Below are 72,089 nucleotides of genomic sequence, written 5' to 3' on the forward strand. Positions count from 1 at the left end.
TTGTGTCGGGTTTGTGTGTTTTCGGTTATTTGGCGTCGGTGAGTTTTGTGTCGGGGAATCGGCGTGTCGGTGTTTAGAAGTAGACCCATATATATATATATATATATATATATATATATATATATATATATATATATATATATATATATATATATATATATGTATATATAAAACATCTATTGTGTCCTAAATATATAATAAAACTATGATATAGTAACCCTAAAATATCTAACACAAAATTAGAAATAAAACTCTGATTTGAGTTTTAAAAAACTAACGATATAACTTCAATTAAACCTGGGGGTTCACCGCATTGACCCTCAATTGCCACAGCAATTCTTTATACTCTAAAAAGGTGTCACTGGGTCCCCCTCTATCATCCAAAACTACATGTTCTAGTACATGAAATTTAAAATTATGTTCAAGAAACTGAATGAGGTGTTTTGCCAAAGCATTTTATTGTTACCTCTCCCTATATCATAAGTGTGCTGGTAGATGCGTGTTCTGAAAGCATTTTTAGTTTTCCCCACATAATATCTTTCACAAACCTGGCACAGGACTAAGTAGACCACATTTTTGGTACCACAATTGCTCTTGTTCCAAGATCGCACTACCCCATAGGCAGGTATTTCAACATTATCTCCCTCTAATATAAACCTACAATGGCCACATTTCTTGCTATATCCACCCTGTTGCATACTTTTTTCACTCTTTTTACTTTCTAAAATATTTTGTATACTAATACTTTTTCTATATACCACTTTGGGTTTTTCTCCTATTTTACTCACCAGTTGTTCACCATTCTTCAGTAAAAATGAATTTTTATACAATATATCTCTTAGCTCAGAGAACTGGGGAGTATAAGTCAAAATCCATGCCCTCCCAAAGGAACACTGATTATCCCTTGTGGTACTACTACTAATAGTACTGATGTTTTCTGGTTCGGGTTGTGGGTCCATGCCCACTCCTAAACCTAAAAGTGGAAAAAAATGTCCTCTTTCCCTTTTCTCAGTGACTTCTTGTAGGATTGGTTCTAAAAATTCATGTGGATATCCTCTTTTTACTCAGCAAATTACATAACACATCTCTTTCATGATAAAACATGTCAATCTCACTTATCATCCTAGAAAGTCTAGCCCTCTGTCCCTTGACAAGAGACTTTTTCTGGTGTATGGGGTGACAGCTTACAAAGTGTAATAATGTGTTCAAGTAAGTGGGTTTCCTGTAAATAGCTGAAGTAAATTTCTTCATCTCATACATACAAAGCTCCTCTTTTTACTGGGTTTAATCTAGGACCCCATATAAATGAAAAATATATATATGCAATAATTACTTTTCAAAAACTGTTGGCAACATAAATACACTTGCTAAGTAAGCTATTTTCCCACAAGTGCTAAATTTATCAAATAAAACTTTTTCTGAATGATAATTTATATGTTCTCCAGAAAATAATTCTACATACATCTTTATTTCCAAATTCCATACCCGACACAGAAATTTCATTCATTTTAAAATATATACTCTCTGTCTTTACTGCATTACCCAAACCTTTACTAGTCTTTTTATTTAAAGCTGTCTCTATCACCTATAGACATTTATTTGTGCAAATTATTACTTCTTTTATCCAAATTTTGTCTTTTGCAATTACTTTCTTCTCATCTGCTTATGTTAACACAACTGGAATTCTTAACCCTTCAAGTGTTATGTACCCCATCTCCTTCATTTTGTAATTTTTCCACATGCTATTACATTCATAACTAATGCAAAAAGTATGCAACTTGTTAAGCATCCCTGCCTTACACAACTCTTCATATGTACCCCTTAGCTTAACCAGCCATTTACAAGCATTTTTACTTTATTATTACTATATACTGACATACATAGTTTCCTAACTTTCTCACTTATGTTATATTCAGTCATTATTCCCCATAAGATTTAATATCCAGTTGTGTCAAATGCCTTATTAATGTCTCTTAATCATTATTTTCTCTTCTTTTCTATTCATAATAGCATAAACAATTTCTCTATCATTAATAATTCTTGACAACCTTTCCCCCTTATACTATATAAAATATCTTCCATGATATTTTCCATTTTAGATTCAAATCTCTTTTGTATTATTTTCATAAAGATTTTATAATCATTTTTATTCAATACTACTGATCTCCCATTTTGTAATAGTCTTCTGTCTTCTTATCCTCTAACTTTTTTAATTTCCATGTTTGTTTTTTACTACCTTCTTATTTCTTTTAACATGTTTGTACATATTGTACTATACTATTCATTCTTTTCCTGAATTCTTCATATTTCCCCTTTTACATTTTATTTCTTTCATTACACTACCATCTTGCTTTACTAATCTGCTTAAGTAACTCAATATTTCTTCTCTTTTTCCTTGTAAAATATCTTCTATTTTTCTTGATTTCTTTCATTTATTTTTCTTTGTCAAAGTATTTTCTATCATTATGTTCTAAATGTTCTAATGCATTATGTGTTCTTTTATATTTTCTTTCTCTACTTTTTCACATCATACTGCCACTGTAAAACACATTTTTATATTTTTTCCTTAAATATCATTCACTATTCAGACCAATGTTTATAAAATGTTCTCATAGTAATATGATCTTTCCATAATTGAATGCTTTCTCATCTATCATTTTTATTCCTTTGCTTTTTATATATTCCTTTATCTGTAGCCATACTGCAAGATGTTCAGAAAATCCTGTTTCAACTGCCTCCCATTTTCCTTTAACTAAACCTTTTGATACTATAAAATAATTTGTTTCAGTTCTATACATACCCATTTTGTAAACCCACAAATTGTTTTCCCAAAATTTTAACTTACCACATCTTATAACTTCTAACATTTTTCTTTTATAATTTCCTCTCTTTTTACACTTGCCTGTTAAATCACAGTTAAAGTCTCCTGTTATAATATTTACATTTATCATTGCATAGTCTAATATCTGATAAAATAAGCTTTCCCTTTCTTTACAATTAGTATAAGCATATAGTGTTATCATTCTATATACTTGTTCTTTCCATTTTGAAATCTACAATGGTGAAGCTTCCCATTTTTGCTAAAGTTACATCTTTATTTTTACAGAATATGGCTATTCCAGAACATCTCTCATTTCCCAAATTCCAGATTATCTTTCTTTCCTGTAATTTCTCTGTTTGTAATCCTTTTTCATTTGTTAAATATATTGCATCTTCCAATATAATTATACTACATTAACAAGTATTACACTACTCCAAAATCCCTATTCTTCTTACTGTATTTTAATACTATTCATATTTAAAGAAATCACTCTAAAATTTTCCTTTTCTCTTTTCCTTAGATTCATGGTTTCATAAGTTTATAGCTAATTACTAAGCTAGCTTTCTTAATAGACCATCCTAAGTCAAGCCAATTTCTTCCCCAAAGGTGAGAATACCAACCTCCAGTCATTAGGAGTACATATTTTTATCCACTTCCTTTCTTTTTTCCTTTAGTACTTATCCCTCTAAATTGTATTGCACCCTTTTATCGATAGAATTCTTCTATGTGCTCTTTATTATTTTTCATGTATTTTTCACCACTTCTACAATTTCTTACTATTTCTTTATTTTTTCTTTTTCCTTACTCATATTTTCATTTTTGCAATGCATCCATAAATATCCAGTTTTGTTAATTTAGAATGTTTCAATTCACATTTTATATCATATTCCATTTCCCACAAAAACATGTTTTGGGTTGTCCTCAGTATTTTACAACACCCCTAATCCCCCCATTTATCATGTTTGATATATATATATATATATATATATATATATATATATATATATATATATACACACACCCACACACACACACACACACACACACACACACACACACACACACACACACACACACACACATATATATATGTGTGTGTGTGTGTGTGTGTGTGTGTATTTTTTGTACATGATTTTTTGTTTCCCTTCTAAATGCTTTTATCATTAAAGATTCCATATGTTGCAGTATTTCTTTTTTTATACTCTCCAAGAGAATTTTCCATTAAAAACAGTCTCAGATATAATGTCACAAAATGTCTCTTTGTTAATAAGAATAAATACTCTTACCTCATGTGCAAAGGAGCTATTAAATTGTCCCACACTTCATACCTGTAAATTTCTTTGTCTTCTTTATTTTGAATCTTTACACACTTCTGTTTTTTTCTTTTCTTCTGCCATCTTTTCTACTATTCCACTTTTGCCTTCTTTTAGTTTCTCTGCATATGTTTTTTTTTTTCTATCTCACCACAGTTTTTCAGGATTGTCTCTGCATCCTGCTTTTCTATTTTCTCCATAATGTCTCCCAAGAAGCATCTCCTTCTTTTTCTGGTTCTGCACCACCTTTTCTTTAAGTAAATCATCCCGCAACCCTCCTGACTGAAGGGGTGTAATTATGCATCCATTATTTGCTGATTCATTTCCATCAAACAGGTTTCATTGAAACATTTCCTCAGAATTCTACACAAATTCTCTAGTCTCAATATTTGCCTTCCCCTTTTATTCACCACTCCCATCATCTCCTTCTCTCTCCATCTGCCCCCTTGTTTCTCGGGCTGCTTCTGTGCCTGTAACAGTAACAGAAAGTGATCTGCCAACATGGGTACCACTCACAACAATGATGAGTATTTTTTTTATTTGTATACATATCTACAATTCATATTTTTACATATTTACATATGTACAATATTTACATATTTTAACATAATTCAGTATATTGATATTTCCATTTTAAATATTCCCCGCCACTCTTTTACCCACAACCAAAACCATTTTCCCAGTATTTTTATAAATGTCCATTTTCCATTGTATATGATTTCATTAAGTCTTTCATCCCATATAGTCCATTATGAAATAGACTATGATTCTGTCCATTTTCTTAGTTTCATTCTGAGATCTTGTCCCATAAAACCCATACTCTATCATATCCATTTTTAACATTTCAGAATGTAAATACATTTTTTACAAATTCTGTCCTGTTTTCTCTTGGCATATTTGCCCACACTGGTAATTTTCCTATGTACAACCTCCACAAAAAATCATTGCATTTTTTAATTCTTTTGTAATTTCTGTATCTCATCATCATTGCTTTCTTGTTCTCTATCTCTAACTCTTTCCAAGGATTCACCAAATAAAATCATATTATAATGTTAATATACCATTCTTTTATGTTCTTTTCCATCACATTCTTTTTTTTTTAATTTCCACAATACAATTTTACTGTACAATTCTTTAATTTCTTCATTAATAACACTTTTACTTCTATTTTCATTTTCATTTCTTCCCAAATTTCTCTATATTTTCAGTACATTATTGTTTCTGCCAAACCTTTATTATTTTTTATTATTCCTTTTAATACTTTATACATACTTAAAGAAGCAATGCACACATTTGGATTTTTCAGCCTCAATCCCCCTTGTTCATCTTTTATATACAAAATTCCCCTCTTAACCAGGTTCCACCTGCATACGTTCATTTTGACATTTCATAAAAATGCTGTGGTGGTACGGCGGTAGCATTGTTACCTCACATCATGAGGTTCTCCCGTTCGATTCTCAGCTGGGCTTGGGCGTGCCTTCTGTGTGGAGTCTGCATGTCCTCCCCACGGTTGGGTAGTGTTTGAAAGACATGCATGCGTAAATGGGCGTGCCTTTGTCGAAGGTTGGGTGTCGAGCTGGCACCTCTGCATTTCATAAAAATCTACTGCCAATCATTAGCAGACCGGAGTTCTGCTGTGGCGACCCCTTACCAGGAACAACAACAAATAACAACATTGGCATCATATAAACATTTGCAGTATAAGTTGTTTTACCTGTTATTATGGTGTTTATTAAATATGATTTCTTTTATATGAAAACCTATATGTCTTCCCGAATGTGATAATTTCCTTCATTCCTTTAATAACATTATCCCATTGTTCACGTCTATATTCTGTCGTTCCAGATACTTTTCCTAAAATATCTATACTCTTTTCATTATATTCCACAACTCCTATAACACCTTCATACCAAAATCCTTTGTTTTTTCTTTATTCTTAAACCAGTTTTCTTTAACCATGTACTAAATTTTTCATTAATTGTTTCCATCCAGACTTTATTTTTTGCTGTTACTACAATATCATCAGCATAAGTATACATTATTGATAACTGTATCTTCACCATCATTCTATATCCTACCTTACTTGACATTTTATAAATTTCCATTTCTACTGTGTTCATGATTATAGAAAAGATCATACTGCTTGCAGGACATCCTTATTTTATACCACAATGTATTTTCAAATCTTCTCCAATCCAACCTTTTACATTCAATTTCACATAATTCTTTTTCGTATATTGATTTAATTACTTGTAATATTTTCACTTATGTTGTATGCTTGTAAAATTGCCCATAATGCTTTATACTGAATATTATCATATGCCTTACTAATATCACCTATCATGATTTTTGTTTCCACTTTTTTATTAATAATGTCATCACTTCCCATATTATGCACAATAGATTTTGACTCATGTTTCCCTTTCTTCTAAACAAATTGACGTCATAATCTTTTTAGTTTACATTATAGTCTTTTATTTACTGTTCTCATGAAAATTTTATAATCTGTGTTATTCAGTGTAATTGGTCTCTGTTTTTTTATTTCATCTTTATTTCCTTTCTATACTATAAATGTTATCATACCTGTACAAATTTCTTTATACTTAAATTTTCTTTCTAGACACTCATTCATTACTTCTATAAGCACCATTTTTTTGCCAGTCATACATTCCTTTATACATCCAAACCTGTAGCTGAATTAATGTTAATATCTTTCAAGATCTCATTCAACTCATTTATATTTATTTTTGTCTGTACATATTCATCATCTTCCTTACTTAAATTTTCACCATTATAAGTTTGTTCTGAGTTAACTTCTTTTTACTATATAAATCTAATACATATTCTTTAATTATTTCATATAGTTCTCCTTCATTTTTTAATGTGTTTCCCCTTTTTTATTTTTAATTCTCTTATTATCTTTCCTTTTTTTACTATCTTACATAAGTATGGTGCTACTGCTTTTTTCCTTGTAAGCAATATTTTTGCTTATATAACAATTTATTAACCGTATCCTGATTTCATCTATATAATTATTTTTCTTTTTCATAAAATGATTTTTTCTTCTCTATCAAGTCTTTAAATATTTTTGATTTAATATTTTGTATTTTATTTTTTCCTTTTCTTTTCTATGCATTTTAAAAATGCTTTCTTGTATTTCTTTTTGAATTCAATCTACCATATTGTCCAATTTTCATAAAGATCTCTCATACTGATATGTTGTTGCTATAATTCTGTAATATCTTTTCTTTCTCCTGAATTCTTTTTTATTTAACCTTTTTATGCCTTTTCCTATTTTAATGTATTCCTCATTTTCAGGAATTCTTATTCAAATTGCCACATGATCAGAGAGCCCATTATATTTAACTCATTTTTGTGTAATTTTTAGGTGTTCTGATATAAAAAATAACAGTTTTCTGGCTTAATTTCATTTCTTTTGTAAGTCCAGTGTTTATTTTCCCATATTTTTAATTTTTCATTTTTATAATTTCAGTAACCATTTTAACATCACAGCTATTCTTTTTATTTCTCAAATTATAATTAAAGTCATGTGTCATTATTATATCCATGTTAACACAGACATAATGAGGCATAATTAGATATACTTTTAAACATTTTCTCTTTCTTTTTTGTAACATATACATATAAAGCTATTAGTCTATATACACATTTTTCCATCTTATTATCTACTACTCTGTTCGGCCAAGTTTGACTATTGTAATATCTAATATTTTTATATTTTGTTGGCATAGTATACATATACCTGAACATGTTTCTGTGCCTATATTCCAAATAACAGTACCATTCCACAGTTTTTCTGTTTGCACCCTTTCTTTTTCTGTTAACATTCTAACATCTTCTAACACCATTACTTGAGCATCTACTATAGCACACCATTGTAAAATACTAATTTTGTCTTAATTTTGTTCATACTGTTCATATTCAAAGCTAATGTTATAGAACAGTTATTAGAATAATCTTCTTATCCCTTACCTTTTTTTATTCTCGCTTACCATTATATTTCTAAATTTTTGTTTTCTTTCAGTAACTCTCTTTCCTATTGAATTTTTCTTGCCTTTTACTATACACCACTATGATTCTTCTTCACTTGTTTCATCTGTCTTTTTCTTTTTCTTTCTCTTTGTCTTTTCCTTTAAATTTAAATATTTCTTTTTTTTTTGTTGTCGTGTTGTATGTTCTTGTATAGCATTTTTTCTACCTCTTCTTCTTGTACAACTTTATTTTTTATTCTCATTTCCATTTTCAGTTTCATTTTCTTGTATTTCTCCCTTACATTCTAACCATTAATGCCCTGTATTACCAAATTTTTTACATTTCACTTCACATTTATTTGCATTATGACCTGTCTGGCCACATAAATAACATCTTTTTTGTCACATTCATTAATTAAATTATCACTTTTCCAACAAAAATAACAAGTGTTTGGTTGTCATCTGTACCTCACAAAAACATCTATTGCTATGCACATTAATAATACTAGGTATGTGTATCACACTGTGATCTTTTATTTTTTAAATTATCCACGTTCCTACCCCCCCCAGTCCATAATCCTCTCTCATCATAGATTTTAGTTGTATATTCTCTCAGTTGTTTTGCTCCCACTTAAGTTCTAAACTGAATAAAGATTTTTTGTTTGGTTTGCCTGAAAAAGGCTTGCACAACATATTCTGAGCATGGAAAGTCTTTCTATTTTTCATAGGCCCCCAGAACATTTTCTATAGCCTGGCCAGTTTCAAAAAACAAGTCACAAAAAGTTTCTTTGTTAATTAAAATGAAAGCTCTTACCTCTTCAGCTTTTACTCCCAGAGGTGCAGTAACATTGTCCATTACCTCATATCTGTCCAGCCTTTTTTCTTTTTTACTACTGACCCAAAGAATATATTTTTTTCTTTACTTGCTTCATGTCTGTCTTCCCCTTAGTTCCTTCTTCCACTGTTTGAGCATAGGATTTTTTTCTGGAACCTTCTCTGGCTCTTTTTCCTTCTCTTTTTCTCCCTCTTTTATTTTTTTCCATAATGTCACTCCGGGATGGAGCAGTTCCACTTTCTGACTGGCTCGCTCTGGTTAACTAGCTCCTCCATATATTCATCCCACACCCTCCCAAATGAAGTGTTAAAATACACATTTTTCTACTGTTTTGCCACTTCAAACAGGTTTATCCAAAAAGTTTTCTTCTGAACCCATCTCCATCACTGCATTTAGTTCCATCTCCTTTCCAAGCTCATCACCATCAGCAGATGTTTTCTTTGCTCTTGCATCATCTGAAAACATTTCCGGTAGCAATTGTTTCTTCATTTTCAACACATTTAACTTCCAAATTGCCTTGGCTGTCAGCAGCCATGTTTCTCCCTATTCCTCCTGGCTGCCTCCATGCCTGGACAGGAAACAGGAAGTCAGGATGTGTAACACACAATCTCTTCCCCTTACTGCAAAGAGTAGGGTTTTTTATTGATATATACATTACATATTATTTACATATTTACATTATTTATATCCATTTACAAATCTCCATACATTATAAACTTCTATTTAAGTGTTTTCCCCACTCTTACAAATTTGTGTATGTTACTTGGATCTGATGAAGCATTTTATAATGTGAAAGTGCTTATCCAGGATTTATTAAAAACTTTTATTTTATTTTTACATGGTCATGGTAACCTTGCTGTTTTTTGTGTTTTTCCACTCTTTTATCCACAACTAAAACATTATTTTCTCCAAAGTCTTTATCAAAGTCCATTCCCCATTTTATTTAATTGCATTTAGTCTCTCGTTCCATATAGTCCATGAAACATAAAATATTACACTGTCCATTTTCTTTACTTCTTCCTGTTTTCATGCACCATAATAACCAAATTCTATTATGTCCATATTAATTTGTTCAAATTTTAACAAACTTTTCACCCTATTATCTTTACATATTTCTTTTCATAAATTATTAACTCTTTCACATTTCAAAAATACATGCTCAGTAGTCTCAAACTCCCAATACTGGATAGGTTAGGAATTGAAACTATATATCAGCATGCATATGTTGAAAATAGATCTATTACCACCTGTAACATGATGTTCTAGAACAATATAATAACAGCTATGAATGAAAAATTGTACTGTGATGTAATTGATATAGATTTAACTTCAGCATTTGACAGGTCATACACAAAACACTGATCAAGAAATTAGTGCAACTAGGTATTGATGTACTCTTGATAAGATGGATAGCTGCATGACTTACAAAAAAGTCATGGCAAGTATCATACAGCAACTGGACAGGTGAAATCCTTGGCTACAGTTAAGGTGTCCCACAGGGCTATGTCCTAGGCCCTTACTTGCTTAGATTGCATCTTTCAGACCTTAATTTTTCATCTGAGGTGTTCCATAGTCTATATGCAGATGGCCTGAAATTGGGTAAACTGATTACAAGTGTTACAGATAAGGCATGTCTGAAAAATAACTTGACTAAATTGACCATTTGGGTACAGGAGAATAATATGCTGATAAATACATAAAAAAATAAGCATATGAGATTTGGGAGACATAAACTGAAAGGTGAATATTTAATACAGCACACAGTGATTGAAACTGTAAACTCATTTAAGGACCTGAGAATATGGATAGATTCAGCTATGATTTTTTTCTAATCGTATCAACCAATTGGTTAATGATAGTTATAGAACTATAGGCTGTATAAAAATGTTTTTAAAGTCTAGGAAATCAAACATAATGAAGTCATTGTTTGTTAGTTGCATTGGACCCAAACTTGAATATGGAATAACAATATGGAAACCCTATAGGAAAACAAGCATGAATAAACTGGAAAGAGTACAGCGGAAATATACCAAGGGCATCCATGGATGTGAAAATCTAAGTTATTATGAAAGACTAAAATATCTGAACTTGTACAGTGTCTCTTACAGATATTTAAGAGGAGATCTTATTCAGGTATATAGGGCATTTTGGGGCAACTACCTCTGGAAATGTTTCGGGTTATCAAAAATTACTAGAGAATCACACAACCTATACAGAAGATTCTATAGGAATGAAAAGTGTACTAATTGGTTCTCTGACAGAGTAGCTGATGCATGGAACAGACTACCAAATTAAATTAATGCAAGTACTAGTTTAGATATTTTTAAGAACGGCCTGGGCATTTATTATGGGAACAAGTGTTTCAGTATATTGTCAAGGTAGAAGGGCATTAATGCCCGTGCTTGAAATATTTGTATGTATGTATGTAACATTTATTACATATTCTATCTTGCTTTTTTTGTATGGCATATTTGCCTAAACCGGCAATGTTCTAATAGACAATCTCCATAAAAAATCATTACATTCCTTAATCTTTTTATAGTTATTATATCTCATCATTACGGCTTTTTTTCTTATCTATTTCTAAATCTTTCCATGGATCAGTGCAATAAAATACTTTCATAATACTTACATACCATTCCTTTCTATTTTTCTGACATATATTCTTTTTTATTTTCCATAGCACAATTTTGTTTTGGTACTCTTTCATTTCTTCATTCACAATGTTTTTACTTCATTTTTTTAACTTCCATTCCTTCCCACAATTCTTTGTATTTATAATATAGTATCATTTATATCAAGTTTTTATTGTCTTTCATAATTCCTTTTAATACTTTATATAAAATTAAATTTTTCTTCTTTCATATATAGAATCCATCTCTTGACTGCATTCAGTCTAGATTCTCATATAAAAGAAAAGATAATCATAATTAGTTCCTTTTCATACTTAATAGGAATCATATAGATGTTAGCAACATAAGCATTTTTCCTATTACCATGGTGCTCAACAAGTTTTTTTCTATATGAAAATCTATACATTTTCCAAAAATTACTCATATCCTTTACTTCTTTGAGTACATTATCCCATTGTTGTTGTCTGTATTCATTCCTTCCAAATATCATTCCTAATATATCTATATATTAGGAAAAGAGACCTCCAAGGCAAAAGCACACACACACATCACAAGCCACCACATCAAGCACCACACATAGTACACATGCTTGTGTCTCACAGCCTTTTAGGCCCAGTGACAAACCCAAAATACTAGTCATAGGAGACTCTATCGTGAGACACACAGATGTGCCACTCACCTGGCTAGACAAGGGGAAAGTCACGGTAAGTTGCTTGTCAGGTGCTAGAATCCACCATATCACTCATGCACTCAGGTCTCTCAACAAGAGGTACTGTTATGACTCTGTCACAGTCCATGTTGGTGTGAATGACTTGAGATGTACCTCTCTGGACTATATGAAGAGAGACATAATTGAGCTTGCTGAATATGTGTTCCAGGCAGGTATGTCCCTAGCCTTAAGAGGCATTCTACCATCACCCACAATGATGCCTAAGTCAAACATAAAATGACTGACTTTAACAATTGGCTTAGTTTCTGGTGTCATTTCAAGGGGATTGAGTACCTGACAGCCTGAAGGACATGATTGACACACCATGATGCTTTGCCAGAGATGGCCTTCCTCTGTCTCCCCTGGGCTTCAGGCTTCTGTCAAAGGATCTTGCCTCCCCCATAGTGCCTTTTTAAGCAAAGTCATGAGGACAAAATTACCAATGTGAAAAATTCTTCTAAAGAAAATTTAAAGGTCATGTTGCTAAATGCTAGGAATGTAAACATGAAACTGCACTCATTGCAAGCACTCCTCACCCTGGAAGATGCTGACATTTGTGCAGTCACTGAAACCTAGTTCAAAGCTGTAGAGAGCACCCCAGCCTTACCAGGTTATTTTGTCCTACCATACTTTCAGACCCCAGAGTGCTACAAAGTCAAAGGAGGTGGAGTTTCAATATTTATCAAAGACATGCACACCTCCAGGCTGGTCAAACAGCATGACGCATAGGAGACACTTCAGGTGCAGTTAAATGTTGACAAAACACGTATTCAAATCATAGCTAGTTACAGACCCCCATCCATGACTCAGTAGGCCCACTCCATCTATCTGGACTTACATGATTCCATCAAGATTCAACCCCCTACCTTGATCCTGGGTAACATTAACTACCCGACCAAAGAGTGGCAGTCCTATTTTAGCTCAAACACGAATGCCCAGAGAGTCCTCAACTTCATCAATACCAATGCATTGGATCAGCTGGTTGATACCCCCACAAGTGGTGAAAATATCCTGGACCTGGTATTAACCAACATGAATAGCCACTGTAGCACCCCAACAGTGTCATCCTCATTGGTAAGATCTGATCATAAAGCGATCACTTTCAAAGTCACCATCTCCTCTAACCCCCCCACCCCTTGCCAGGGTCAAACAAAAACACTTTTTCAAAGCTGACTACAAACTCCTGAGAGCAGTTATAAGCAGCTTCCCAGCCACCATCCCTTCAGTTGGACCAATCATTATTGTCCAAGCCTGCAACAAAAAACTATATAAGCACCTATATAGCTGCATGGACTCAGCAATACCTGACAGGACCAAATCATCTTCCTCAAGGAAGAGTAAACGTGTCTGGTGGACAGCAGCAATACACATACTCTATAAAAAAAGGAAAAGAATGCTGATCAGGATCAAGAAGGAGCAGGTGCCAAGTTGGAAGCAATCTCTCCTTTGTCTGAACGAGCAAATAAGGTCACTGGTAAAATCCTCTAAGACAAACTTTGAGTCCAAATTGGCCACATCCACTAAGGACAGTCACAAGGCATTCTTCACATATGCCCACACTCTCAAAGGTAACTCCCAAATCTTCTCTGAGTTGGTGGTCAAGAATACCACATACACAAATGCCATAGATATAGCCAACCTGCTGGCAGACATGTTCAGTGAATACTTTACCCCCCTGTCCCCCCATCAGTAAACCAGGACATCCTCAGCACCTGCCTCCCTCCCCTCATCACCAGGGTGCAGTTTATTAATGCCCTCTCAAAGGCAAAAAATACAGCCTCCATGGGACCCGACAACATCCCTGGCTGTGTCCTACATGAACTTAGGCAAGAGCTCTCACCACCACTATGCACCCTATTCAACCAAAGCCTGTGTACCAGCTTCATCCCAGCATAATGTCATCCCTCTCCACAAAGGTGGAGCATCAGGCAGTTATAGGCCCATCAGCTTAACTAGCCTGACCTGCAAGGCCATGGAATGCATTACCAGGGACCTTATAAACAAGGACACTGGCAAATTCCAAACACTTGATCCCACAAAGTTTGGTTTTGTCAAAGGGAGATCATACCTGTTAAGCTTAGAGAGACTTAGAGAAACTAAGAGAACGTGATGTTATACAATCAGAAATCTTTGATTTTGTATGGGCTGTTCCAGTATTTAAATCCCTTCCAAAGATTCATAAAAATTTAATTTCACCTCTGATGAGACCTATAGTGTCAGGAAGAGGCTGGTTAATGGAGCACTTATCAATATGGGTAGAAACAAAACTGAAAAATGTTCTGGGATTATTTCCAAGAATATTAATAGATACAGGGCATTTCTTAACTGCTTTGTATGATTTATTAAAAGACTGTATGTATGATGACTGCCTGTTAGTAACACTAGATGTGAACAACTTGTTCACAGTTATTTCTAATGAATATGGCTTGCAAGCTATAGAAACTATTTTGAGTGAATATGAAGTATATCAAGATTCTACTAATCAATTGTTTTGTGAGTTTTTAAATATTATATTGAAAAATGTATTCATTTATCAGGATAGCTTCTATCATCAGACACAGGGTGTGACCATGGGCACACCCTGTGCAAACTCATATGCTAACCTTGTATTGGCTCATTGAGGGGATGTGAATATATTTAAAGGTGAACATTTATGGAAGGCACAGCTATCCTTGTATGTCAGATTTGTGGATGATGCCTTTCTCATTTGGAGAGGTACAAAAAGAGAATTAGATGCCTTTATAGCTTATTTGGAAAGTACAACAATTTTTTTAAGGTTTACAGTTAATTTCTCAGCAGCATCTATAGATTTCTTAGATGTACATATTTTAAGGATGACAAGGGACAGCTACAACCTACTTTATTTAGAAAAAAACTGTTGGAAGAATACAATACTAGCCTATGATAGTATGCACCCAAAATCTACTTTTAAAAATATAGTCAAAGACCAAGCACATAGGATTTCTCATTTATGAATGAAGAACAGTATCTTTGATTTGGAAACTAAGAAGCTGAAAAATAATTTAATAAGTAGAGGGTATAAAAATGATATTATAGATCAAGGTGTAATTAGTACACAGCGTAATAGATCAGGTCCTGAAAGACCTTGGTATTCTGAAACTAATTATGACTATAGGAGAAAAACAAAGGAGAATAGAGAACATTCATTACATATGACATTAAAATACAGTAACAACATTGGGGTAATCTGTGATATTATCCAAAGAAATTGGAAAATCCTTTTATCTGATGAGAAATTCATTAATGTAGTAGGTGGAAAACCATATTTAAGAGAAATAAGAACTTAAAAGAACAATTAAGTAAGGTAAAATGTACCTTTACAGAAAGAAAAGGAACCTTTCCCTGTAGACGGTGCATGGCTTGTCCCTTAATTAATAGTTCAAATTATTTTGTCCATCCAACAACTAAGAAGTATGAGTTTGATTTGCAAGCCAGTTGTTTTGCTCATAATCTTATTTATTTAGCTCAGTGTAGGCATTGTCCCAGCTTTTATATAGGAAAGACTAACTGTAGGCTGAAGGACAGAATTTTGAAGCACCACTCTACTATACATTTTTGTGATGCAAATAATGCTTTATAGCAACACATTGCAGATAATCCCAGGCATGATTTTACTTTCATGGCTGTATAAAAAGTTTTATTAATAACAGGGGAGTTGAGTTAGTTTGTCAAACTGAATTTATAGAGATGCAATGTATTATTGAGCTGGGGGCAGATAAAATCCCTGGATTAAATGGTACGATACCTTTAAAGCCATCACTGAAAAAATGGAGGGTAAATATTAAGGTCTGATTAGTTGTTTTATTTTTTAATTACTTAAAAGCTCTGTTAAAGTTCTACATTTTGCATTCATCTGAAGAAGGGTTCATCCCGGAAGTGCTTATGAGTGCATATTTTTAAGCTTTTGATATTAAACTGCTTTTAATCAGCCTGTTTGGTTTTCTGCTCCATTTATATTTTTGCTATTTTGGAGTCTTACTGATTATTGGAGTGGATTCCTTAAGTGGATGTATTAGATTTTATCTGTTCTAAGCCATGGATGAGGGCAAGACAGTGCAGACCGCCTACCTTGACCTAGTCAAAGCCTTCAACACTATTCTCCACTTGGGCATAATAGATAAACTCTCCTAGCTAGGCATTAACCTATATGTTACCAGATGGGTAGCTAACTCGTACACTGATAGAACCCACTCAGTCAAAATAAGGGAAGCCACCTCTAGTAGTAGACCCATAATAAGTGGCGTACCCCAAGGATTGGTCTTAGGGCCCCTACTATTTGGGATATACTTTTCTGTGGTACAAGCCAAAACCAATGGTCTGTGGCTGACCAGGTTTGCAGATGACTGCAAGCTGGGTACTGTCATAAATTCCCCTAGTGCTGTGAACATCCTTCAAGAGGGCCTTAACCAAACTAATGACTGGTGCCAGAAGCATGGCCTCAAATGTAATGCCAAGAAATGCATCATTATCCCCTTTAGGAAAAATGCTGTCCCCACTAATTATCACATTAATAACAATGTACTAAGCATCAATCAGTCATGAGGGTCATGGGCACCCAGAGTGATAGCAACCTGACTTTTGACTACCACGTTACCTTAGTTGTATGAAAGACTTTCTACATAGCCCACCTCATAAGTAAGGACATTTTATCCAGGAACAAGGAGGTCATAACATTCCGGTACTCCTCCCTTATCAGACCCATTATCAAGTACAATGGCCCCCTTGGCATGTAACTTGCCAAGCACATGCAGCAGTTGGAGAGACCACAGAGGTTCCTGATCAGGAAAATCCAGGGTCTCAAACACCTATCTTATACAGCTAGGGTAAAACCCCTATCCCTCTACTCAGTCTCATACAGAATCCTCAGAGGTGACCTGTGTCTGGCATACAAGGCCATCTCAGACTCAGCCTTGATGGTGTTGCTGCACATCCATAAGTCAAACTCCACTCACTCAACCCACACACAAAGTTGTAACCTGGTCTGTGACATTAACAGAACTTGTTGGTTGCATACATTTGTGTCCGAATGACTCCCCCATCTGTGGAATAGACTTCCTCTCCATGTCAAGCAGAGTACCTCACTAGCCCTCTTTAAGAGGAACCTGGATAACTGGATGGGAAACAGAAAATATACCCCTGGGATCCCACCTGTGTCCCTGCTGGACAGGGAAACAGGTGCTGACTTTGTGAGAACATGGGTGAAATTCGTGGCTAGGCTTACAAGGTCCTCCAGGCCAATAGCCTAATATCATCCTATGAACCTATATTTTTCATTGAAGTCAATACCTCCTATCATACCTTCAAAACCAAATCCTTTACTTTTCTCCTAATTCATACTTAAACCATTTTTTTAATTTATACTTACATTTTCATTTACTTTTTCCATCCATACTTTATTTTAACAATTAATACATCATCCACATAATTATACAATATTGGCAATTGTACTTCCTTCATCATTTTGTATCTACTGCTACTTGACATTTTATTAATTTCATTCACTATTACATTTTTAAACCAATGAGAAAATTAAACTATTAGCTGGGCAGCTCTGCTTTATTCCAGATTTTATTTTTATTTCTTTCCCAGTCCAGTCATTTGCATTTAGTTTCACATAGTTCCTTTCATAAACAGATTTTATTACTTGTAATATTTTTTGCTTACATTATATGCCTGCAAATTTTCCTGTATTGATTTATATTGTATAGTACATAGGCTTTACTTATATCCCTATAATAAACTTTGCATCTATGCTTTTATTTATGATATCATCAATTATTTCTCTTATTATCCATAATAACTCTTTACTTCCTTTTCCTTTTCTTCTTAAATATATTTTGGTCATACATTCTATCAATTTCTGTAACCTTTTGTTATTATTCTCATCAAAATTTTATAATCTATATTATTCAATTTTATAGGTCTCCAATTTTTTATCTCAATTTTATTTTGTTTTTTAAGTATAAATTTTATAACTCCTCTACATATCTCGTTCTCTTTAATTCCAGATTCCAACCATTCATTCATAACGTCTATAAAAATAATTTTTTGCCACTCTTTCATTTCTTTATGCATACCACATTCAATTCCATCCAGTCCTGTTGCAGAATTCTTGTTAATATCTTTTAGAATTTCATTCAATTATTTCATACTTATTTTTGTTCTAAATACTCATTATCTTCATTAATTAATTTTTTATCTTTATAAATTTGTTCATGTTTTCTTCTCTTTTAACAAAACAATTCCAATACATATTTTTTAATTATTGTGTATATTCCTTCTTGCTGTCTTATTTGCTTACCTTCCTTATTTTTAATTCTTGTATTATTTTCCTTTTTTATTATTTTACTCAAATATGGTGCTTACTCTTCTTTCTTTCCTTGCAAACAATATTGTTGCTTATATAACAAGTTGTTAATTATAATTTGATTCATTTTATATATTTATCTTTCTTTTTCATAAAAGGAATTTTTCTTCTCTAATAGGTTTCTAAATGTTTCTTCACATAATATCTTATACCTCTCTTTTTCTATTTTTCTTTTCTTATTTAAACATTCTAAAAACACATTTTATATTTCTCTTTAAAAATAAGCTACCAAACACAGCGCAGTTCTTATAAAACTCTCTCATATTCATATGTTTTTTTCCATAATTAGATAAGTTCTTTTTTCTCTTCTAAATCTAATCCCTTTTAATTAATTCTCTTTATTCATTTTCCTATTCTTATATAGTCTTCATTTTCTTGTACTTTAACCCATATAACCACATGATCTGAAAGTCCAGCATACTTAATCCCTTTTTTATAACTTTTAAATTATCAGATATTAAAAAATAATCAATTTCTGTCCTAATTTCATTCCTTTTGTAGGTGCAGTGGTTGTTTTTCCATATACTTAACTTTCCACTTTGCATAATTTCTTTAACCATTTTAACATCACAATTGCTCTTATTTTTGTTAAATTACAATTAAAATCACCCACCACTATAATGTCCATATTTTCACAAACATATTCAAGAACATTTTTAAACATAATTTCTCTCTTTTTTGTTACATATGCATATAAAGCTATAATTCTATACACATATTTTTTCCATCTCAAGTCTATTAACATAATTTGTCCTAGTTACACTATGGTTACATTTAATATTTTAATGCTTTCTTGACATAATATACATATGCCCAAGCATGTTTCTATCCCCATGTTCCAAACTACAATACCATTCCAAAGGTTTTCATTTTGTGTTCTTTCTTCCTCTGTTAATAATCTGAGATCTTCTAAAACAATAACATGGGCATCTGCTGCAGCACACCATTGTAATATACCTAGTCTCCTTTTAAGATTTGTCATATTGTTCACATTTAAAGCTAATATTTCCAGCTTTTAAGAACAGTTAGTATGGTAAAATGTTTATCCCTTTCCTTTCTTATTTTCTCTAAGCATTATGTTTTTAAATTTTCATTTACTTTAACTCTTTTCCCTATCATTTTTTTATTTCTTACTGTGCACCAATCAGCTTCTTCCTCATTTGTCTCTTCTTTTTCTTTTTCCTTGTTACTTTCTTTAACTTCATGTATAACCTCTTTATCAGTTACATCTTGTAGTAGGAGATGCTGTGAACGAAGAGTTTTTGACCTGAAAGCTTTCTCATTATTAAATTATTTTTTACATTACTCAGTTTGTTTGCCTCCATGCCTGGACGGGAAACAGGAAGTCAGGATGTGTAACACACAAAGTCTTCCCTGATTACCAAAAGTAGGGGACTTTCACTGATGCCCTAGCCAAATTTCTCCAGTATTAGTATAAATACCACCTTGGGTGTCCCTTAAAAAGAGGCTACTAATCTAGCGGGACTAACCTGGTCAACAAAGGATGGCTAGATAAATAAATAAATGCATAAATAAAATTTATGTTCTGTGCTAGTGTAAGAGCACTGGTACATTTCATGGAGCATCTGGCACACCATTACATTTTATGGGTATGTGACATTAGTTTGGCAAATGTCCTAAGTCTGTAAAGAAGTTAGCACAGTCATGCAGAGTATATCATTGCTATGAGTCTACATAATGTTTGAGATATCTCTGCCATTGCAAGCGTTTTGTATGTGTATATTTCTCTTCCATATTGCGAACGTATTTTACCATTCATAGTTTCTTACAAGCCAAACAACTCAAATATTATTATTTTAAAATTATTTTGTTTTTCTTGTTTTTTTAATTCATATCACCATTGTTTTGCCTAATGGTTCTACCCAATGGCTAAAATATATTTTCAGTGTATACGTAACTCTCTGTTCACAATTTTCTAGTTCCATCACCTTAAATTTTTTTAAACAGTTTTACATTTCTCTTATTAATTCTTGCATTGCTTCCCAACTAACTGATGTATGATTTTGTTTCAGTGCTACTCATGCATTTTCAGACTTCAGTGTACCAAGGCATTTTACTTCCATAGCACCACACAGAACTGTATGTGGGCAATGCTGATTGTTGTGTTTCTTTAAAAAAAAATGGATATTTTTTTGTCCACATTTACTTTTCCTTGTACATAGCTTAGAAAAATGGCAAATTCTGCAGATCTAATAAGTTTATGAACACTTTCCATCTCATGCTTACAGCTATAACTACTTTATAAGACTTGAATTAGAAATTGAATGATATTTTCTCTGGGCCATGTTCAGTACTGCTGTAATATAATCTCACTTTTTCTCTCTGTATTTTATTCATATTTTATCTTTCACACATCCTTTTTCTCTTTTAGTTATTTGAACGTTGCATTAGTAATTTTACTTGTTATGTACATATCCACAACTTCTGGCAATGTAAGGTCTGTTTCCCATAAATGTCTTCCCTTTGTTTTCATTTCTTATAGCACATTTTTTTTCTTTTTTTTTTCTTATTAGTGACTCATGCAGCTCAACAAATTCACATCCTTTATCTCTTCAGCTTAGCCACATAAGAATCCATGATCTGAGTAGGACCATGTACTCTTGAAAATAACTATTGGTAAATACATGGTAAATACTTATTAAGCTTTTAATAAGTTCTAAACAAGTACTGCTACTTTGTCTTTCTCTTCTTTAAAGAATGACAAGGATTTAGATACATTTAAAGCTTCTTCATTAATGACATGCAGAAATTCAGCATATTTTAACTCTTTAGGATTCTTAGATAATCAACTTGAAATACTGAATCTAAAGCTAACAGTTTTCTGTTAAATTTTCCTCAAGAAAGATGATTCCAGGTGGCTGTGGTTGTAAAATTTTCCACTAACAATTATATTTCTTTACTTCCAAACACATAAAATGTTTTATAACACTTTATTGAAGTGTATATGTAAGAACAAACATATTAGCATAATGAAACAAATAACTATGTACACAATTGTCTACATCAATTCTTACTATATACATTGCCAAAATTAAGCAGTCAAACAGTATAAACTGTCCATAGAACAATGATTTATATTTTTCTATTACTGATCACTTTCAGTACCTTTTAGTTCACCTTGATCCAGTAATTCTATCTTGTTATTATTTTGTTTGTTTTCATGTTAGCAGTAGACATTTATTTTTAGATTCACAACAGTGACAGTACTTATAAATTCTGTAAACGTTATAACCAACCTCATGTTTACAATTCTTTGTAGTCATTTTGCTGACTATTGTCAATAAGCTCCAGAGAATGGGATTTGAGACTTGGGTTCACATCCAGGAACTAGATAATTAAACAATACCAGAAGTGTCATTAAAATAAATTTTATCAGACATAGATGTCTGCAGAAAACACATGTTTTGTCCCATAAAGGTTAACGTACTCTGTCATCATTAACCATATGCAGTTAATATGCTTTAATTAAGGATTGATAATTCCAATAACTAACACCTTTCATTTTACATGTAAATGTAATTCTCTGTGGAGAGATAACTGATCCATGTTGAAATTTCCAACAGTTTAGTTGTAGTTTTTTTTGTGGAAGACATTAAAATCATATTTATCTAATGTAGTCAAGTTGAACAACTGTTCTGGAGAAAATAATCCCAATAGTTATGTTTGATATGAAATTTATTGTTCCTAATTATTTTATATATTTTAGATAAATATGATCCCCTATCTTACCATTTGTTTTGAGATTGTTTAGAAACTCAAGAATGGGTAAACATTATGTTTTCATTATATCTGACATTAAGGGCCAAATTCATGAGTACCTGTACTAAGTGTACACTAGGTGTACACATTCTGTATTCAAGAATATCCTTACTACATTTCTTGTGCTGTCTATTCACACAGAAAAATTACATCATTTTGGATTTAAGAATTAATTTATATAAGCCTGTAGGAGTTAGAGAATAAGAATGTAATTTGACCTTTTCTAAACAAATTAAAACCTTATACTGTAGGACCTTCTGAAACACTGCATTCATTTTTAAATCTCTAATAATAAGTCTTTTCTCCTTTTTATATGCTTAACTTTATTTTGTTTATCTTTTTCTTGAAGTTCTAAAAAGTTGTTATCTCATTTCTCTCTCTTGTTGTAATAAAAGATTGAACCTTTACCATATTAATATGATTTCATTGAATCTCATAAAACCACATTTGCAACTTCACCATTATTATTAAAGTCTAAGAATTGTTGTATTTCTGTTAGAAACTACTCAAAATCTGTTAATTTTGTTAGAAGCAACTTTTCTTGGATTTAACATTATTGTTAAATACTTGCATTGTGATTGATAAAAGACATGCTTTCACCTTTACCGTTACAATTTTAGAAACCAAATCAGTTGAAATATATATACTATCAGTTCTTTTTTTGGAAATCATTGGTATATTTAGTTTACCAGTTTAACTGACTGCCTAGTTTGTGAGTGCTGAAATTAAATTACTAACATAAACCTTTGCAAATCAATTCCTGAATAAAAATGTGCAGTTTTGGTGTCCAAAATAAATAACAAGCAAAATATTCAGAATTTAGAGAATACAACTCTAACATTTTGTCATGCACACAATCAAATGTCAGCTGTAGTTAAGTTTTAACTAGCAAAAATGGCACTAAGCAATACTTAGAAGACCAGATGCAATGTATTTGTTCATAAACCAATCCAGACAGTTCTCAGCTGGAAAGCACAATAGGCCATAAGATGTAAGGCACATACTTGGTTATAAATTTTATCATGAAATTATTACTGTTTTCTCTTGCAACACAGAGAACAGGTGGAATTCTTTATTACCTTAATTATTTTGAGACAACAAATACAGTTAGTCAGTCTAGCACAGTGCTTCTGTTACAGAATTAATAGGTTCCGTGGAAATTATTCCAGATAACTATATAAGTACTGCACAGAAATGTACATTTTTCATCTTCAAAATATTTTATAAACCTGAAATCAATATTACAGTTCACTGGAAATTATTTGCTGTGTTTAACTGATTTGTCTGTACTGAGAGGTTACTTTACAACTCCAGTACATTACGGAGCATACACCATAAACAGATCAAGAGAGATGGTACCAGACACTGTATTTAAAATGATAAACCACATAAAAGTTCAAGAATGACACAGGATTGAGACAGCAGTTCAGGGGCTTTTCTTCCATACATTTAAATAAAAAAAAATAGCCCACGATATCTGTACGCATCAAGAGGATGTTTCGCCACACAAGTGCATGCTGGTTCATACCTTGCAGAAGAAACACACTATTCTGCACTTTCCAAGATCCTGTCCCATAACTGGAGCAAATCTTTTTTTTTTCTAAATCTTTTTATTAAACTTTAAAAGAAGTAACAATTCTAAAAAAAAAAATTAGAACAAAAATTCTAAAAAAAAATAGAACAAAAATTAAAAAAAAAAACAGAACAAAAAATAACTACTATAATAAAAAAAACTTCACAATGGAAAGATTAAAACAATATTTACAAAAGATGTCTACTTAAACAGAGGTAATAATTGATTGTTTAACTTATAATACTATTTCATCTCATATTATCATTAATTTTTCCTAATACTTCTGTAACTTTGAAACAAGAATACAGTACAAGGACAAAATGATTGATTTCAACAATTGGCTAAGCTTCTTGTGTCATTCTAAGGGGATCCAGTATCTGTCTGCCTGGGACGACATGGTCAACAGACCACGATACTTTGCCAGAGATGGCCTGCACCTGTCAACCCTGGGATTCCAGATACTGGCTAAGGCTCTTGCTGCCCCTATAGTGCATTTTTAGGCAAGGTTCAAATGACAAATTCGCCACCATAACAAGAACAGGCAAGCAAAAACTGAGGGTAATGCTACTCAATGCTAGAAGTCTAAATCTCAAAATGCACTCCCTCAAGGCACTCCTTAAAATGGAGAACATCGATATTTGTGCGGTGACTGAGACCTGGTTGAAGGCTGCAGAGAACACCCCTGCATTACCAGGCTATAACTCATACCACACGTTTTAGCCACCTAACCTGGACCAGAACACCAAAGGTGGAGGTGTGCCCATATTCATTAAGGATATTCACACCTCCAGGCTAGTTGCTCAGCATGATGCATCCGAGGTTAAAAGTGCAACTAACTCTGGGCAAAACTGCAACTCAAATTGTAGCTTGTTACAGATCCCCTACCATGCCCCAGGCTTCCCTCTCGTCTTTTCATGATAAACTGGAAAATATTAGGGTTCAACCAAACAATTTTATTTTTCATTTAATTTGCATATCTTATCTTACTTAATGTATTGATGCCTCTTAGGTATTAATTAATGTAGATATAGACATTACAAGGGATATTTATTATATGTGTATGTGTATATATATATATATGTAAACACATATACACATACATGTATTTATATAATTATATTTTATTCGTATTTTAATGTTACAATATATCATGTCATCTCATTATTTTTTATACATATTTAAAGTTTTTTACTTTTTCCAAGATGACATAATTTGATGCAAGACTTATTATCCTAACTATTTAATATTTAGCATTAACAATTAATGGATAGTACTGGCTACGGTTCTTAATATAACTTCTTAATATAACTGACTAAAAGCTTAGTGGTGTTAAGCTATAGTAAACTCATTGAAGCAAGTTTCCTTTAATTTTAATCTTAATGTATGGAATTGTCTAATGAGTTAATTAATTGAATGAATTAGTGACGTTTTTTAAATATATAAAGTTTGTTGGTGCATTTTATATCATGTCTGAAGAAGTCTGCTTCTCAAGCAGACGAAAAGCGCTTAACTAATAAAGATTCCGTTTGTCCTGTGGCTACACTGGTTTTTTCGCGAAAGCTGACTGCTCCTGTTCCTTTTTTGTTTTCTCAGTTTGCTGTTTGAGTTTAATAATAACTCATACCACACGTTTTAGCCACCTAACCTGGACCGGAACACCAAAGGCGGAGGTGTGCCCATGTTCATTAAGGATATCCACACCTCCAGGCTAGTTGCTCAGCATGATGCATCCGAGGTTTTCCAAGTGCAACTAACTCTGGGCAAAACTGCAACTCAAATTGTAGCTTGTTACAGATCTCCCACCATGCCCCAGGCTTCCCTCTCCTCTTTTCATGATAAACTGGAAAATATTAGGGTTCAACCAAACACCCTAATAATGGGCGGTTTCAACTACCCCACCATTAACTAGGAAAACTACTCATGTACCAACTCCTTCACTCAATGCTTCCTGGAATTCATAAATTCCAATGCCCTGGATCAACTTATCCACACCCCCACCAGTGGCAACAATATCCTAGACCTAGTCATTACCAACATGAGTGACTGGTGTTCCACACCTGACGTCATCTCCTCGTTGGTCAGATCCGACCTTAAGCTAATCACCCGAGATATCCACATCACAACCCCACCCCCACCATTAAGGAAACCACAGTAAGAAATTTCTCCAAAGCCAACTTCATGCTTCTTAAGACAGAAGTGGTGAACTTTATGACACCCATACAGATGGACAATACAGTTACAACTGCTGAATCCTACACAAATGCACTCTATAAGCACTTACACAAGTGCATGAATTGTGCTATCCCAAACAGAACCAAGACGCTATCCTCCCAAAAAAGGAAGCCAATCTGGTGGTCCCCTGCCATAAACAAACTCTACAACAGAAGGAAGAAATTGTTGCAAAAGAGAGTAAAATCCCATGAGTGGAGGAGATCCCTGGTTAGCCTCAGTAAGAAGCTGAGGTCCCTTATAAGATCCTCCAAAGCTAGCTACAAAAACAAAATTGCCACTGATTCTAGGGACAACCACAAAGCATTCTATAGCTATGTCAAGAATCTCAATGGCAACACATAGATCTGCTCTGAGTTGTAGCACAACGGCATGAAAATTACAGAACCAACTGATATTACCAACATCCTGGCAGATAGGTTCAGTGCTAACTTTACCCTTCTCACTCCCTAAAGAGCCCATATCTATAAAGGAAGAATGCAGAATCCCTGTAATCACAACTACGCAGGAAAAAGCTGCAATCTCTAAAGCCAAAAACACAGCATCCATGGGACCAGACAACATCCGAGGCTGTGTTTTACACAAACTTCAGAACAAACTGGCCCCCACCTAAGCACTGTGTTCAGTCATAGCCCCACATCAGGCTTTGTGCCCACTGAATGGCACACAGCAACAGTTATCCCACTCCACAAAGGGGGAGCCACCACTGATCCCGGGAACTATCACCCTATTAGCCTGACGAGCCAGGTCTGTAAGGCCATGGAATGTATCATCATGGAACTCATACACAAAGACATTGGTAACCTCCAAACTCTGGACCCCACCCAGTTTGGGTTTGTTAAAGGCAGATCATGCCTCCTGAACCTGATCAACTTCTTTGAGACAGTCACTAAAGCTGTAGATGAGGGTAAGGTGGTTCACACAGCCTATCTTGACCTTGCCAAGGCTTTCGACACCATCCCCCATTCTCAAATTATAGCTAAACTCACTAAACTAGGTATAAATCCCTGCATCACAAGATGGGTTGCCAACTGGCTCACTGACAGAACCCACACTGTAAAAGTTGCAGACTCCAAATCTGACTTCAAACCAGTGACAAGTGGAGTACCACAGGGTTCAGTACTGAGACCTTCCCTGTTTGGTATCTAGTTCTCTGAAGTACAGGCTAACACAGAAGGCCTTTGGCTGATGATGTTCACAGATGACTGCAAACTAGGAGCCATAGGCCAGTCCCCAAATGATGTGGACATCCTACAGAAGGACCTCACTTGAGACAGATGCCTGGTGTCAGAGCCATGGCCTCAAGCTCAATGCCAAAAAGTGCATTGTCATCCCCTTTAGTAAAAACTCTGTACCCTTGAACTACCACATAGGCGGCAGTCTACTTAACACTGAATGTGTGATAAGAGACCTTGGGACCCAGGTGGACAGTAGTTTCTCCTTTGATAATCACATCACCACAGTAGTCAGGAAATCCTTCTACATGGCACACCTCATCACAAAAGGGGTCTCATCCATGAAAAAAAGAGGTAATTGTTCCCCCTCTACTCGACATTCATTAGACCCATTATAGAGTACAACGCCTCTTTTGGAATGTACCTCACAAGACATGTGCAGCAGCTGGAAAGGCCACAGAAGTACCTCACAAAGAGGATTAGTGGCCACAAACAATGCCCTACACTGACCATCTCAAAAATCTCCAGCTTTACTCCATAGCAAATCGCCTACTCCGAAGTGATCTCTGCCTAACATATAAAGCTATGTCAAACCCAGAAGTGTTGGACATGCTACACCTAAAGAAATCCCAATCCCTCTGAGCTACAAGGTCTAGGGACCTAAACCTTGTCACCACAATAAACATGGCATGCTGGAGGGATAGATTCCTGTCCCAGAGACTTCCCATACTCTGGAACAAGCTACCCATCTATTTCAAGCAAAGTTCTTCATTAGCACTCTTCAAGAAAAATTTTGCTGAGTGGATGGGAAATAGGAAATACACCCCGGGATCACTTCTGTGGCTCTGCTCGACAGGGGCACAGGAAAATAACTTTCTTGGGTGGCATAAGCCAGGGAACCTTGTTGGGTAGGTTTACTTAGGCTCTTTGGCTGATAGCCTAGTACCTACGTATGAACCTATGAACCTATAAGAACTGTAATTTGAAGTGACTCTATCTGTTCTCATTTTGATTGTGGTTAATTCCAGTTGACAAGCATTATTTGTAATATACTTAAACTCTTTGAATGAAGGATTAGTCCCATTTTTCCAGTTCGTAATAATGACTTTGTGCAATAGCTAGTAAACTCTATAACAGACAATATTTTGATCTGGCAACACATTTAGGTACTGGAACATTAAACAAAACCAGAGATTTAGTTAAAATAAATTTGTCATTAAAAATAGCTTACAAAAAATACTGTTTTCCCAAAATGGCTTGAGGAATATAGTCATAGAACATATGTTGCCAATTCCACTTTTAATTTACATCTCCAAGGCTCAAGATCTTTTTTAAACATTAGTTCCACTTTATAAGGGGTAATAAAACTTATGTGCATACATTTCCAGGAAAGTGACTTCCACTGCAATGAAAGGGTAGTATGTATTGAAAATATCTCCCTCCTGCTCTGATTTCTGCCCCTGAATCTTCTCACTTTAAAAACTCACTTAGAACACACTTAAAGAATAAGTGGCTATGCCCATGTATTACATAAGTCCTCAAATTATTCTACTTACATACATCACTTCCTAATATACCTACTGTAAAAAATATTGCAGTCTAGGTCTTCTCCTATTGCTGATTGAATTTGTATACTTATTCTGTTATTAACCATGTGTAACTATTTTTTCCAATATATATATATATATATATATATATATATATATATATATATATATCTATGGGCGTCGCAGTGGTGCAGCGGTTAATGCTGTCTCCTCACAGCAAGAGGTTCTCTGGTTCGTTTCTCGGCTGGGGTGCCTTCTGTGTGGAGTTTGCATGTTCTCCCTGCATTCGCGTGGGTTTCCTCCGGGTACTCCGGTTTCCTCCCACTTTCTAAAGACATGCTTCTGGAGCATTTCTCCCCAGGCCTCTGCTGAAAACAGGATCTATGGAACCTAGTCGGACTTTCCCGGTCAACAAATGTTAAATAAAACAAAAAAATAAATAAATAAAATAAATATAAAAAAAAAAATATATATATATATATATATATATATATATATATATATATATATATATATATATATATGTCTTGTTATGTCTTCTGCTGTATACTGTATTTTAATATATTGTTTGAAAATTCTCTGTATACTGTATTTTAACACTGTAAAATTTTACTAACTGTGGAGCTTTTTTCCCCGGGCCTCCACTGAAAATGGACCTGTGTCCAGTCGGACCATCACGATTAACAAATGTAAAATAAAATAAAATAAAATAAATAAAATAAAATGTTAACATTAACTTTTTATCTTCCTCACTAGTAAATTGATTATTAAGTAATCTATAATAATCCAAAACTTTTCTTTATAATTTCATATTTTTGACTACCATTTTCTCAAATAATGCTTGTAGAAAATAACTAGAATTGTTCAAAGTTAGTAAAATATCATCTGCAAATAGTTGAATTTTAGAATTTAAATAATTACTGAATTAGATAACCTTAGTATTGGTATTAGATCTAATATAATTAGCAAGTGGTTCTATGACTAAAGTAAATAGTAACGGTGACAAAGGGCACCCTTGTTTAGTGCCTTTAGTAACTGTAATTGATTTAATAGTATATGATCCAATTTTTTATATAAGCAAAAGATTTTTCATAGAGTATTTTAATCAGTCATATAAAATTATTCAACAAAGTGTTTTCCTCTTAAGCCAGTAAGAAATAATCCCAATGAACTGAACCAAAAGCCCTATTAATGTCTAAATTTACCAAAATAAAACATCTATTTGCAGCATTAATATAATCTACTATTGTGAGTATTCTTTTAATATTGTCATATGAGTTTCTATTCATTATGAAACCAATTTGATTTTCATTTATCAGTAAGGGTAGAAACGGTTTAATTCTATTAGCATATATTAACCATAAAAATCTTATTGTCAATATTTAATAATAAAACTGGTCTATAAGAAGAACATTATTTAGCACTTTTATCTGATTTTAGAATAGGTGAAATTAGTATATATTTCCAAGATGGAGGAACATTTTTTTAATTCCTTAACTAATATGTATACTTGGGTTCCCTTTAGAATCTCGAAAAACTGAAATACCGAATTTCAGTTTACCGAGATTCTAATCCCGAATGCTCGAAATTGTGAAACACCAGAAGCTCAAAATTCAAAATCCTGAAGTTTGGAGCTTCTGGTGTTGCAGTGTATGAATGGATGTAAGTGCAGGTAAGTTTGTTTGAGTGTGTAGGTGATGTGCTGTAGTATATGGTAGTGATATGTGTGTGCAAGGGGCTGTGAAATGTGTGGGTGTGAGTTGCCTTTGTGTGTGTGATTGTGCGGACTCGGAGTTAGAATATATAAGTAGGGGGGTGTGGGGGGCACAACCCCCCACATGGGGGTGCAGGTGGGCAAAGCCTCCCTGCTTGTTTCTAGTTTTAGTTAGTTTTGTTTGTGTGTGGGGGCAGTTGTGTGTATGTGAGTGTGTGTATGTAAGTGTTGGGATTTTGAATTTTGTGGTTATGTGCATTCAGGATTGTGGTGTTTCGGCTTTATGATCTCGATATTCTGAAAGTCGGTATTTCAGAATTTCGAGATTATAACGTGAACTTGTATACTTTTAATAATAGTAGCAAAGCTTCTTTAGGCAAGAGTTTATATATCTTTGGAATAATACCATAATTTCCAGGAGCTTTATTTAATTTTAGTTTATTTATATGAAATTTAAGTTCAGACATTAAAATTGTGGATCAATGGTTTTTGTCTACATTGCCCTATGTAGCTCATGTGGAGCTTTTTACTTAGGTAAAACTGAAAGAGCTGTAAATCAGAGGATATGAAGATAAGATTAAAAACAATGCCCTAGCCAAGCATACAAAAATTTGTGAGTTATTTGAGAAGCTTAGGATTTTCAGTTGTCAAAAAAGTTATGCCTGACTCTAGAGGTGGCCCATGGGAACTGAAATTGGAATCCAGAGAATTAAATTAGCAGCTCTGTCTGATTCCTAGAACTCCCTGGGTCAGAATGAAAATATTTCAATAATTAGTAATTTTGAAGTTTAGGGCAATGGAGCAAAAAAAAATTTATATTGTCTGGGCGAACCAAACTAGATGATCTTTTGTTGTGACCATGATTAGTTTTAGATCCTGGTTATTCAATTTGGCATGGTGGGATTTTTTTGAGTTAATGGCTATTTTTGGATTTGCACCTTGACATGCAATGCTGGAAAAACATTGCTCAGAAACTGTTCACATATACTTAGTGAACAACAAATTTAGTCCATTATAAATAACCTTTGCATCATCACTTCCTTATGATAATAAAGGACTTGAGTATGAAGTATTGTGCCTCACTGTGGAGAATTGCTATTGGACTCTGGATGCTTATTAGACACGTGATGGGACTATAGAAGTTAATATGGAATGGTCTACATGATCAATGCACACAACATTTTTAAAGCTTTCTAACTGGGCCACCATGCTAAGGACTGCCTATCAGATGTTGGCATCACTGCCAGGAACAGGCCATGAAACCCTGAAGTCTATTTGACACTTGTTAATATAGGAAGCCAGTTGGAGAGCAGGAGTAAACACAGAAAATATTTTTAACCCAATATGGGCGAGCATTTTGAAGTTTTATTTGGGTATTCATGATCAAGTAAGCCAATCACTTTTTGGTGCTGTTTTCAGGAAGTGATGTCAACACTGTTGATTTGTTTAAGAATGGTTGAAAAATTTGGAAAAATTGTTCTGAGGAAGTCCATGTATGGCTGAGATTCTGCCAGACCCTATTTCTCTACTAGGAGTGAAGTCGTGCATTCTACATCGTGTGGATAACAAAGCCAGACTTTGCTTGACTTATTCGAATGATGTCACTTTAATCTGTGATATGGTTAAAAAAACTGGCACATTCTCACAACTGATGAGAAGTTTGTGGGACTTCTTGGTGATTTTAGCTTGAACAACCACCAATCTCTGAAAAAGCTATTATGTTACAATCCTCTTACCAGTAAGAGACATGCAACTTCAGATATGAAAGGGACTTTTCCCTGTAGCTCTTACAACATGGGTAAATATATTAATAGTATTATCAGTTATGAGAAAGTTTCAGCTGGTTATATTCATTATTTTAACTTTTATGCAGATTGCAAGAATAAAGATCCTGTTTACCTTGCTATTTTGTAAAGTGGTGGCTACTACTATGTAGGGAAGACTAATAGGGCATTAATAGTGTGGTCTATCATCACACACCAAAAAAAGTTCACAAAACCAAATTTTTCCTAGGGAAAGAATTTGGTTGTCCGTTTCTGTCATTTCGCTATTTTCAGTGCTGTGGTGGAAAGTTACGGGTCAGGTTCAGGTAAGTGTGCAATTGGGAGTGGGTTAGGTGAGTTAGGGTTAGGGCACGGGTGAGGTGAGTGTGCGATAGTGATGGACCTTAGGGTTAGGGTTTGGGTTTAGCGTAGTAAGTGTTAGTGGACTGTGCAGTTTAGTGTAGGTTAGCTGTGTAATTTTTGGGTGTGTATGTGTATTGCTGTTTGTTTGTGTGCTTGTGTTGTGTGTGTGTTGTGTGTTTTTCCGATGTTGGCAGCATTCGCTGATTAGATGTAAGAACATTCATGAACTTTGGTGTTCTGATATAGAAGGTTAGTTACACCTAACACTAGATGTGGTGACATCAGAACAAGAACTGAGTGCACAGAAACCAAATGGATTTTAGTTATAAGCAAATTGCTACAGAGGTTTAAATGGCACTCTACCTTTAGAACCTGTTCTGAGATCAAGGGTCTTACCTTACTGAAGTCTGCTACAGTGTATTTAAATGCTGTACCTGTGATGGATGTGAAAGCACTTATTTTTTAGTTTTTATTTTGTTTGTTGTTTTAATAGTCCACTGGTATTTCTAAGTAGTTTATGTAAGACACACTTATTTTAGTGTTTACTAGCTACAGCACTTCTTCCTTTTAATTTCCTGCTTGACTTTTCACATTACAGTTATGTATTCAAAAAGGAAAGAGAAGAAACTGCTCAGATCATGACTGCAGCAGGAAGCTTAGGAAGCAAAAAAAAAAAAAAAAAAAAAAAAAAAAGAAAGGGGCACAGCTTCAGACTAATGTTCAACAACATTGGATGAATTTTCTCTTGAATTTCTGGGCAACCAGCAAAACCACTTTATCAGTTTTTCAATAAAGAATATATATATATATATATATATATATATATATATATATATATATATATATATATATATATATATGTGTGTGTGTGTGTGTGTGTGTGTAGAAAAGCAAGATTCCACAGCTGATAAAAACTTTTTGATCTGAAGAGAAGCATGTTTTTTATCAGCCATGGCTCTGGCACCAGTTATCCGTTTCTGTGAGGTAGCCCATTGTGAGGATATTTTGGCAGATGTTAAGTAGCATTTTTAAATCAAGTGGAGCATATTATATGACAGTCATCTGCAAACTTTGTCAGCCATAACCCTCCTGTGTTTGCTTGTACTTCAGAAAAGTAGATGCAGAACAAGAGGACCCAGGACTGACCCTGTGGGACACCACTTGTGACAGGCTTTGAATCTGACATGGCTCCAGCAACTCTGACCCTGTGGGTTCTGTCACTTAGCCAGTTTGCAACCCATCTTGTGATGTATGGGTTTACATTCAAGCTGATGAGTTTAGATCGAATACCTGAGTGGGGTTATTATATAAAGCAGAGTTGTAAATAACACCAATAGATGTGCAACCACCTTCTATTAGCAATGCTGAAATCTTATTTCTAAACTCCAAATTTCTAAACTCCAAATTGCAGACTTTGGATCCAACCCAGTTTGGCTTTGTCAAAGGCAGATCCTGCCTCATCAATGGCCTTGGTGACTGTCTCGAGAAAGTCACCAAGGCCATTGATGAGGGAGGATCTACTTTTCTGAAGTACAAGCAAACACAGGAGGGTTATGGATCCAAAGTCTGCAATGAGTTTAGAAATTTGGCCACAGTTTCGAAAAACAAGATTTCCCCTAGCTACCATATAGGTGGCAATCCACTGAGCACAGAAAAAGTCATCAGGATCTGGGACCCAGGTTGACAGTAGCCTTTTGTTTGACACTCATGTTGCTAAAGTAGTTAGGAAAACCTTCTATATCCCCACCTGATCTGGATATTCACATCTAGATCTCAGGATATTATATCCTGGTGGGACCTATGATTTACATTGCCCTGTGTTACAGGTTCTGACCAGACACCTGCTGCAGCTTGAAAGGCCCCAAAAGTTGTCACCAAAAGGAGTGAACATCTAAGAGGGTCTCAAAAATATGTCTTATGCTGCCCGACTGAAAGAACTCCAGCTCTATTCAGTCTCATACCGCTTGCTCAGAGGTGACCTGAGCCTGACATATAAGGCCATGTCAAACCCAGATTTGATGAATATGCTTCACCTCAAAAAATCTAGATCCCTCAGAACCACAAGGGCGGGAGACTTAAACCTTGACACGGTTATAAATAGAACGTGCTGGAGGGACAGATTCATCACCCAGAGACTCCCTGTGCTGTGGAACAAAATCCCAGTACATGTGAGGCAGAGCACCTCGCTGGCCTTGTTCAAGAGGAATCTTGACCAATGGATGGGAGATCGCAGATATACCCCAGGGATTACTTCAGTGTCACTGCTTGACAGAGGCACAGCAAAATGATAGGCATAGTTTTTATTCAAACTAAAGGGGTGGCGAAAGCCACATAACTATGGGCTAGGCTTATAAATGCCCTTGGGCAGATAGCCTAGTATGAACCTATGAACCTATGAACCTATAAATCCATCTATATAATATGTGTCTACTTCCCTCCAGGTAACAGTATAAACACACTTGAAACTATTCTTTTCTGGCTTTCAACTAACTACCCACAAGAATCCATTGTCCTAGGTGACTTTAATATTGACTGGAACACCTGCATCTCACCAACCAGACTACCCACATAAAGCTTTATGGTTTTTCTCAAACTATAACCTACCCCACCAGGATCCATAAACCTAACAACAAAGAAACTACTCTAGACTGGATACTGATAGTCACCCCTCTCTTATGAAACAGGCATCCTTCCTGATGATGTCAGTGACCAATCACTGACCTACATAATCAGGCAAAAGATCAATACTCATAAGCCAATCATATATAAAACCATTTGATCCAACAAAAACTTTAACCCTATTAACTTCCAAACTGAGCTGAAAGCATGTGACTGATCATCCCAAGACACCTCCAATTAGACGAAGCAGTATCCTACTTTAATGCCAAATTCTTAGAAGTCCTGGACTATCATGCCCCAGCCTGCTCAATGAGAAATAGGACTAAAACTGCTCCATGGCTAAAAAAATAGACAAGGCACAAAATTATACTAAGAAATAAAATCTGGGCCAAATGGCGAACAGCAAAAAACCCAGCTGATCATCTAAGATTTAGACAGCTGAGAAATGCTACCAAAAAAATCTATACTTCTAGATAAAAGAAACTTCTACCACAATAACCAGCAAACCCACCAATACAAACCTCAAAAGTTCTGTGCAGGCATAAATAGACTCCTCCACCCAGGTCAGTCCAAAACTCCCACCTCAACAGGCTCCACCTATGAAACTCCTAAGCATATTGCTAATGCCTTTAATACCTTCTTTACTGATGCAGTCCAAACTCTCGCTAACTCATTACCTCCTGTTAGCACAAGTTTGTCATCCTCCTTGACTACTTTAACCCCCTCATTTCATTTACAACCAGTCCCAACATCCCTCATCTGCACTCTTCTTCATAAACTAAAACCTTGCACCCCCTCAGCTGACCTTCTACTAGTAGAATATCTACAGATAGCTGCATCAGCAGTAGCCTTTCCTATTTCCATCCTTATAAATAGAACCATTACTGATGGAACAATCCCATCTATCTGGAAAATCTCCCATATTATCCCACTGCACAAAGGGGGCAACTCAACTGAACTCTCAAACTACCGCCCAATAGCTTTACTCTCTCCTTTAGCTAAAATAATGGAAAAATGTATTCACCGCCAACTACTAGACCACCTACTGCAAAATAACTTACTAGCTAACTGGCAGCATGGCTTTAGGCCTGACCACAGTACCACTACAGCCCTCTTATCCTTTTCCGACTGTATTAACAATAACCGAAACAATAATACTCTATCCTCAGCACTCATTATTGACCTATCAAAAGCCTTTGATATGGTCAATCATCAGCTTCTTTTGAATATACTTAAGTCTCTCTCACTAGATATACAGGCTTTACAATGGTTTAAATCCTACCTTGAAAATAGGCAACAGGCTGTTCTTTGGGAAAATAATCTATCCTCTCACCTTCCTATTATCCTAGGAGTCCCTCAAGGTTCTATCCTGGGCACTCTCCTTTTCTCAATTTTCATCAATGATCTTAATCTAATAATTACTCAAGCTACATGTATCCAATATGCTGATGACTCCACACTAATATAACAATATAATATTAACATAGTAGAAAGCTGGTTCTTACAGCATAGCCTCCTCCCGAATCCTAAAAAGACAAAACTACTACTCCTCTTCACTCCCATACAAAGGTCCCCCCAATTGACTTCACAGTTATATCTAATGATGGCGTTGTCATATCTCCTGACCCAACTACCAAGCTCTTAGGGGTAACAATAGACCATAATCTTAGCTTTGACACACATATTAACACAACAATAAAAACAGTAAATAGAAAAGTAGGCTCCCTCTATAGGATTAAACCCTTCCTTACTCCAACAGCTAGAACAACTATTGCCCATACCCATCTAATTTCCACCCTCCTCTACGCTGCTCCCATCTATACCAACCTATCAAAAAACAACCTTAACAAATTAGCTACCTCCTACAACAATATTGCCAGATTTACTACTGGTTCCTCATTTAGAACTCACCACTGTCAAAACCTAAAGCAACTAGGTTGGCTAGAACTTCATAATCAACTTCAGATTCAACAACTTATTATTGCCCATAAGATCCTCTATCTCCCTAAAAATACTCCTATACTTACTAGCCTTCTAACCCCCTACAGTAATTTGACAACCCTTCGTTCAGCCAATAAAGTACTAGTATCCACAGTCAAATCCAAAAATAAGGCCGGTGATTCTCTGTTTGCCAGCACAGTTGGCAAATCCTGGAACCTGCTTCCCAAGGAACTCTCATCTCTCTCCTCAGTGAAACTGTTCAAAAAACAACTCAGAATACCTTAATAACCACTGGTTATGCCCATGTAGTAACCCAGACTAATCTTACCACCACTTTCTCTGAACCCTACCTATATAACCATTTGCAATTTATTCCAACTCTCTCTATGCCTCAGAGAGTAGACCCACCTATACTAATTCAGTCTTTTCAACTTTCTCTTACATAGGATCCTCCTTAAATTATTTTCCGTCATAGTTTGCAGCTTGCAGCATTACTTGTTTTCACATATAAATATCTATATAGACATTCTTTATCTTTTTATTACATGCTACATTAAAGTTGCTATGTTACTATAGGATAAATTGGTTGACTCACTGTTCAAGACTGTACCTGAAGCTGCTATATTTCTTAGTGTGTTTTTCACTTCTCTTTCTTATTGTGTGCTACTTTAAATTGTTTGTTCAAGCTCTTTCTTATTATCTGTTATTTTTAATAGTACTATTTTTCTATATAACATTTGTGTTCTTCACCTTAAAATAGTACTGCACCTACATTTGTTACAATTTTACTTATCTGTACCTGACATTGCTAAAATTTTGCTTATGTGGAGCTTTTCTCCCCAGGCCTCTACTGAAATGGATATATATACAGTTAGACCAGCTCGTTCAACAAATGTAAAATAAATAAAATAAGTACAGACATCTTCTATCAGTCACATACACATTGCTATTACTAATTGCTATTCTATATACTCCATAATAATCCAGATCCTTAGAATAAAGGCATCATGAAAACAATAAGTAAAACAATTGCCTGAAGGCTCATTTTTTTTGACAGACATAAAAAACAATCCCTGGGATTCATTAACACTTGTGCTAAGTGTATAGTAAGTGTACACTGTTGTGAGTGAACAGACAACAGAAGCGTAACTCCCATATTGTTCCTCCTAATTTTAGTTTTTCTACTGACTTTTTGCAGCCTTAAATATTGAGAGGGATTCATGAATGGTACCACAAACTGTAGACTATATGTATAGTTATGTAATCTTTCTGAGTGACTAGAAAGCTCAAAAATGTGGTAGGGATGTTCTTGAATACAAATTGTGTACACTTAGCATAGGAATTAATAAATCTGGCCCAATGTGTTAACAATTTTACAGATGACTAAAATACACATAAACCATTTCCTTTCCATAGATCTTAAGATTACTAGTTTGAATAGAAATCCCATTGAAACTACTCTTCTAATTCATTTATCTTATATATATATATATATATATATATATATATATATCTTTTAACTTTCCAAACTTTGAACTTTATATGGTCGAGATCATAACATCAAAGTTTTGAAAGTATGAAACTTCAATTAAACAAAAAATAAAATCATTTTTTTTTACATGTATGCAGGGGAGCAATCCCCCCCTGCACCCCCCCCCCCATACCTCCTGATAATTAAATTTGCCAACTGTGAGTTCGCATTAAAGTGAAGAGAACATTAAATATCTCATTCCTTGCTGTATGGCAATCTCCATTTAAACTGTTTGAAGTTTTAAAACTGCAGTCTTATGGTCTCGATCATATGAAGTTCAACGTTTTGAAACTTCAAGCTTCCAAAGTAGACCCATATATATATATATATATATGTATATATATATATATATATATATATATATATACACATATATATATATATATATATTATATATATATATATATATATATATATATATATATATATATATATATATAATGATGGGTCTATATTATGGCGTCAAAACACCGTAGCAGCGGACACCAAATTATCGACATGTATTCAGCGATAATCACTTCCACGATTCACTGAGTACTTAAAGGGCAAAGATGTTGTTGGCCAACTGCACAATTTTGCCCTTTTCTCCACTGTAGCTTGATCTTGGATTTGGTATATTTAGTTAGAGGGGTGGGTTTGGTTTATGTAGATTTAGTTTCATTGGGTTGTGGGGCAAATATTTGTTTGCCCTTTAAGTATTCAGCAAATCGCGGAAGTGCATTTCGCTGAATACATGTCGATAATTTGGTGTTCGCTGTTGTGCAGTTTCAATGCTGTAATATAGACCCATATATGATAGATAGATATAGATATAGATATAGATACAAACATACACATATATACATCTTTGGAGACATTATAATGATTCCACCAAATGGAGGTGTCCACTTTTTAATATGTCCTACTGCTCAGTAAAGGTAGACAAGGCTTTTCAGTGGCACACATGCATGCATGCATGCCTCAATAGCCTAAGATTTGTTTTACCTGATCTTTAGAATGCATGCATATGTGCCACTAGGAAAGCCTTGTCCACCACTGTGGAGCAGTATGGATATCTCAAAAAGTGAACTGTTGTAATATACAGCACTGTGTCTACCATTAAAGGTGCAGTGGACAAGGGCAAATGTCTACAAACTTTTATATTTTCTTTAGCAGAATATCAGTGTGCTGGTTTTGTTTTCTGTTTCAGTGCACACATTTTCTACACTGTATTTTAGCCACAAAGAGAAGAATAAGGTTTCATTCTCTGAGCTGCAACTAACTCATCTAGTGTTCAGTACTACTCCCTGAACTGATGCACCTCAAGCTCCTCAACTCTACATTGAGGAGCAAGAAAAACAGGTCCAAGGCCCATCTGGGATGAGCAGCAAGAGGTAAATTATTTCTCTTTGTGACCCTCAACTTCAAGTTGAGGAGCCAAAGATAAAAAGAAACAAATCTTTTAAAAACTGTAGCTGACTGATTGCTACAACACATACTACACATTAAGAACTAAAGAACGTGATTCAGACTGCAAATGCAGTATCTTAATCAATTTCCATATTCTCATTCAAAAATGTCTGTACAGAAATTAATGTGGATACCATACTACCGACTGACTGGCATATGCCCCCTAACATCTTTTGCCCAAGGTGGCTGCCTCCTTCACTCCACCCTAGCTGTGTCCTTGTTGGCGCTGTCTCCTGGGGTCAGAATACCTTACTTGTGGCATATGCTAAGTGTTCTCACCAGTTATTTCATTGTATTTAGTTTGTCTTCACTGTAAGAGGGGAAATGCTGCTATCACAGCTGCACTTATTGTTCTGTGTAGAACTTCCCAAGAGCTTTAAAACTTTGCAGATAGCAAACTACAACTTTCTACTTCTCAGCTGTTTTTCAGTGGCAGAGAAGAGATTGACCTTGGTGTATCTGGCTTGTGGCATACAAACTCCTGCCAAAGGTTATTGTGTTGTATTTCGTGTATCTTCACTAAAAGTGTGGATGTATTGCTACAATAATTGTAGTTGCTTTGTAGTAGATAATTCTCTGACCCTCCCTTGTTGTTGTTGTTGTTGTTTGTCTTTCGGCTTTTCCCGGTTTGGGGTCGCCACAGCGGAACTCCGGTCCGCTAATGATTGGCAGTAGATTTTCACGAATGCTGAGGTGCCAACTCGATGTCCAACCTTCAATGAAGGCACGTCCTTATGCATGTCTTTCAAATGCCACCTAACCACGGGGAGGACATGCAGACTCCACACAGAAGGCACTCCTTGCACTCCAGCCGAGGATTGAACAGGAGAACCTCTTGCTGTGAGGCAACAATGCTACCGCTGCACCACCGTGGCTGTTCTCTGACCCTCCCTAAGGATGTTAAAATCTTTGCCAATAGCAGAATGCAATTTTCTACCATTCATTTATGCATTAATGGCAAAGAGAGAAAACTGTGCTTGGTGTTGTAGACTGTGGAACTGAATAACTACCTTGTGTTTTACATATATATATATATATATATATATATATATATATATATATATATATATATATATACCTTTTTTGAGGTTAGTATACTGTGCCTCTGTCTAACAGTGACACAGAAGTGATACCCGGGGTAAACCTACGATCTCCCATCCACTCATCAAGATTCCTCTTGAAGAGAGTCAATGAGGGACTCTGCCTAACCTGGACTAGGATTTTATTCCAGAGTGAAGGGAGCATCTGGGTTATGAATCTGTCCCTCCAGCATGTCCCATTTATTTCAGTGCTGAGGTTCAAGTCTCTCGAGCGTGTAGCTCGATGGGATTTGGATTTTGCCACTGAGTAGAGCTGGAGTTTCTTTAATCGGGCAGCATATGGCATCTGTTTGAGCCCTTTGATCCTATTGGTGAGGTACTTTTGGGGTCTTTCCAGTTGCTGCAGGTGTCTGGTAAGGTACATCCCAAAAGGGGCATTGTACTCAATTATAGGCCTGATGAGAGATGAGTAAAGAGGCACGATGACCTCCCCTGATCTAGATGTGAATCCCTTCATGATTAGGTGGGCTATATAAAATGTTTTTCTAACCACTTTGGCCACGTGGTTGTCATATGAGAGATTGCTATCAACTTGGGTCCCCAGGTCCCTAATTACTTCTTCTGTACTTAATGGATTACCACCTATGTGGTAATTTGTGGGCACTTTGTTTTTGCCAAAGGGGATGACTATACACTTTTTGGCATTTAGCTTGAGGCCATGGCTCTGGCACCAGTTGTCTATTTCTATGAGGCCCTTTTGGAGGATGCTTGTGTCAGCTGGAGAGTCAATTATGGCGCCCAGTTTGCAGTCATCTGCAAACTTGGTCAGCCACAGTCCTTCCATGTTGGCCTGTACCTCCGAGAAATATATACCGAACAAGAGAGGTCCCAGGACTGAGCCTTGTGAGACACCACTTGTAACTGGTTTGGAGTCTGACATGGCTCCAGTAATTCTAACCATGTGGGTTCTGTCCTTGAGCCAGTTTGCAATCCATCTAGTGACATAGGGGTTTATATTTAAGCTGGTGAGCTTATCTGTAATGCCCGAGTGGGGTATTGTATCGAAGGCTTTTGCGAGGTCCAGGTAGGCTGTGTGGACCACCTTCCCCTCGTCAATGGCCTTGGTGACTGTTTCAAAGAAATCAACCAGGTTTAAGAGGCAGGATCTGCCCTTAACAAAGCCGAACTGGGTAGGATCCAGTGTCTGTAGGTCCCCAATATCTTTATTTATGAGGTCCATGATGATCGTTTCCATAGCTTTGCAGACCAAGCTAGTCAGGCTTATGGGGTGATAGTTTCCAGGATCCATTGAGGCACCACCTTTATGGAGAGGGACCACTGTTGCTGTACGCCACTCTTTGGGCACATATCCTGTAGTAAGGCTGAGACTGAACAGTAGTTTTATGTTTGGGTTTAGCTCTTCTTGGAGTACATGTAGGACGAGCCGGGACACCATCTGGTCCCATTGATGCTGTGTTTTTGCTTTGGAGAGGGCGGCTCTTACCTGAGCATCTGAGATGTCAGGGGCAGCACTCTGCTGGGATAGATATTTGCCCTTTTGGTATGGAGTGGAGGGGAGTTTGCGCTGAACCTGTCAGCTAGGATGTTGGCAATGTCTTGGGTTCGGTGTATTTTTTGTCATTTTGGACTAATTCTGAGCATATCTGGGAATTACCACCCAGGTTCCTAACATAACTAAAGAAAGCCTTGTGATTATCCTTAGTGTCCTGTGCAATTTTTCTCTCGAAGCTGGCCTTAGACAATTTTATGAGTGCCCGTAGTTTTTTGCTAATACTGTTCAGTGATGCCTTCCCTTTTTGGGATTTTGCTCTATCATTTAGTAACTTCCTCCTTCTATTGTATAGTTTGTTTATGGCTGGGGTCCACCAGACAGGACGTCTGCCTTTGGAGGATTGGGTCTTGGTTTTATTTGGGATCGCATGATCCATGCATTCCTGAAGGTGTTCATAGAATGCGTTTATAAAGGATTCTGCAGTCTGGGCCATATTTTCCACAGGCCCGGGGGCTTTGAAGGATTCCATCTCGGTTTTGAGGAGTGTGAAATTTGCTTTAGAGAAGTTTTTCACTGTGGTTTTCTGGGCAGGTGGTGGGGTCGGGATGTGAATATCCAGTGAGATTAGTTTATGGTCTGATCTTACCAGTGAGGGATACACTTCTGGTCTGGAGCTTAGAGTCCCCATGTTGGTGATGATCAAGTCCAGTATGTTTTCCCCTCTTGTGGGAGTGGTAACAAGTTGTTCCATAGCATTTGAGTTTATAAATTCTAGGAACCTTTGGGCTAGGGTGTTGGAGCTAGAGTAATGCTCCCAGTCTATGTTTGGGTAGTTGAAGTCACCCAATATAATGGTGTTTGGAGAGACCTTCATATTTTCCAGTGTGCTCAGGAAGGCCGAGTGCGGTTCCTGTGTTTGGGAGGGTGGTCTGTAGCAGGCTATAAACTGGAAGGCAGTTTTATCCACTGTTAGTTGCACATGGATAGTCTCTGATGCTTCGTGCTTTGCCACCAACCTGGAGGTGTGGGTATCTTTGATGAATATCGATACTCCCCCTCCTTTTGTTGTTCGGTCCAAGTTTTGGGGCCGAAAAGCATGTTATGAGGTATAACCTGGTAGTGCTAGTGTGCTCTCGGGAGCCCTGAACCAGGTTTCTGTTACTGCATAGATATCGATGTTCTCCATGCTAAGGAGAGTTTCGAGTGCATGCATCTTGAGGTTTAGACTTCTGGCGTTGAGTAGCATTACTCTTAGTTTCTTATCCCTTGTGATACCTATGGAAGTGGGTTTGTCTCTTGAGCCTTGCCTAAAAAAGGCACTATGGGGGTAGCAAGAGCCTTTGCCAATATCCGAAAGCCCAGGGGTGACAGGTGCAAGCCGTCCCTAGCGAAGCATCGTGGCTTGTCGAGCATATCATCCCAAGCTGACAGGCATTGGATCCCCTTTGAATGACACCAGTACTTAAGCCAATTGTTGAAATTGATCATCTTGTCTTCATATTGTGGCATCATTCTTGGTGAGGGTAAGATGCTACTCAAGGTCAGGGTCATACCGGCCTGGGCTACATGATCAAAGAGCTCCTTTATGTCTTTTTTCATGTAGTCCAGGGAGGTACGTCTCAGGTCATTCACACCAGCATGGACAATGACTGAGTCATATTTGTACTTGCCTTGGAGTGACCTGAGTGCTTGTGTTATGTGGCGGATCTACAAAAACACCAACTACAGGAAACACAGACAATCTTGTCTTGGAAGAGGAGAGTTCTTCAAATGGAAGATTTATGAAGTTTTGTGGCCAAAGCCAAAAGGACGCCACAAAGCAGAGTACCCTTCTCTCTACCAGGAAAATAAACATTGGCACATGGAATGTCAGGACCATGTATGAGCTAAGCAAGGCAGCCCAAGTGGCAGCAGAAATGAGAAATAACAACTTGAGTTTGTTGGGAATCAGCGAGACAAGGTGGACAGGGGCTGGTCAATGTCGATTATCTACAGGAGAGTTGTTCCTTTATTCTGGACATGAGGACAGTGAAGCACTTCACTCCCAAGGGGTTGGTCTTATGTTGGCCAAACAGGCCCAGAGAGCCCTGATTGGATGGGAAGCACATGGCCCTAGGATCATCACAGCTTCATTCCGTACAAAGAAGAAGAAAACTGTAATGAATGTGGTCCAGTGCTACGCACCAACTAATGACAGTGAAGAGGAAGATAAAGATCAGTTTTATGAAAGACTGCAGCAGATCCTCGAGACCTACCCAGACAAAGACCTTACTATCCTTATGGGTGATATAAATGCCAAGGTCGGATCCAGTAACATAGGATATGAGCAAATCATGGGTACACATGCTCTGGGAACAATCAATGAGAATGGTGAAAGGTTTGTTGATCTATGTGCTCTCAACAATTTGGTCATTGGAGGCAGCATTTTTCCCCACAAACGGATACACAAAAATACATGGGTCTCCCCTGACTATACAACAGAAAACCAGATAGATCACATATGCATCTGTAGAAAGTTTAGAAGAACATTACAAGATGTCAGAGTGAAAAGAGGGGCAGATGTAGCATCTGACCATCACTTGCTGGTGGCTAGACTGAAGCTAAAGCTTAAAAGAACCCAGGTTCAAGAGTCATCTAGGAGAATCAAATACAATGTTCATCTATTGAAAGATTCTCAGACAAAAGAACAGTTCAACATTGCACTGAAGAACAAATTTGAAGTGCTACAAGAACTGGTTGAGGAGGGTGGAGTAAACAGCTCATGGAAGAATGTGAAAAAGGCTGTAGACTTAGCTTGTTAAGAGACACTGGGACCTAAAAAGTATCATCAGAAAGAGTGGATCACTGCAGAAACACTGGTAAAGATAGAAGACAGAAAGAGGAAGAAGGCAAAAGTAAATAACAGTAAAACTAGAGCTTCAAAGAGCAAGGCCCAAGAATAATATGCAGATGCTCACAGAGAGGTCAAAAGATGCATTAAAATAGATAAGAACAATTATGTGGAACAGTTTGCAGTTGAGGCAGAACTGGCAGCTTACAGTGGTAACACAAAAATGTTGTATGATATCACCAAGCGACTTTCAGGAAAGTACAGTAAGCCAGAGAGACCTGTTAAAGATAAGCAAGGGAAAACCATCAATAGTATAGAACATCAACTGAAAAGGTGGGTGGAATACTTTGAAGAACTTCTAAACAGACCGTCACCTCTAAACCCTCCAATTATTGAGCCAGCCAATGAAGATCTATCAATCAATTGTGAAAAGCCGAGCAAGGAGGAGATCAGGAAAGCCATCATCCAAATGAAAAATGGGAAAGCGGCAGGACCAGATAACATCTCGGCAGAGGCCCTTAAAGCAGACCTGAATACATCAGTGGAGATGTTGTATCCACTCTTTGAAAGAATCTGGGCAGAGGAAACTGTTCCTTCAGAATGGAAAGAGAGCCATCTCATTAAGCTTCCCAAGAAAAGGGACCTTAGCAAATGCGACAACTACAGAGGTATCAATCTTCTATCAGTTCCAGGAAAAGTTTTCAACCGTATCCTTTTGGAAAGGATAAAGGACATCACTGACAAAAAGCTGAGAGAAGAGCAGGCAGGCTTCCGCAAAAATAGATCATGTACTGATCAAATTGCAATGCTCAGAATAATTGTGGAACAGTCAGTTGAATGGAACTCACCATTGTATATCAACTTTGTTGACTTTGAAAAGGCGTTTGATAGCGTGGACAGAGACACACTGTGGAGCCTTCTGAAGCACTATGGTATACCAACGAAAATAGTAAATTTGATAAAGAACTCATACAATGGTCTATCATGCAGGGTTATACATGGAGGGCAGCTCTCTGAAAGCTTTCAAGTAAAAACTGGAGTCAGGCAAGGATGCTTACTGTCACCATTCCTCTTCCTGTTAGTTATCGATTGGATTATGAAGAAATCTACTGCAGGACAGAAAAATGGGATCCAATGGACCCTATGGAATCAGCTGGAAGATCTGGACTATGCTGATGACCTCGCCCTCATCTCTCACAGCCAGCAGCAAATGCAAAACAAGACAAATTTGGTGGCAGTTACAGCACTAGAGGTGGGTCTTAACATTAACAATCTGAAGACAAAGATCCTTAAATTAAACTCCACAAATACTAACCTGATCACTCTGCAAGGGAAGCCACTGGAGGAAGTGCAGTCCTTTACCTACCTTGGCAGCATAATCGACAAGCAGGGCGGATCAGAAGCTGATGTCAGGGCAAGGATAGGAAAAGCAAGAGCAGCCTTCATACAGTTAAATAGGGTCTGGAAAACACGAGAACTATCCTTGATCAACAAGATAAGGCTGTTTAACTCTAACGTGAAGTCAGTACTGCTGTATGGGGCAGAGACCTGGGGGTTAAACAAGACCACCACTAAAAAACTTCAGACATTTACAAATAGCTGTCTCAGGAAATTTTATGGATTCGATGGCCAGACACTATTAGCAATGCCACCCTTTTGGAAAGGACCAACCAACTTTCGATTGGGGAAGAAGTTAAGAGGAGGAGGTGGAGATGGATCGGGCATACTCTTCGCAAACCAGCAAACAATATTACAAGACAGGCGTTGCGCTGGAATCCTCAGGGGAAGAGAGGAAGAGGCCGCCCACGAAACACCTGGAGGCGAGACTTTGAGGCAGATGCTAAGCTTAGAGGCTACACATGGAACCAAATAGAACAGTTGGCCCAGGACAAGATTCGGTGGAGAGCTGTAGTTGGTGGCCCATACCCTGTCAAGGGTGACGGGCATAAGTAAGTAAGTAAGTAAGTACTTAAGCCAATTGTTGAAATTGATCATCTTGTCTTCATGTTGTGGCATCATTCTTGGTGAGGGTAAGATGCTACTCAAGGTCAGGGTCATACCAGCCTGGGCCACATGCTCAGAGAGCTCCTCTATGTCTCTTTTCATGTAGTCCAGGGAGGTACATCTCAGGTCATTCACACCAGCATGGACAATGACTGAGTCATATTTGTACTTGCCTTGGAGTGACCTGAGTGCTTGTGTTATGTGGCGGATCCTAGCGCCCGACAGGCTTCTCACCGTGACCCTCTCCTTGTTCAGCCTGGTGAGCGGGACATCAGTGTGCCTGATGATAGAGTCACCTATTACAAGTGTAACAGGTGTGTTGTTTAGTCTTAAGGGCTGTGACTGTTCTGCACACTGGCTTTGTGAGATATGTGTTGCACGTGTTCTGTTTTGGGGTAGCGGTTGCTTGGGTGTCTGCTTTGGAGGTCTCTGCTGCTTAGGCAGATCTTTATTTAGAGCCTCCGAGTATTTTTTGTGTGATTATGTGTTTGGTTTGCTGTTGTGGTAGGTCTATGTGAGACTGGAATTGTAGTGAGCGTGGTTTCCTTCTCCTCCTGACTGGTTATGCCAGTACTGAGTTGAGAGAGCTTAGCCTCCAGTTTGGCTATATGGTTGCATCTTTCACATGTGTTGGAATTTGTTGGGAGGAGGAGAGGGTTGTTTGTGTACATGAGGCAGTTGTAACATTGCCTCAAAATTCCCAGATTCACCAGCTGGACCGGAGAGGAGATTGACAACTGACCTTTGGACATTACCAAAGTAATTTGGATATTTGGATATTACCAAGTGCTGTGAAATGTTATTTTATTTTGTGGAATAGAGTATTCACTGATCAGATGGAGCCTTCTGATTATTCTTTCACAGGTTCATAGGTGGTTACTAGGCTATCATCCCAAAAGCCATTTTAAGCTTAGCCACGCTTACCCCAAATTTACCAAGATACTGCTGACGTGTTATTACCCAAGGAATTTTATGAGTTACAATATAAGCTTGTATACATCAAGTATTCACAGGTTGCCATAAGTGCCACACCAGGGGTAAATCTGTGATTCCTTATCTAATGCATATAAGACTAGTCAGACATATGGGTCTGTAGTTCCACAGGTCCATGGACATCCGCCATTTTCTTCTTTTTCACTGCTTCTATGAACATGATATAAAACCTGTTCAACTTCTCTTCTACTTCAGTCCATGGCATCTGTACCACAGGCCATTTCTGTTTCATAATCAGCAAGTCAGATTTTGTTCTCATTTCCATAGGTTTTATGCCTACTTGTCCTAATATTATTCCCTCTATTTGTATTACTACCACAGATAGTGCTCACCCCTTCCATTTTTCATGAGACAACAATTCATTCAGTAGCTGGTACACCTCATTTCCTGTATGCCTGTCAGTTTGTGCTTAAATCACCCCTTCTTCCTGCCATATTTCTTTGTTTTCTGCTGTAGCCTCTGATGCACCCATATATACCCCATTGGCATAGGTTGTGCTGTAATAAAAGAAAAAGGAATAAGTAAGCTTAATCTATCTTATATCTTTTAGAAGTGGTTGACTTTTATCACTGCAGAGTTTTAATGCTCTCCATTGAGGCTCTCCTTTTTTGTACAAGTGCTGTTACCATTATCTGGTAGGAGTGGTTTCTATATCGATGTGAATCTAACCGTAGCTGCTCCATTGCCCTCTTTAAAACTGCCCTGAACTGATGATGTGTCGCTGTATCCCCCCCCCTTCATGACAGAAAAATAACCTTGAGGTGTTCATCTCTCTCTATGCTCCGTAATGGGGCACTGTTCATGTCACCTCACATTCTTGATATACCCACATCTCCAGCAGTATCTTAGCAACCTGCTTCCTCAAACGTGTCTTCTCTTTGTCATAACCTTCTTCATAGTCACTTGACATGGCAGTTCTCCATGAACCAACCAACAGCATTCCAGTGGACTGAATGCATCACAGTGTCACAGTGTGCTACCAAGAAACAAACCCAGGCAAGAGGGTTTCATAGTTGTAAATGCATATCAGCTGCAAAGCCTCTCATGTCCTGCTTAATACTGCAGAGTCAATGAGGTGTCTTTTATCTCATAGAGGGTTCTGACTAGCCCGGTGTCATTTACCTCATAGAGGGTTCTGACTAGCCCTTCATTACAGTGTACCCCCTCATCTAGATCAGTTGCTGGTGTCATACTTCTTTGGTGCCTCTTAAAACATGACTACTGTAAGGTATAGTGCTGCCTTTCCCCTGGATATCAATGCTTCAGACATAACACATAAGTTGTGAGCTGTTTTATAGATATGGGCCAACAGTCTGACAATATAAAAGAAAACTGTGCTTGGTATTGTCTGCTAGAAGACTAATTACCTGACTAGTGTTACAAGTGCTGTCAAAAGTTATTTTATTGTATTTAATGTATCTTCACAACAAGGGGAGAACTTGCAGGTGATGCACTAAGTTTTGTAGTAGTTAGTGTGCCTTCACTGTAAACAAAGAAGTCTTGCTACTGCCCCTCAATTGTACAAATTCTCACAGAATGTCCAGATTTTTGCCTCATATTTTTGGTCTGTTTTTCATAAAATTGTGGTTTACTGGCAAATTAATGATAAATCATTAGAGACTGAAGTTAGAAAATAATGACAGACATTTAAATTTCAGGCTTTATACCCTTCAGAAAATTAATGCTAATCCATAAGTTGTTATTTTACCCACTTTCTAAGTTTGTAAGAGTAGTATTTAAAATTTGTCCCACGGATTTCTTGCTCTAAGAAGTTGAGAGGTATTGCTTTCCTACCTGCAGTTGATTTTCAGTTTGGAAATTCTTGACACTCCCTAAGAACTATAAAATATTTGCTCATAGGAAGCAGCAATTTTCCACATTTCATATGTGTTTTAGTGTCAAAAAGAAAACAGATCTTTTTTTTTCTGTCTACTGCAGGGATGAATACCTGACTTGTCATATACCTACTGTTACCAGTAGCAGTTAACTGTATTTTCCCTACAACAGGAGAGCTTTTATTATCATTTGTAGCTTTTTTTTTTTTAGTACAGAACTTCTCACACTATCCCTAAGGGCTTTAAAAGCTTTGCTCTCCATTTATTCTAGTTTTTCTACTTATTATACAAACAGAAAAATGAGCTTTGTGTGTATGGGGGGGTTGTTTTATTGTTTTATGATGTCTTTGTTGCAAGAGGGAGTGCTATCACACATTTAGCTTTTAGTACAAAACTTCTTGCTTTATATAAGGCTTTCAGAATGTTCACTGTGGGCAACCTGCAGTTTTCTTTGCTAGTTTAAATGGTAGAAGGAAAATGGATTTGTGTTTTGCTGGGGGACTGTGATAACAGTAGTTGGTGTGTTTTCCCTTCAAGTGGAGGGAGGGGTAACTAGCACACCTGTAGCTCTTCCTTACACTCTTTCACACTATGTAAGGGCTTTACAATTGTTATCTCAAGCTGCAGTTTTGTGCATATTTTTAATTTAGTTGCAAAAGAGAATTGTGGTTGGTGTTATTAGGGGACTGAGTAATCTGGGTTGTGTTCTACCAAGTGCAGTCCGAAGTTAATTTTTATAGGGTGTGTTTTCATGATCCTTATAGTTTCTCAGTTCAAAACCAGTGACTCACTAAAGGCATACATTTTTTGTTGTAAGCTGCAGTTTTTCTAACACTTAGGGGGGAACCTGAGCTTGGTTTTGTGTGCTGGGGGACTGAGTGCCTAACCTGTGGCATTTTATTGCTGTTCATAATTTTGTGTTTGGTATGTGTATGTCTTCATTGCAGGAGTGAAAGTACTCCTGTTGGTAATCTTTGTACTTCAAAACAGAACTACATTTCTCCCTAATGTAGCAAACTGTTTTTTCCCCATTTTATTGGTGTTTAATGACAAAAATAAAACTGAGCTTCATGTTTGCCAGGTGAAAATACCTGCCTTTTGGGATGTTGTGTTGTCAACATGCGTGCTGTGTTTTTTTTTTTTTTTTTTGTCTTCCTCCAATGTAGGGGGGAGCAATGTAGGGGGGAGTGTATCACACTTGCATTTTAGTACAGCTCTCAGTCTCCTTGCTTTAGAACCTTTCCGCCTAGGAAGGTGTAGTTCTATATTCATTTGTTTTGGTGGCAAAGAAAAGATAACTCAGTTTGCTAGAGACTGAGTAACTTCTGCTATACCAACTGCTACCAGGCTATTTTTACAGTACTTGGTGCATCTTTTCTGCAAAGGCTTTTGTGTGCTGCGGTGGTATTTTCCCTGCTACATTTTAAACCAAACAAATTTTACTTTGGCTCTTTTTAGTTTTTATTTCTGTTGTACATCTACTTCAGCCAGTGCATGTCATTTTGTTTGTAGCCGGGTGACATGCTTTGTTTCAAAGGGGACCTAAAGTCACATATACCCTATGAATGGTGGCTTTTTTTCTCTTAATAGTTAAAATGCCTTATTTTGTCTAAAGTCTGTACTTTCTGAAATGGTTACCTAGGTTTAGAGTTGTCTTTTGTTACTATTCTGTAAGTTAAAGAAATAAGTTCCTCCAGTTTTCCTTTCACTATCTGTTAAGGAAGGGGTATTAAATGTAAAATGCTTAGCAGTGATGAGTACTTAAATACAGACTGCACTATAGGTAATAATTGAACTTATTTAGAGAATTCAGGAGTATAACTGTTCCAGTTAAGGAAGGATTCTGGGTGGCTTGACTTGAGAGCTCACAATACTATATGTAATGAGTTGGAGGCTCCTACATTAGTTCTGCTCAAATATGGGCTTTTCACATGTTTAAACTCTACCCCTGTCTAATAAGAAGTGATTGTGTGGAAAAATTCAGACCACATTTCTCTCCTTTATGCACCAGGAAGGTTGGCTGCTCCAGTTTAACAAATGCTGTGTCTATAGCTCAATGTGATACTGGCTCACTCTCTTCACAGCCAGTCTTACACCTGGGGCACCAATTTATTCCAACCCTGATATGTAGGTGACTATAAATCATGATAGAACCCCCCCCCTTAGCTGCAAAAGTAGTGTGTGGGGCTGTTTAAGCTAAAACCCTTATCTGCTCGCACCTTAAATATGGTTATTTCAAGTCTGCCACTTTGATAACTTCCTTAATCAAAGGTTTCTCGTTGCTATAGCGATCACTGTATTAATACTAATGACACAAGATCCAGGTTTCTAGTTCTGATCTAGAGCTGTAATGTGACAACATTGTTAATAGTAAACTGCCTTTCAGACCTGCTTTGGAGGTATTTAATTTCCACAGCCTTAGCATTTTTAATGGTCTCCTGGGAAATTGCCTGTTGTGCATGTCTGGCTGCTCCTGTTCTAAAAGTGTATAGAATGCATCCTCCAATGCAAGATCTACACTGACCCATTGCTTTCAGTGCTTCCCTTGCTTCAAATTCTGCATATGGAGTTCCTTGCTGGGGGCAAAATCAAGAATCTTCTGTGTAATGTACTATGTTCTTACCATGTGCTTGCAAAATAGTCTAGCAAGAGCTTTGCTTTCCCAAATAGAAGTCTGTCTAAAATCTAACATCACTCTGGGCAGAGCTGTGTGCTGTCTCATCTTGGGCTGAACTAGCTCAAACCACCTGAAAACTCCATTTAAAGCTGCTAAACATTGAATAAAGATTTTCTCATATCCATCTTGTCACATTTGGGAGTATATCCCACAAAATCTGAAATGCTATCAGGCCAGTTGGACATTACCCACCAGGGCTCTGTGGCACTTCTTGCTTAGCCTTGTAACATGCTTTTTTGAAAAGCTTTGGTTTTGTCTGCCCAATACACAATTTTATAAAACCAATTTATAACTACTAAAGGCATTATTACTTTATCCTGACTATAATCTGCATCTAGCATTGTAAAAAAGAATGGCCTCCCCAGTGGAACTGGACAACACTGACTTGATGCAATGAAATGTTATACCTTCCCTTTTTGTATGTTGCTGCTGTTCAGAACTGAGACCAAACTTATCAGCTATCTGGTCTTGTAGGGCTATACAAGAAAAAGTATATCCAACAGTGCCAAAAATAGAGCCATTCCACAAGATCATAAGTTTACCCCTGGGATCTCTTGTGTCCCCTTCTTGACAGAGGTACAGTAAACTAACCTTAAAGGGCTACCTTCTGTGACTTGCTATACAGAGACACAATCAACTAATCTGAAATGGTGGTGAAAGCTAAACACACTCTGGCTAGGCTTATAAATGCCCTAGGGCAGATAGCCTAGTATCAACCTATGAACCTAATGTAAGTCACTAATAACCACCACCACTGCTGTATCACACAAAGCCCATTTATTTGGTGTCAAAGGCTCTAAAACAACATTCATCAGGAATTGCATTTTTGTCATAAAAATTACTTCAGGTAAGGGACAAACACAAATGAAGCAGCATGTATACCCAATCTAATTAGGGTGGTTCTTACTAGCGCCTTATATTCTGGTTTAGGTCCATTCACTACTTACATGAATTGCACTGTTCCAGAATCAGTGATACTTAATTATTTTTATTTGCAGTTGGTTTACCAGGATAGTCCATTGGGCCAAAATGAACCCATTTTCAATTGAGTCCTGGGGAGAAAAGCTCCAAAAACAATCTAGGTACATACAGTAGGTTACTAATGATAATTTATACAGATGTAAGAGAGTCAAGCAAATAATTTCAAAAGTACAGCAAACATTAGAAACAATACAGACTAGTGATGAAACTTGGAGATGTTATAGACTACGAAAAGGAATATTGCAGAGTGATAGAGTAGTTATTACGTAAGAAGCATAAACTTAATAGGTGCAGTGTAGTACATTCTTTGTAGATACCATGGGAATAATAATGTGAGTTAGGGAAAATAATAAGGAAAATTGCTGGAGTAAACATGGGAGAGAAGGAAGATGAAAATTGCCAGTGTTATGAGGGGTGGGAGCAGGAGCATTCCCACTGGGACACTAGATGTGTGAAGAGATTTTTTGAACATATAATGGTTAGAGGTGGTGCGAATGGATGGTGGTAGTGCTTTCCAAAGACGAGCTAGGCTATAGGATAGTAGGTTTTTGCCTGGGGGACGAGTTGGTTTGTGCACTTCTAATAGATTTTGATTGTTTGACTTTCAAGCTGCTGAACAAGACTATGAAAAAAGAATCTGCCAATAGCTATTCCAGCTGTGTGCACAGCATTCTCTGGCTGTGTTCCATTTAAAGTACTTAGTTATTTCACGAGGCATTTCACTCAGTCACCTTTAGGTTCCAGTTAGCTGTATACTTTTAAAGCTCACCTTTGTGCTTATTGACCATTTTTGTCATTTCTGGTCTTCCACTCCAACAATCAGTATGGAAAAGAACTCTAATTCTGACAGTATCATTTTCTTAAAGGTCCTTTAGACATGCACTAACCCAATGTCCTATAAAATACCCCCCCACCTCAAAATCTGCTGTATATGTATGTCTGATGCCAAATTGATATTCTGTTAAAGTCCTGTGTAGATACTGACTAGACTTTCCAGATCCTTTATCAATGTAATCCTGTGGTGAGGCCTTTGCATAACCTCCTGCTTTTGCAGCTAAATACTGTATAAATGACATGAATACTGGGAATCGCTGTGCAAGCAACATAACTCTAACTCCAACTCTTGTATCTCCCTTAAAAACCATGTCCAGTGACTTTGTAGCATAAGTATCAGTCTGAACTGCTGCTGAAGGTTATGGAATAAGCGTCTGCTAATAAAAAAAAAAAAAAAAAAAAAAAAATTCCTGTTCATTTTACTTTTGTTTTAAACAAGCCCCATCCCTACATTGAGCTAAGCACACTAGTACCAGTTCATGGCTCTGATCATGTATAGTTGGGTCATTTCTGGCATGCCTCTGTGCAGTGGTATTGTCCTTTTACTGCAGTGATTTTTAGTTCACAGGCACTTACTAGACTTGCAGTCCAGGGAACCTTTGAGAAGTCTACAGTAAATTTCTATTTGTGCCAAGCTCGGTCTTTGTGATTTGCTCAAGGTTGCACAGTAGGCAAATGAGAGCTAAGGGAATCCCACAGAAATTAAAATAGCTCACAGCTTTAATCCTCTTGTGCTGCAATAACCTTTTGTTTTTCCTATGAAGTTGTAAATTTCTGTACATTTTCTCCAAACGCTGGATGTTTGGTATAGAGTAGATTAGCTTTAGACACCACAGGAAGTAGCAGGTTTAGTGTGGAAAGCCTTTGTGCGGGGGGTGGGGGGGGGGTAGACAGAAGTCTCTTAGAATACCTCTCAACTTATTTGCTCATGAATTCTTTACAAAACCAAAGATAATAGGTGGACAAGGTCCAAAATCATGGGCAGTTTAAATATTACTGTAACTCACTATAAATGTAAATGGAACACTTTTTGCACAAGTATGCATTTTGAGTAATACCTATGACTAATCCTTGGATTTTCCAGAAAATCCAAAATTTAATGTGGCACAAGACACAAATGAGGTTAATTTGGGGCAACTATCAGCAATTATGAGGTAAAGTTGTGTACCTCTGCTGTGCTCTTTCTGTGCATTGGTCATTTCTCCAGCAGAAATGATTGAAAAGGGTTACTCATAAGTTGCAGATGTACACCACTGAGGGATGTTCCCTTGGCTGGGAAAAAATTTAGTTTGTACAGTGCCATGCTGAAATGAGTCTTTGAAAATATGTGAACATGGACACTTTAGCAGAGAAAGTTTTTGTTTAGCTAGTGCCATATTGTCCATTTATTCCATATTGAGAGGTACTGTTACATGTGTTGGAAAAAAGGTTTGGAGCTATGCTATTAATTCAGTCTTTATGTTCCACCTACATTATTTTTCAACGAAGATGAAATGCTCATTGCTTTGGCACCACACTCCTCATTGTCTTTCTGTTGCTGTAGTCTGTTGGTGCTACAGTGGACGTTTAACCCTACTGAAGGGTCCTAACATCAGCTGAACTATGGGAATAATGAGATTAAAATGTTGCAGGATATACTCTAGTGGATGTACAAAATGTTTGTCGCTTTCCTAAGTTTCTCCTTGCTGTACGCAATGGTGACTTCCTTGCTTGGACTGTTTTATTTAGGTAGCCATTTGTACCTTTTGTGCTCAAATACAATAGTCCCCCAGTCCTAGAAGCCAATGTTATGCGTACTAGCATGCATTCCATTATTTTTCTTGATTGAAGATGTGCAAATTTTCAGTTGCACTGGCCATGCATCACTACATGGGCATTTAAATAAACAGACCTCAATTTTGTCACTAACATCCAGAACATAAAACCTCCATGGATGCATCACATTTGTTTTAAATCCATCCTGTAGTAGGGTCACCTTGGGTAAACACTTGCACGCTTGTATTTAGTGTAGTTCAGAGATTTGTGGTCTGTATACCTATGCCAACTGATGCATTAATTTTTTTCTATGAATGACCTTCTCATCCTTTTTATGTTAAATCAAGGTCCATCTGCCTTAGTTGGGGGATAGCTACAGTGATTCTGAAATTTCTCATGAAATTAGACATGAGAAGGCTGCAGTGCTACAGCCAAATTTTACCAGTCAGGATCAATACACCCTTGGCTGAAAATAATCTAATGGCTTAGTGGGAATAATAAGGTTAACCTAATTATATATAGACTATAACAAATTGTCATTCAATATTGATTTATCACTAGAGATACAGATAAGACTATGAAAAAATCAGACACTAATGCAAGCAGAAAAGTTAAGCTGTAATGATTTTGTGAAAGTGCTAATTTGGTGATCTCAAATTGTGTTGTGTAGCACAAAGCCATTTTCTTGTACAAGGAGTTGTAATGCTGATGTGAAAAAGGGAGGACAGCTGAAGTTCATATTTACTATGCCTCACAGCTTGAATGGTTTTTGATATTTCTAGTCATAATCCTTTCACACATTTGCTATGCACTGGTCATGTTTACCTGTTTTTGAACCCATTGCCCCATACACAATTTTGTAAGCAGCACACTATCCCCTGTCCCCTGCCCATATACATAGTTTGTGTATGGATGTGAATGTAGAGCTATAACTGTGCTTGGTTTTGGGGGGGGGGTGTCATCCCCTGATGCAAGTTTATCAGGCAGCACTCTCAGCAGCTCGTGAGTGTGCAGGTCAGGCATTGATATATGAAGTAGCAAGGATATTATAATAAATGAATGCTTCATATTTCATTTGCAGTCATAGCTAAAGCCTTGGTGAGGTGTGAAATGGTACCAAGCTAAGTGCTTAGTAAGCAGTTTTCTACTACAGGAATTTTTTGTTTGCATGAACTTTGAGAGTTTTGTTTTGAATTGGTGGGGTTAGCCAGTCTGGGGATCTGCACCGGGCACCAGCTGAGCTAGCTATGGTTCTCTGTAAACTTTTCTGTTCACTCTATGGACATGCCACTATGACCTGCTTGTATACAAAATTGGCTAAAAATTGGAAGTGTCAATGAGAAATGTGCTCAAGTACTTCAGTCAAGAGATGTAGGGTTTTTCTCACTATTGCAGAATTGGTTATGCTTAAAATTGTCTGCAAGGATAGCTGTACTACTACCTACCTATGAAAATAAGATGTCAAACACTTGTTTCATGTTAGAGTATTTAGAAAATGTCATGTTCTTAATGCTACCCTGCTTTTCATGTTTAGCAAGAACTTTCTTCGAAAAGCTAGGCAACATTCAAGTGAAAAACACTGACTTTCTCATACAATTTTGACTGCAGGTTAGTGATACTTAAGTTTCACACCAACATGCTACCCTCAGGTCATTCAGTCTCCCAAGTCTCCACTCTATACTGTTTTGCACAAGCAGTACACTAGGCCCTCCCCTTTTACCCTTGACTTGGGTGGTTTGGATGTCAATGTTGGTGGTGTTACAATGGGCATGGATGTCTGTGTGGCTCTTTCTGGAGTTCTTAAGCATTTTTGCCATTTTCCATATACTTTTGTATGTTCCACTGATAAACAAAACATAATTGTGTAAATTCCTGCATACCTTTCTGTGCTGCTGAGAAGCCCTGAGTGTTAATTGTACATATGGATTCTTAAGAAGGAGGCATGTAGATGTCTGCATGCATGTTGCATTTGAATACAGCTATAAATGTACGTAATGCACAATATGGTTCTATGGCATTGTATCTATTACATACACATATATTATATAACACACCCACCTATCTACCTATAACATTTTATTTCAAATGGCAAAGGCTAGCTCTCAAAACACCTGGAAGTATGTTGAAATGGAAGTGCAGGACCACAACTTCCAAACTGCGCATGCAGGTGAAAGGACATAAATCAGTGTGGATGCAAACAGAAAAGCTCAGTAAAGTGAATACAAGATAGTTGCATTGTCCAGAAATCTGTAGTGGCATTAACTCCATTATTCTGCTATGTCAGTGATCAAAATAAGATAGTGTGATATGATGCAGAAATCTGACTCCCCTAAAGTATAATGCCATAACAAATTATTTCAAAATTAAATAACTCAAAATCCAGTGTGACAAGTACGTGAGTCATGTCAAGACTTCCCCAGTATAAACTTTGAACTGTGTAAATATGAGCATAACATATGTATACTGTGACAGCTTTAAGGAAAGCCCTTTGTCATTTGTCTTATGATTCTGTAACACTTTTTGTTGGTTTTCAGACTACCTTTCTTATCTACATTCTACTGTAAATAAAACGGAAATCACAATGTAAATCTGACAAATCTAACAAGCAATGCAAAAGTTAATGCCAGCCTGAGACATTTTGCATTCTTGGCAGGCACAGCTCATGTACTGAAGCCACACTCTAAAAAGAGATTGGGAATCTATGAAATTGAGACAAACGTGGAAAACACACATGGCTTGCCCTGAATGTACCATTCCTGGAAATACTTGATAAACTCAACCTTCCTATGGAAACGTACCATAAAACTCAAAGCATTCAAAATTTCCATTTAATTCACAAGTGCCAAAACAATCAGTTCAACTGATATGAAATCATTGAACTGACATGCAAGGTGCCAGTCTAAGATTCTCTACCTTTTTGTCAGCTCTTCTTTACAGAATTGGACAACCTTTTTTCTACTATATTTTCCATATTCATAGGTTCATACTAGGCTATCTGCCCGAGGGCATTTATAAGCCTAGCCCATAGTTTTGTGGCTTAAGCCACCCCTTTTGTATGGGGAACTATACCCATTATTTTGCTGTGCCTCTGTTTAGCAGTGACACTGAGGTAATCCCTGGAGTATATCTGCGATCTCCCATCCATTTGTCAAGATTTCTCTTGAACAAGGCCAGCGAGGTGCTCTGCCTCACATATACCGGGATTTTGTTCCACAGCATAGGGAGTCTTTGGGTGATGAATCTATCCCTCCAGCACGTCCTATTAATAGCCGTGTCGAGGTTTAAGTCTCCCGCCCTTGTGGCTCTGACGGATCTAGATTTTTTGAGGTGAAGCATATTCATCAACTCTGGGTTTGACATGGCCTTGTATGTCAGGCAAAGGTCACCTCTGAGCAAGTGGTAAGCGACTGAATAGAGCTGGAGTTCTTTCAGTCGGGCAGCATAGGACAGATTTTTGAGACCCTTTATCCTTTTGGTGAGGAACTTTTGTGGCCTCTCTAGCTGCTGCAAGTGTCAGGTCAGATACATTCCGAATGGGGCATTGTACTCAATCATTGGTCTGAGTGATGAGTATAGGGAGACTATGACCTCCCTTGATCTAGATGTGAATCCCTTCATGATGAGGTGGGCAATGTAGAAGGTCTTCCTAACTACTTTAGCTACATGGGTGTCGAATGACAGGCTACTGTCAACCTGGGTCCCCAGGTCCCTGATAACTTCTTCTGTGCTCAGAGGATTACCTACCACCTATATGGTAGCTAGGGGTAACCTTGTTTTTCCCGAAGGGTATGACTATGCATTTTTTGGCATTTAACTTTAGACCATGGCTCTGGTACCAGTCATCTGTTTCTGTGAGACCCTTCTGAAGGATATCTGTGTCAGATGTGTTTTCGACTACGGCGCCCAGTTTGCAGTCATCTGCAAACTTTGTCAGCCATAACCCTCCTGTGTTTGCTTGTACTTCGGAAAAGTAGATTCCAAACAAGAGTGGGCCCAGGACTGAGCCCTGTGGGACACCACTTGTGACAGGCTTTGAGTCTGACATGGCGCCAGCAACTCTGACCCTGTGGGTTCTGTCACTCAGCCAGTTTGCAACCCATCTTGTGATGTATGGGTTAACATTTAAGCTGATGAGTTTTTCAATGATACCCGAGTGGGGTATTGTATTGAAGGCCTTCGCCAGATCGAGGTAGGCTGTATGGACTGCCTTTCCCTCATCAATGGCTTTGGTGACTGTTTGAAAAAGTCAACCAAGTTTAAAAGGCATGATCTGCCTTTGACAAAGCCAAACTGGGTTGGATCCAAAGTCTGCAAATTCCTATGTCTTTATTTATGAGGTCCATTATGATCCTCTCCATAGCTTTGCAGATAAGGCTTGTCAAGCTAATGGGCGGTAATTTCCAGGGTCTGTGGAGGCACCACCTTTGTGAAGTGGGACCACAGTCGCAGTGCGCCACTCCTGGCAATGTATCCAGAGGTGAGACTATGATTAAACAGCTGTCCTAGCTGTGGGTTTAATTCCTCATTGAGTTCGTGGAGCACACAGCCTGGGACACCATCAGGTCCCATGGATGCTGTGTTTTTGCTTTGGAGAGAGCAGTTCTCACTTGGGCGTTTGAGATGTTTGGGGCTGCAACCATTTGGTATAGATATCTCTCCTTTTGGGGAGAAGTTTGCACTGAACCTGTCAGCCAGTATGTTGGCAATGTCTGTAGGATCAGTAATCTTCACATCATTTTGAACTAGTTCTGAGCATATCTGGGAGTTTCCTCCCAGGTTTCTAACCTAGCTAAAGAAGGCCTTATGATTGTCCTTTGAGTCTTTAGCTATTTTTCTCTCAAAATTTGCTTTGGATGATTTTATGAGAGCTCTTAGTTTTTTACTTATAGTGATCAAGGGTGTCTTACCTTTTAAGGATTTTGCTCTATCTTGTAGTAGCTTCCTCCTTTTGTTGTAGAGTTTGTTTATGGCTGGGGTCCACCAGACTGGACGCTTGCCCTTGGTACAAAGAGTCTTTGTTTTGCTTGGGATTGCCTTATCCATGCAGTGCTGCAGGTGCTTGTAGAAGGCATTTGTAAGTGATTCAGCGGCTTGAGTACTGTTTTCCGCCGGCTCGGGGGCCTTAAAGGAGACCACACTAGTCTTTAGAAGTGTGAAGTCGGCTTTCGAGAAGTTTTTTACTGTGGTCTTTTTTATTTCAGGTGGGGGTGGGATGAGGACCTCCAGCAAGATTAGTTTGTGATCTGATCTCACCAGTGAGGGGTATACTTCGGTGTTGAACATTGTGCTCCCATGTTCGTGATGATGAGATTAAGTATGTTTTCTCCTCTTGTGGGGATGGTGACTATTTGTTCCATGGCATTTGAGTTTATAAATTCCAGGAACTTTTGGGCTAGGGTGTTGGTCTATATTAGGGTAATTGAAGTCACCTAGTATGATGGTGTTTGGAGATACTTTTATCCCCTCCAGTGTTTTCAGGAAAGCCATGTGAGGTTCCTGAGTTTGTGAGGGTGGCCTGTAACATGCTACAATTTGCAGAGCAGTCTTGCCTATGGTTAATTGCACCTGGATGGTCTCCGATGCATCGTGCGTTGCCACCAGTCTTGAGGTGTGGGTGTCCTTGATGAATATGGATACCCCCCCTCCTTTCTTGGTATTGTCCGGATTTTGGGGGCGGAACGCATGGTATGAGGTAAAACCTGTTAGTGCTGGGGTGCTCTCAGGAGCCTTGAACCAGGTTTCTGTCACAGCACAGACATCGATGTTCTCCATACTGAGAATGGCCTCGAGTGCGTGCATTTTGAGATTTAGACTTCTGGCATTGAGCAGCATTACCCTTAGTTTTTTCCTTTTTGTGTTCTAGGGTGGTAGGTTTAGAATTTGAGCCTTGCCTAAAAAGGCACTATGGGGTGGCAAGAGCCTTTGCCAATATCCGGAATCCCAGGGTGACAGGTGCAAGCCGTCCCTTGAAGCAGCGTGGCTTGTCCAGCATGTCATCCCAGGCAGACAGACATTGGATCCCCTTTGAATGACACCAGAGTTTAAGCCAATTGTTAAAGCTGATCATCTTATCTCTGTATTGTGGCATCATTCTTGGTGAAGGTAGGATACTGCTCAAGGTCAGGGTCATACCTGCCTGGGCTACATAATCAGAGAGCTCCTCAATGTCTCTTTTCATGTAGTCCAAGGAGGTACGTCTCAGGTAGTTTACACCAGCGTGGACAATGACTGAGTTTTCTAACAGTAGCAGGAACAAAATCACAATTGCAGATTTGCTGACAGCTGAAAGGCACTTTACTGATATGGACCTTTCCAGATTGTTATATGCATGGTATAATTTCTTTGACATTATACAAAATACTAAGGGGAATTATCTGTTATTCCATAATAGGTAATAAATCCATGCAGACTATATATAACTGCGTGTGCTACGTACTTCTCTTTTTAAAAAAAGAACCATCCAGAAGCCAAATAATGGCAGAGCAAAGATGAGTAGAACCACACTAACACCATAAAACATGTAATTAAGTTTTTCTACTCACAAATTGGCCTTGTTAACAGTATGAAAGATTTCAGTGTTAACTCTTCTCCCATTCCACAACACATTGGCAATGCCTAACCATATGGTCTAGATGCCGTCAACCTCAGCTGTAAGATATGGATTGACATGGTACACGCCTGTAATCCTAAGGTCCACAAAATCTGTACTTGTCAACTTTCAGTGGATCTGGTGGATGAAAATGTGCAGTTTCCTGATATAGGAGGAGGAATAACTGCATGACCTGCACACTTGAATTTACTTTTTATAATCCCAGTAGTTCACTTAAGTTCTCAGTTGTGTAGATATACCCATTTACAACAGGAATGTTAGCTTTTCTGACATGTACTAGTGTTGTACCAGAACCTGGTGAGTGGCTTTGGTCACTGAACTATCATATGACTGTACCAGTTCACATACAGCAATGTCTTGCATATCACTTTGTATATCCCTGTTGACATTACATGTTTAAATTTTGCTCTGACTTATTACTGACAGAAGCACTTTATTATAAGGAAAGGTGCCAGCAAGCAAGAGTTTATGGCTTGTTAGGGCATGTGATTTGAGATTATGCTGGCATTTTACCATTTTCAGCTGAAGGTGGAATCATGGTTAACAGGATGTTAAGTGAGGCTTGGATGGATTCACCTGATTTTTAGAACCTAGATTCATGCACTCTAGTTTAATTTGAGGGGCCTGTAATGAAGTGTAGAATTGGTAGTGTTTTCTAATGTTGTAGGTTGAGTCTCTGGAAGCTAGCAGAGAGCGGGTTTGGTTTTGCAGTAGTTTGAGCAATTGTGATTTGAGAAGTGACCTTGTTTTGAGAGAAAGCTGTTGCCTTAATCTATTGCAGGCAGCATTTCATGTCTGCCAGGAGTTCAGAACATAAAAGAATACAAGGCACAGTGGAAGATATCATATAAACCACTATCTTGCCCCAAAATTAAAAAAATAAAATAATGCAAGCCTGAACTGTTTAAGAACATTATATGGTTTTATAGGTTCATAGGTTCATACTAGGCTATCTGACCTAGGGCATTTATAAGCCTAGCCAGAGTATGTTTGGCTTTCGCCACCCATTTTAAATTAATTTTGCTATGCTTTTTTTCGAGGTTAGTATACTGTGCCTCTAACAGTGACACAGAAGTGATACCCGGGGTAAACCTATGATCTCCCATCCACTCAAGACTCCTCTTGAAGAGAGTCAATGAGGGACTCTGCCTAACCTGGACTGGGATTTTATTCCATAGTGAAGAGAGCCTCTGGGTTATGAATCTGTCCCTCCAGCATGTCCTATTTATTTCAGTGCTGAGGTTCAAGTCTCTCGAGCGTGTAGCTCGATGGGATTTGGATTTTTTGAGGTGCAGCATGTACCTTAATTCCGGGTTGGACATGGCCTTATACGTCAGGCACAGGTCACCTCTGAGCAGGCGGTATACCACTGAGTAGAGCTGGAGTTTCTTTAACCGGGCAGCATATGGCATCTGTTTGAGCCCTTTGATCCTCTTGGTGAGGTACTTTTGGGGTCTTTCCAGTTGCTGCAAGTGTTTGGTAAGGTACATCTCAAAAGGGGCATTGTACTCTATTATGGGCCTGATGAGGGATGAGTAAAGAGGCACGATGACCTCCCCTAATCTAGATGTGAATCCCTTCATGATTAGGTGGGCTATATAAAATGTTTTTCTAACCACTTTGGCCACGTGGTTGTCAAATGAGAGATTGCTATCAACTTGGGTCCCCAGGTCCCTAATTACTACTTCTGTACTTAATGGATTACCACCTATGTGGTAATTTGTGGGCACTTTGTTTTTGCCAAAGGGGATGACTATACACTTTTTGGCGTTTAGCTTGAGGCCATGGCTCTGGCACCACTTGTCTGTTTCTATGAGGCCCTTTTGGAGGATGCTTGTGTCGGCTGGAGAGTCTATTATGGCGCCCAGTTTGCAGTCATCTGCGAACTTGGTCAGCTACAGTCCTTCCGTGTTGGCCTGTATCTCCGAGAAATATATACCAAACAAGAGAGGTCCCAGGACTGAGCCTTATTGGACGCCACTTGTAACTGGTTTGGAGTCTGACATGGCTCCAGCAATTCTAACCATGTGGGTTCTGTCCTTGAGCCAGTTTGCAACCCATCTAGTGACATAGGGGTTTATATTTAAGCTGGTGAGCTTATCTATAATGCCCGAGTGGGGTATTGTATCGAAGGCTTTTGTGAGGTCCGGATAGGCTGTGTGGACCACCTTCCTTTCGTCAATGGCCTTAGTGACTGTTTCAAAGAAGTCAACCAGGTTTAAGAGGCAGGATCTGCCCTTAAAGCCGAACTGGGTAGGATCCAGTGTCTGTAGGTCCCCATTATCTTTGAGGTCCATGATGATCCTTTCCATAGCTTTGCAGACTGAGCTAGTCAGGCTTATGGGGCGTTAGTTTCCAGGGTCTGTTGAGGCACCACCTTTGTGGAGAGGGACCACTGTTGCTGTACGCCACTTTTTGGGTACATATCTTGTAGTAAGGCTGAGATTGAACAGTAGTTTTATGTTTGGGTTTAGCTCTTCTTGGAGTTCATGTAGAACGCAGCCTGGGACACCGTCTGGTCCCATTGATGCTGTGTTTTTTGCTTTGGAGAGGGCGGCTCCTACCTGAGCATCTGAGATGTCAGGGGGGCAGCACTCTGCTGAGGTAGATATTTGCCCTTTTGGTGGGGAGGGGGGGGGAGAAGTTTGCGCTGAACCTGTCAGCTAGGATGTTGGCAATGTCTGTGGGTTCGGTGTACTTTTTGTCATTTTGGACTAATTCTGAGCATATCTGGGAATTTCCACCCAGGTTCCTTACATAACTAAAGAAAGCCTTGTGATTATCCTTAGTGTCCTGTGCAATTTTTCTCTCGAAGCTGGCCTTTGACGATTTTATGAGTGCCCTTAGTTTTCTGCTAATACTGATAAGAGATGCCTTCCCTTTTTGGGATTTTGCTCTATCATGTAGTAACTTCCTCCTTCTATTGTATAGCTTTGTTTATGGCTGGGGTTTACCAGACAGGTCGTCTGCCTTTGGAGGGATTGGGTCTTGGTTTTATTTGGGATTGCATGATCCATGCATTCCTGAAGGTGTTCATAGAATGCATTTATAAAGGATTCTGCGGTCTGGGCCGTATTTTCCACATGCCCGGGGGCTTTGAAGGATTCCACCTCAGTTTTGAGGAGTGTGAAATTTGCTTTAGAGAAATTTTTCACTGTGGTTTTCTGGGCAGGGGGTGGGGTCGTGGTGTGAATATCCAGTGAGATCAGTTTACCAGATCTTACCAGTGAGGGATACACTTCTGGTCTGGAGTATAGAGTCCCCATGTTGGTGATCATCAGGTCCAGTATGTTTTCCCCTCTTGTGGGAGTGGTAACAAGTTGTTCCATAGCATTTGAGTTATGAATTCTAGGAACCTTTGGGCAAGGGTGTTGGAGCTAGAGTAATGCTCCCAATCTATGTTTGGGTAGTTGAAGTCACCCAATATAATGGTGTTCGGAGAGACCTTCATATTTTCCAGTGTTCTCAGGAAGGCCGAGTGGGGTTCCTGGGTTTGGGAGGGTGGTCTTTAGTGGGCTATAAACTGGAAGGCAGTTTTACCCACTGTTAGTTGCACATGGATAGTCTCTGATGCTTCGTGCTTTGCCACCAACCTGGAGGTGTGGGTATCTTTGAATATCGATACTCCCCCTCCTTTTGTGGTTCGGTCCAAGTTTTGGGGCCGAAAAGCATGATATGAGGTATAACCTGGTAGTACTGGGGTGCTCTTGGGAGTCCTGAACCAGGTTTCGGTTACTGCACAGATATCTATGTTCTCCATGCTAAGGAGAGTTTCGAGTGCGTGCATCTTGAGGTTTAGACTTCTGGCGTTGAGTAGCATTACTCTTAGTTTCTTATCCCTTGTGATACCTATGGAGGTGGGTTTGTCTTTTGAGCCTTGCCTAAAAAAGGCACTATGGGGGTAGCAAGAGCCTTTGCCAATATCCGAAAGCCCAGGGGTGACAGGTGCAAGCCATCCCTAGCAAAGCATCGTGGCTTGTTGTGCATATCATCCCAAGCTGACTGGCATTGGATCCCCTTTGAATGACACCAATACTTAAGCCAATTGTTGAAATTGATCATCTTGTCTTCATATTGTGGCATCATTCTTGGTGAGGGTAAGATGCTACTCAAGGTCAGGGCCATACCAGCCTGTAGAGGGATACCAGTGATAAAACCATTAATGATCAACACACAGTCCTTGCCTTGTGATTTTTTTTTTGTTTTATTAAAGCAGCACACTGGTTGCTTTCATTTCCTTTATACAAGCTTTATTAAACTTTTTTTTTTCTATAAATTATTTATCTTGAGTAACCATATTATACTATTATGTATGGTTCATAGGTAGGTATTAGGCTATTGGCCCTAGGGCCTATATAAGCCTAGCCAAAAAGGTACCCTGGCTTTCACTGCACAAGAATTATTTTCCTGTGCCCCTGTTGAGCAGAGCCACAGAGGGTGACCCCCGGGGTGATTTTCCTATTTACCATCTAATCAAGATTTTTTTGGAGTGCTAATGCACTTTGATATACATAGGTAGTTTATTCCAGAGTATGGGAAGTCTCTGGGACAGGAATCTATCCCTCCAGCATGTTCTGTTTATTGTGGTGACAAGATTTAGGTCAATAGTGTGTGTAGCTCAGAGGGATTGGGATTTCTTCAAGTAGAGCATGTCCAACAGATCTGGGTTTGACATTGCTTTGTATGTTAGGCAGAGATCGCCTCTGAGCAGTACAATGTGGTCAGAGTTTGTAGGATTATGCTACATATTGCAGGGACACCCTCTCACATGAGTTCTCCCCACCCCCAAATAAAACACCTTCCACAGAGATAACTAGCAAGGTCAGTGTAGTTACAATGAATTAAAAAGAAACATATAGGCAATTATGTACACCCTACTATTACAGTAGATACACTCCTGGCAGCGTGGCTGAATGCAGCTACAATATTCTCAGAACTGTATTTTTAAATATTTCAATAACCAAGCAAGACTGCCAAAAATGCTTAAGTGTATATGAAAAGCTCACTGCTGGATTAAGAAGCCTGAGCTGTTAATGTTCTGTATGTTGCTTAGAAAATCATGATTATAAAAATCAAGTTTAAGACCTACAGTGTAATAAACATTTCTCTTATTTTCCTGGGTATATTTCCCCAGTTGCACTTTTCTTATATGGCAGAGTTCCAGTGATGGGAATATTTAAATGGTGAAAGTGGATATCTGTGGGGATGGTAAACTATACAGAAAAGTTTACAAATTTATACTTTGTGGTGCTTCATGTTGACTGTAACCATTTCCAGAATGTATAAAAAAGTAGCTTGTTTTAGGGCATAAAGTACTCTTTCATGCTGTTCTGAGCATGACCCAATTACATCTTTGGATGCCAGCTCCCTGAGCAGTGCTGAAAGTTGGCTTATACCTGGAATGAACTTGCCTAGGTAGTTGAGCATACCAAGAAAACATTGTAGGGCTTGAACATTGTCTGGTTCTGGCATCTTGACAATTGCTGTTTGCTCTGAAGGAGCTGGTCGTAAGCCAGACCTGGTAAACAAGTGATGTCTCATAGCCTGAATTTCCACTTCTGTGGATTCAGCTTAAGATTCTGGTCACATGCTCTTTCCAGAACTTTCTTGAGGTGTTCAGCTTTACTATTACTTCCTACTAGAATATCATCCACTATAATAGCCCAAAAAATTGCTTAATCGCATGCTGAAAGACTTAACTGGCAGAATTTATCCCAAATGGCATTCTCAGAGATCTGCATCTTCCAAATGATGTACTGAATGCTGTTAACAATCAAGATTTTCAGTCAAACAAAATTTGCCAAAATAAACTATTTCCATCTACGACAGTGGCGTTTGGCATGAGTGCAACTGTGTGCACACATTGTATGATGTCTTTTTTGTAATGCTTTAAGATCTCTTGGATTAATACATATTTTGATATCATCTGAGCTTTTCTTATGAGCTACTACCATGGAGGATACCCATTCAGTAGGTTATTCTATTGCACAAATTACTCCTTGAATGTACCATTCTGTCTAGCTCTGCTTTGACTCTGTTGTACATAGCTACTGGAACTTTCCACGCTGGTTTGATAACTAAGCTGACTTCTGGGTCTAATTTCATAGAGTACAACTGGTAGTTTACCTAGTGTGTTTTCAAAAATATCAGTATACTCAGAAAAATAGTTTGGGTGAAATGGGAGCTGTTGTCATAGGCTTACGTGGTGAACTTTTAAGTGAAAGCAGTCCTATTTTCAAACAGTCTCGGAGGCCTAATAATGACTGCATATGTCTTTTGACTATGCAAAATTGCAAGTCGTAGCTGTTCTGAGCAGAATAACATGAAAACACTACTGATCCTTTGGTTTGAATCTCTTCACCACCATAAGCAACAAGCTTAGCACACTGTCAAATCAAGTTGCTTTGCAGTTTTAACTCTAGCAATTGTTTCTGCTGACATAACGTTACACTTTGGATTAATGGCAGTCCCCATACAGCTCAAGTAAATAAGCACAGACACACCAACATAAAAGGGTTGCAGCTTTCTAATTGATCAACTTGCCTCTTTGAATACCTTCTTTTAATAAAATAACTTATTTGATTTAGAAAACCTTTTAAAATGATTCTACTTATTGCAAGAATGACACTGCTGATTAAAAGCTAAGCACTTTTCTCTCTTGGGTTTATAATTTCCACCACAATATGAGAGTTGACTATAAAGATAGGTGGGGAGGGCACATGTTTTGACTCACATTTATGCTTTACTGAGCATGCTCTGGAATTTGCTTGAAAGGCTTGGTTTCCCAGGGACTGTTACAGGACCTGCAGTAGCTGCCATGTGCCTAGGCCTGTTTCTTTTAACCACATGCTGCATACTATCAACATGCGCTTCGTCGTTGTGCTTGCCGCAAGTATTCTCATTTGTAAGCATACTTGTGCGCTTTCCTGTAAGCTCTTATATCTGACGCAACTCAGTAGCCTTATTTAATGTTTAAATCACCGTCTCAAAGCAAAATATCTCACTGTCAATACCACACAAGCCTGTCTTTTTGACTCATCACTCAGATCACCAAAGCTCTATTTTATTAGCCTTGTTTCTCAAGTCAGTTATATATGCAGCACAAGTTTCACCAGGCTTTTGATCTTTTGTGTAAAAAAACAAAAAAAAAAAAGTGCCTTTCCATTGTAATATTCATTTGGAGGGGTTACACAACTTAAATTTTAAGCACTCTGGGTCTTCCCTCGTTGCAGCTGGTACCACTATATAGAAGTCTTCCTCCTTCCCTGCAAACACAGCAGATGCATAGACAAATGAATGCTCTTTCAATGGCTTTGGAACTAGCTGAAGTAAGCAGAATAAATGCTTTCATTTGTGTAGCTTTGTCAGAAAAAGCATGCTTGTATGAAAATATATTCCTGCTCAAACACTAATTTTCTGCATTATCAAACAAGTGCTGTGTGGGTCTGTGAAACCTTTCTGCCATGCCCACAGATTATAGTAAAACACAAAACAAAATTGGCATGTGAACATCCACACACACCAGGTACTTGTAATATTCACATGCATAATAAACACTTTGAAATACTGTACTCTGCGCATTATGCTTTGAAATAACTGTACTTTGTGACGTAACTACATTACTGCCCACACTTGGAAAAACTTTGCAGACTTTGGATGTTTTGGAATAGCTTTAGTGGATGTGAAATAATAGTAATATCAAAAGTCATTTTCCTTGTTTTTTATATATTTTATGCAATTCTGATTTTTTTCATAATTTCAAATTTTTTTATCAAGAAGAAATTTGTTTTGAGCATTCTGGGTGCTTAGTTTTATATTTATAGCAAAAAATAATTTTAAGCAAGTTTTAATACCTGGAATTTGTTTCTGACCTGTTTTTCAAGTCATTTGAGCAGTAAGGATGATCCACACCAGTATATTCCTCCAACTGTAGCAGGGTTGCCTCATGGCTGTAACTCTGGATCCCATTCTGACATCCATGTATGTCCTCTTATGTGCCTTGACTATGTTGAGGCTAGGGTGTTCGTTTAAGTTTATTGTATACAAATACATCAGGATGGATGGCAGTAACTTTAAACTTAACTATCTGACCACATAAATGCATGTTCTTACTCTGGTTGCTCACTCAAAATGGCACACTCGCCTGCACATGTTCAGTACGTATATGCGTGTGCTAACTCACTGGAAAGCTTCTTAAAGGTATATCACACACACTGATCTTCACTCCATATTGTCAGAGTTCTCATTAGAAAATGTAAAACCAGAGACATTGGAAAAATAGTGGGAAAAACATGCAATGACACAGCCCTCAATAGTCATTAAAAATCACGTGTTCTCATCAAATTTCCAAATAATATAAGTACCCAATATATGCAACCACATATACTAAATTCATTCACAGTACTTTTTAAACTACAAAAGTTGTTTATAATTAAAATAAAGCTGTTTACAATATCAATTCAGCTTTCAGCCTCAATATACTGCTTAAGGAGATTTTCATTCATGCCTTGGGGGGGGGGGGGGCAGCATTACATCTTAATTGCCACCTTAGTTCTTTGTATTCCAGATACAAATCTGCTTGACCGCCCGTGGGTCCTAAATCCAACCTTATCAATGACTATGAATTTAAAGCTGTGTGTGGG

This window comes from Protopterus annectens, chromosome 9.part0, assembly GCF_019279795.1.
Source record: "Protopterus annectens isolate FY-2018-M chromosome 9.part0, PAN1.0, whole genome shotgun sequence".
Classification (NCBI taxonomy): domain Eukaryota; kingdom Metazoa; phylum Chordata; order Ceratodontiformes; family Protopteridae; genus Protopterus; species Protopterus annectens.